This window comes from Jatropha curcas, chromosome 8 (assembly GCF_041381405.1).
Source record: "Jatropha curcas cultivar XTBG-Jc1 chromosome 8, XTBG_Jcur_1.0, whole genome shotgun sequence".
Lineage (NCBI taxonomy): Eukaryota > Viridiplantae > Streptophyta > Magnoliopsida > Malpighiales > Euphorbiaceae > Jatropha > Jatropha curcas.
Genome location: NC_143158.1, coordinates 25,267,340 through 25,339,428, shown reverse-complemented (window position 1 = coordinate 25,339,428; position 72,089 = coordinate 25,267,340). Strand labels below are relative to the sequence as shown.

The 72,089-nt window shown below is 29.2% G+C and overlaps 6 protein-coding genes across 10 annotated transcripts; 3 read left to right on the top strand and 3 right to left on the bottom strand.

The window, feature by feature from the left end:
• Positions 1-4,465: 4,465 nt before the first annotated feature.
• Positions 4,466-9,497, top strand: RPA32B (Replication protein A, subunit RPA32). The gene is made up of 10 exons (XM_012218657.4): positions 4,466-4,659; positions 4,831-4,935; positions 5,037-5,134; positions 5,460-5,501; positions 5,968-6,045; positions 6,960-7,038; positions 7,176-7,256; positions 7,351-7,430; positions 9,004-9,072; positions 9,280-9,497. The coding sequence occupies exons 1-10, from the start codon at positions 4,546-4,548 to the stop codon at positions 9,362-9,364; spliced, it is 831 nt and encodes a 276-aa protein (XP_012074047.1). The 5' UTR covers positions 4,466-4,545; the 3' UTR covers positions 9,365-9,497.
• Positions 9,498-23,285: 13,788 nt separating this feature from the next.
• AIL5 (AINTEGUMENTA-like 5) lies at positions 23,286-26,937 on the top strand. The gene is made up of 9 exons (XM_012218656.4): positions 23,286-23,639; positions 23,825-24,293; positions 24,375-24,457; positions 24,651-24,659; positions 24,964-25,052; positions 25,187-25,260; positions 25,357-25,407; positions 25,510-25,586; positions 25,685-26,937. Exons 1-9 carry the CDS (start codon positions 23,504-23,506, stop codon positions 26,446-26,448), a joined length of 1,752 nt encoding a protein of 583 aa, XP_012074046.1. The 5' UTR covers positions 23,286-23,503; the 3' UTR covers positions 26,449-26,937.
• A 22,193-nt stretch (positions 26,938-49,130) lies between these two features.
• Positions 49,131-53,825, top strand: LOC105635579 (U4/U6.U5 small nuclear ribonucleoprotein). Of its 4 annotated transcripts, none has more exons than XM_089725147.1 (4): positions 49,131-49,999; positions 50,218-50,335; positions 53,130-53,181; positions 53,282-53,825. In XM_089725147.1, the coding sequence occupies exon 1, from the start codon at positions 49,276-49,278 to the stop codon at positions 49,981-49,983; it is 708 nt and encodes a 235-aa protein (XP_089581273.1). In that variant the 5' UTR covers positions 49,131-49,275; the 3' UTR covers positions 49,984-49,999; positions 50,218-50,335; positions 53,130-53,181; positions 53,282-53,825. The 4 variants fall into 4 exon arrangements, with proteins under 4 accessions (XP_089581273.1, XP_089581271.1, XP_089581272.1 ...); XM_089725145.1 differs by having other exon boundaries at positions 53,275-53,825; XM_089725146.1 differs by lacking the exon at positions 50,218-50,335.
• Positions 53,826-54,858: 1,033 nt separating this feature from the next.
• On the bottom strand, positions 54,859-57,130 carry LOC105635578 (ribulose bisphosphate carboxylase small subunit, chloroplastic). The gene is made up of 4 exons (XM_020679913.3): positions 56,990-57,130; positions 56,131-56,314; positions 55,872-56,003; positions 54,859-55,291 (listed from the first exon to the last, which is right to left on the bottom strand). The coding sequence occupies exons 1-4, from the start codon at positions 56,992-56,994 to the stop codon at positions 55,064-55,066; spliced, it is 549 nt and encodes a 182-aa protein (XP_020535572.2). The 5' UTR covers positions 56,995-57,130; the 3' UTR covers positions 54,859-55,063.
• A 125-nt stretch (positions 57,131-57,255) lies between these two features.
• Positions 57,256-59,153, bottom strand: LOC105635577 (pentatricopeptide repeat-containing protein At5g66520). Its single transcript, XM_037640534.2, has one exon. It carries the CDS (start codon positions 59,030-59,032, stop codon positions 57,458-57,460), a length of 1,575 nt encoding a protein of 524 aa, XP_037496462.1. The 5' UTR covers positions 59,033-59,153; the 3' UTR covers positions 57,256-57,457.
• Positions 59,154-61,044: 1,891 nt separating this feature from the next.
• Positions 61,045-68,291, bottom strand: LOC105635575 (VIN3-like protein 2). 2 transcript variants are annotated; one of them, XM_012218649.4, is made up of 5 exons: positions 68,054-68,291; positions 67,841-67,920; positions 66,093-66,756; positions 64,187-64,506; positions 61,045-62,442 (listed from the first exon to the last, which is right to left on the bottom strand). In XM_012218649.4, exons 2-5 carry the CDS (start codon positions 67,857-67,859, stop codon positions 61,256-61,258), a joined length of 2,190 nt encoding a protein of 729 aa, XP_012074039.1. In that variant the 5' UTR covers positions 67,860-67,920; positions 68,054-68,291; the 3' UTR covers positions 61,045-61,255. The 2 variants fall into 2 exon arrangements, with proteins under 2 accessions (XP_012074039.1, XP_012074041.1); XM_012218651.4 differs by having other exon boundaries at positions 68,080-68,291.
• Between the last annotated feature and the right edge of the window lie 3,798 nt (positions 68,292-72,089).

Genomic DNA, 72,089 nt, shown 5'->3' with positions numbered 1-72,089 from the left:
TGGACATGAGAATAATGAGATCCACCTAACTAGATCCGATGCATTCCCTGAAGTTAATGCAATAATATATGATATTGGGCATGAACAGTGACAAAAATATACTTGTCATTGAGAAGATAAATAAGATCATAGTTGAAGTGATGATCTTAATAATTATGATGACTACATAATTAAGAATAAAATTTACCATCAGAAATAGTAAATAAGATGACATATATGGATATTAGTTATGTACTTGTTGTACACCAAAATATTGAAAGGCAAATTTGGTTTTAGTAGTAATATATATATATATATATATATATATATATATATATATATATATATGCTCTGAAAGAGCAAGTATTACTATCTAGATGAATGTATTTTATGCATAATGCATTCTCTAAAGATATTCGTTAAAATGAATATCATATGAAGATGGCTATTGAAATAAATATGATTGTAAACTGGAAGTTTACAAATCTAAGTACGTTTATTATTTTGCATGATCGGTTGGATCATCCCGATCAATAATGATGCGAGAAGAAATTTAAATCCTTATATGGATATTTCTTGAAGAACCAAAAGTTTCTTCAAGTCTAATGAATTTTTCATGCTTAATTTGTTTTCAAAGTAAATTAATTATTGAGCGATCACCAAGAGTTCAAATTGAACTGTTTGTATTTCTGAAATATATAAAGGGAAATTATTGATCAATTTATTTAGATATATTATGGATGCATCCAAAAGATAGTTACATGATTATTAATTTGCAACTTGAGGTATGCAAATATTATTGTTAGCTTGCAACTTAAAGTTTGCAAAATTATTTACGAAAATAATTTGATTAAGCACATAATTTTCAGATTATACTATCAAGAAAATTCATCTTGAGAATGATGGTGAATTTACACATTAGGCCTTTAATGACATGTGTTGATTGAAATAATTATAGGGCAAACAATTGTTGTTTTTATTAATGCTCAAAATGATTTAATATAATCATTGATTATATTATTGCAATCAATTTTAAGGCAATTATTATGGGAATAAAGCACCATATTTTTGTAGAGGGATATACTCGCAATAGGCCAATAAATCATTTTATGTTCTCCCCTTTATAATTGATTTTGGATCATGAACCAAATACTACCCATTGAAGAATTTTTAAATGTGCCGTATATATTTTAATTGCTCCACTACAACACACTAAGATGGATTCTCAAAGAAGGTTGGAAAAAATGTTGGGTATGAATTTGCATTTATGATTAAATATCTAAAACTTTCGAACAAGAAAGTTATTTATAGCCAAATTTGTTAATTTTTATGCATCCCGACATTAGGGGGAGAAAGTAAGCAGCTAGAAGAATAAATTAGTTGAAAAAGAATCATAGTTATTATATTTTGATTCTCATGTAAGGCAGTGTATTTTTTAAAAGTTTAAAAGATAATTTAATTGCAGAATATTGCAAATCAATTGCCAAATATATTTATTGATCCAAAAGAGGATAATTAAATCTCATATCCTAGCCGCAAATGCTCCTATTAAAATTAAAGTCCCTGAAGGACAAATTGCCTATGTTAATGAGTCTAACGCACGCTTGAAGCATGGTGGACTAATCGGTTCTAAGGATAAAAATCCTAGAAAAGAAAATAAGTAAATATTCAAGATGGTCAAACTCTAGAAGAGCAAATTATGAAAGAATTTCCTAGACATGACTAATAAGTTTTCCAAAAAAACTCAACTATCCGAAATCAATAAAGATTATGAGATCTATATAAATTATGTCATGTCAGAATAAGTATAGAACCGATATAAAATAAACATTGATGATAAATATAGCACTTGAAATTGTGAAAAATGAAAAGGATCTTGAGTTTAGTCAATTGGAGAATATAGACATAAAATTGATTAGCCAAAATAAAATGACGCATGTGGCATTTAATTTTACTTGAAAAGTAAATTTAAAAATTTTATGGGCATCAAGAAATGTCAAGCCAGTAGAATACAAATATGTATTTATGCGAAATTGAAATAAGGTCATGAGATATAAAGCAAATTTGTTGCACATGTTTTTTCGCAAAAAGCTGGCATTGATTGTGAGATAATACCTTCATGTTGTGGATACAATTATAATTTGATATTTGATTAGTCTGGCAATTTTATGAAAATTCTAAATGCGTCTAATGCATCAATGGCAGTCTATTTATATAGCAAACTTGATGTAGATATTTATATGAAAAGTCCTGAAGGATTCTAGTTGCTTGAAGCATGAAGTTAAATTCTCGAGAAATTTATTCAACTAATATTATAGAGCTCTATATAGATTATTGGATAATGATATCCATGAAATGCTGGAAAAGTGCTTGAAGCAAGCAAATCAAGACCCTGAGAAATATATTTAAGATTTTTATATGGATTAAGGAAATCTCAATACTTATAGTCTAATTGTCTTCATGATGTTTATGGCTAAGAAAATATTATATTATTTTTATAATATTTTATTATTGAAAGCATACTTTTGATATTTACTTCATATATGATCATGAGTAAAGTGATCTCTCGATTAGTGAATATCTGTTGAAAAGATATTTTAATAATATTGTTATATGTTCATGAATTTTATATAGATATTTGAATATGAATTTGTCATTATTTGATTTATGAACATTATTGGAACTCATTCTTCCAAAGATTATAAATTCCTTAAGGGAAGAGTTTGAGATAAAAGACATTGAAAATATAAAGTTTTGTCTTAGCCAGAAGATTGAGCATTTCATTAATGAAAATCTGCCTATGAATCCACATATATGATTAAGTTATTCAAATGATTTTATGTGGATAATAGTAGGGTCACTTGATGAGAAGATGACCATTTTTCACTTTGAGAAAATTATGAAGAGCTTGTAGTCCTGAAGTAGCATATCTTAGTGCAATAAAGGTGTTAATGTATCTTGCTACTCATACTTAGACTTGATTTTTATAAATTTTATTAGCAAGATATAGTTCTTCTTAGATATAAAGAAATTAAATGAAGTCAAACATATATTTTGACATCTCCATAACACGATATATATGAGTTATATTATAACTAACATGTCAAAATTAGTTTTGATCTACTATGAAAATGCAGGTTACTTGTGTAACCAACATTATGTTACATTATAATCAAGCCGTTCATTTACATGTGGAGGTACAATAATCTCATTGCATTTAAGGGATGAAAAGTTGCTACTACTTCTTTTAGTTATGCAAATATTTTAGCAACTCATGAAGAATAACAAGAATGTGTTTGTTCATGGTACGTAAAGTCTATTTCTCTAGAGAAAAAAATTCCTACAATATTACATGGAGATAATATTTCGTACAGTCATCTCCCTTGAAGAAATGATATACTTAAAACAGCAAGAAAATCATATTTTATAAAACTTCTTCTTCACCCATGATCTACAAAAGAATAATAATCTTGACGTTCAACCACTAAAGTGACGATATTGTTGATTTGCTCATCAACATATTTTCTACTTCTAATACAAGTTTTTTACCACAAGTTTTGAAGAATTGACGCACAAAATTGGATTACATAAACTCAAAGATCTTAAGATTTATCTTCATGATGGAGAATAAATACGCACTATACTATTTTTTCCATTGGGTTTTTCTGGTAAAGTTTTTAATGAGGCAGTATTTCAACGTGTATTGAAAAAAAAATGTACTCTTTTTCCTTCACTGAGATTTTTTTTTCACAAGGTTTTTTCTTAGTAAGGTTTAAACGAGGCATATTCTTTAAAGAATGGACATCCAAAAGGAATCGTAATAAAAAAAGTGGACGTCATATATGGGCTAGAAGTATGTATTCTTAATTATTGCGAACTCTATCTTCTTGATTTGCGTAGGACTCTATTAGGGTTCCACTTTTGTAACTATATATATGTGTGTGTGTGTGTGTGTGGTTTTTCATCAATAATATGTACACTTTCAAATTTCTCCTATATTTTGCTCTCTATTCTTTCTCTTTCTTCTCTTTAGTGTTATATTATTTTATAATAATTATAATTTAAATTACTAAACAAATTTAAAAATCATTCAAATAAAACTATTAACAAAAATAATAAAATGATTAAATAATAAATGATAGATTGATATTTACAGCTAACTTTGTTCTACAATTCTAAAAAAATAATAAAAACAATTCAATTAAAAGAATTAAAAATTGATACTTATTATTTAAATTTATTATTGTACTCCCCTAATAATAAAATATACGATTTATGATAAATATTTAATTCTGAATTATTTAAGAATTATAGTTATAAATCAATTAGAAATCCTATTAACTTACCAAAATTAAATTTATAAATATAAAAAAAAAAACCATTTTTTATACGGACGGAATATCGATAGTCGTTTCAAATTTTCTACAATATAAAAAAAACATCGTTTTAATTGGCGGGAAAGTTTAATCATATGCGAGATATTTGGTTCATCCGACACGCTTGCACAAATTTATATCCCAAGAGGACAAACTTAGGCGCCGACTGAGGAATAAAAAGAAAAGGCAAATGTATCGTAACAGCGAATTCGATGGAAGCGCAGCAGCCTTCATGGGCGGCGGGTTCATGCCCTCTCAGGCCACCCAGCCGGCGGATTCCTCCTCTTTCCCTTCCTCCTCCAGAGTATTTTTTTTTGTTTCTTTTTGCATTTTTCTTTTTCTTGAACTATTAAAGGATTTTCTTTCCCATTTTCCTAATCAATTGAACTGTGGATTAGGGTTATGTAATTGAGAGCTTCGATTTGCGATTTTCTGTCAAAGAAGAGCATTTTAGGGTTTTTATTTGTCTCTGCAGAATCGCGAGACCAGGTGCTTATTACCATTGACATTGAAGCAGATATGTGAACTACCTAGTAATGATGAATCCAATTTCCTTATTGATGGTGTTGAAGTGACTAATGTAAGTTTATTACAACTTGGGTAGTCTTTGCTCTTGTTTGAATTTCCTTTTTTTTTTTACTTTGATTTTGGACTAGGGTTATGAATTTACGTTCTGTTTAGGTTACAATTGTGGGTAGGGTATGCCAAAAGGAAGACAAGGCCAGCGAGTATACTTTCCTTGTTGATGATGGGACAGGACAGATTGAATGTACCAGATGGTATGTTCTTTTCTTTTTCCAACATTTATGCCATGTTTGGTACAAATGAGTTCCATTAAATTTGGCAAAATTCTCTTGGAAATTTCTTGTAATATTTGGTAAGAATGGAAATGGTTCTATTTTATTCCTATAATTCAATTTTATTGAATTTAATGTAACTAAATTAAATTCTGTCAATTTGTATATGAGTTCTATGCTTCAAATTCATTTATACGAAGTAAGGGGTTAGTTATTTTCCATTTAATATGTAGTTTGATGACATAGTGTTGTTTAATATTACTTTATCTATATACTGGGTCTGTGATGTATTTTTGTGTTTTTACAGGGTCCAAGAGCGCATAGACACAGATGAAGTGGAGGGAATCTTGTATGTCTGGTTGTTTGCACTTTTAAAATGCCTGTTGTTCCTTCTTAATATCTCAGTAATTTGTAGACTAATTGAGCCTAATTGATTCAGCTGGCTGTTAGCGTTCTTTGAACAAATTTTGGATGAAACTCGTATGTTTTATTTGATTGCTTTTTCTTAACCTCATAATATTTCCTTATTGTATTTTGTAACAAGAAATAATGTGGGCTGGATCATGTAATGCAAGAAATGAAAGCTTAGGTAGCTGCTACAATTTGAACTTGAAACTTGAAAATTGAAGTTGCTAATGCAGAATCCAAGCTTTCTTTCAATTTCCTTCAATTTGTCAGTAATCAAAAGGAGAATCAAGACACTAGATCATTGGCTAAATAATTTGCCATTTTAGTATTAAAAGGTGTTTGAAGTTATCTCATTTCTCTTGTTTTAGAATTAATGTCTGATACTGCGTTACCATTTTCCACAATAGAATTGGGAGGTATGTTCGTGTTCATGGACACTTGAGAGGCCTGCAGGGCAGAAGGTTCATAAATGCCTTCTCCATTAGGTACGTATTTGATTTTCTTTTTCTATAGTTCTGTTAATGGACTAGATTACATGGGAAAAAATCAGTCCATCAACCCACCACTCCCTTTCAGAAACAGCCAAAAATTCCTATAAGTTTAAAATTTTTGATACATCTGCATTTATGTCCATGTCCCAGCACCAAATCTTGATTGCTTGATATTTGATTAGGTAATGCTGTTGGATAAGATGTATGCCCCTAATTTCACTGTTGAATTCAAGTTATTTTCCCCTTTGCTATATGTTGTTCCCCCCTCCTTTTGTAGGTATATTTGCTGAGGCCTTTGAGTTTAAGCACACAATTGAGAAAGGTTTAGATGGCTTTTTACCTTCCTGCGAAATAAAACATGCTGTTGAGCTGAGTTTTGCCTCTGATTGGTTTTGACCCTTGGTAACCCAAATTCATTCAAACTACACAATTTAATGTCTAATCAAGTCACACCACAGTGGTTTCTCATCACATTCTCGTGGTTGAATTGATAGGTTCTAGTACTTCTGAATTTGGACTAGGATTACAGATCATTAGACTGTCTTTCTTTATGCATCAAAAACACTACTAGCCGTCTTTGGAATCTTTTGTGCTATACTTCATTTTCCAAATATCCAAGTAAACTTTGTCGTCTAAACTTACTACAAACATGCAGTGAGGAATCACCTTCCTATTTGCTTTATTTTCTTCATGGTTAGTTTAACTGCATTTATCTGCATGTTGATGAAAACTGTTCAGGTTACATAACAAGCTCCTTGTGGTAGTTCTTTTATTGGGTTATTTCCTTTATTGTGAAATTATATAATCATACTAAACTTTCCAGTATTTCATGTCAATTTATGTGCCTTACTCTTCACGTATGAAATAGGTTAAGTTTAGTGCTTTAACTTCAAGCTCAACTATTTCAGGCCTATTACTGACTTCAATGAGATCACAAGCCACTTCATCGAGTGTATTTACGTTCATTTCTACAATACAAGGATAAGGGTATTTTGACCTAGTGACCTTAACTATGGTTGAAAATTTCTCTTTTTAACATGTTTTAAATGTTATAGTGTTGCCTTTGCTCATTTACTGACCTCTTTTTCCAATGAAACATGTGCATCCACCCTGACTAACTACAGAGTGCCACTACTCAGCCCCAGATGGCAAATTCAACCATGAACACTCCTTTGAAAGGTTACGAAACCGCCCCACCAAATCAAGTAATGTTTCTAACTAGGTGAACATCTTTGTATCATTTGTTGAATGATTTTTTTTTTTTTTTTTTTGTAATCCTCAAATTTTACCATGTTTCAGTCTTCTGCTTATTCATCTACTGATGGATTGAACAGCCTGGGTCAAATGATATTGAATTTTTTGCAGCAGCCCCCATACCTGTGAGTTATATTTAATATCCTCAAACTCAAACTAATTTTGCTGTTTTCCTCGCATGAGCTATTGTAAAAAATTAACAATTTTCTCATGTTTCTACTTCCATTCACATCAGTATGTTTCATGGAAATTTACTTCTAACACCACATCTAAGTTTCCTAAATGTCCTATCTTGATCTATGAGATAATTGAAGTGAGTTGGTCTGCCTTGCAATTTGCATCTTGACATGTCAGATTATAGTTTACCAGATACCTGTTTTGATCTACAAGAATAATTGAGTTGATACAGTCAGTCCATCTTCCAGATTGCAAGGTTAGTGTGTTAGATAGATAATTTGGAAAAAATTGTTGCTCAGAGTTTCATTTGTATATTTATTCAGGAAGCATTAAGACTTTATGGTGAAATTTTATGTTCTATGGGTTCTGGAGATCTCATCTCCTAGTCATATCAATAAAGTTGGCACAGTGTAGGATATGAGATTTATTTTGATCAGATAAAAACCTGTAATAAACAACAATAGAGGATGGAATCACATTGTTTGGTGGAAAGATGCATAGATAAATTTCTGGAATTCAATTGTATATTATCAAAACCTATTTCTTGGGTTTGTCTTTTGAACATCTCAAAGTACAAATGCAAGAAGTTCATGAACATTATCACTGGTTTCAAGCCTGTCTTGTAAGAATTCTCAGTTGATTAAGATATGATTGTTGTACATCTAGTCATGGGCAGATAAGGGACCTTTTTTTTTTTCTTTCTTAGTTTATGGCATTGGGCAACTTGTTGGGTTCCTTATCCTTATTTTCTAGTTTTGAATTCAGTTATCAATTTAAGTTAGAGATGATATGCCACAGTAATTTTACAAATGGAAAAATGTTGATGGATAGGATATTTGAAGCAAGTCCATAAGTTTCTTTCATTTTTTCTAATTCTTGTTTTGCATTTCCATTTACAAGCTTCAGCTTCAGCTATGTTTAGCATAACGAACTTCACAAGTACCCAGTAGTTCTGCATACTAGTTTCTGTCAGTCAAGATGCCTAATTTAAATGATAAAGATGAAGCAAACTACTAGTATTAGTAGCTTGATGAACATGTTTTGGGAGAAAGAAGCATCTATCCCTATATATTTTCTCTATCGAATTTGTTGTGTAGTGTGCAAATTGGAAATAAGTATGGATATTAAATTATCTACTGGAAAATTATTTTGCACAGGTGTAATATATGATGCCCTCTAATAATATAACTAATATGATAAAAGAAAATCTCAAGATACAATAAGTAGTGGTTTTTAATGTGAAACTATCAGTTGTGAGGGATAATTAATATAGTATGAGTTCTCCTAGGTCTTATTGTGCCTTGATTTCATTGAGATCTTAGCCGTAAGCATTATGTTTTAGCTCTAGAATATAAACAAATATCTGGTCCCTGTGTGTATACTTTGATGTTCATTTTACACTATTAGTTCACTACACTTTGATGTTCATTTTACACTATTAGTTCACTACACTTTGATGTTCATTTTACACCTTATTTATTGTTGATTAGCTAGTGACTTCCAAATCTTTAATTGTTGCAGTGCTAGCGAGGATGGTGTACACATTAATGTCATTGCCCGTCAGCTAAATATGCCAATGAAGAAGCTCATGTCTCTCTCTCTCTCTCTCTCTCTCTCTCTCTCTCTCTCTCTCTCTCTTTCTGTGTCTCTCTCTGTCTCTCTAACACATGCACACTCTCTCTCTCTCTCTCTCTGTGTCTCTCTAACACATGCACACCCATATAGACATGCATAAATGTGTATGGCTCTTAAAGGAGAATACTATACTTATATATTCAAGTTCTGGGTCTGTGACAGGGAAGAATTGCAGTCTCTTGTGGACAATGGCTTCATTTACTCAACAATAGATGACGATCACTTCAAGTCAACTGTGAATGCCTAATGCCTTGTTATTAGATAGAAATGAATTACAACTTGTTTCCAGAGAGAGTATACTTAAGTACATCAGTACATAATCTTTGTTTTTGGTTTGATTATGTTGTAATTATCTTCTCCGTCTGCTCTTTACTTGTGAACCCTTGTTTGTTTGCGTCACGTCAGGCCGGTTGGCACCGAGGCGGGTCATCGGTGGGGAGGTGAGCAGATTCTAATTTCATTCCATTCAAAATTTATCTGGGATCAACTTGAAGTCATCAATTAAAGTGGCTTGCTCCAATTTCACCCTTTAAGGGGTAGATGAAAATGATTTTTTTTTTTTTTTTTTTTGACTTACGTGCATCATTGACCAATGGGAGTGGAGAGCGGGCACTAAGATTTCGGAGTGATGCATTTCAGTTAAAAGCTATTGGGGGGTTGAGATTCAAACTTGGATTTATTGTCAGGTCATAAAGCAATGTCTTGATGTGCACATGAAACTAATTTAATGTTGAGGCTTTATTTGTTTTCGGGTAATTTAATTTTAAAAAATATTTTTCAACTTGAAAAATAAATGCTGTTGTTTAATTGTAATATCAAAATTAGTCAAAAAAAATATTAGAAATTTTAATTTATAAGATTAAAAGTATTCATATTATATATATTAAAAATTTATTGTTAAATATGATATAGAACATAAAAAAATGATACTTTCATTGTCTAAAAAAAAATTTACTTTCTATTTTTATACAAATTAAAAAAATAGCAATTATTATAATTAAAGAATAATTTTATTTATATAACTTTTCTATTATGTTCATTTTAAATAATATGTGAGTAGACTATATTTGTAATAAACAATTTAAGGATTAACTATAGAAAAAGAAAAGTAGACTATATTTAGTAATAAATCAAAAAGAAAAAATGAGCTATCTTTCAGAACAGGAGTAAAATTTTTGTTGTGGTTAGTAATTGTGGTGAAGGCTACAACGATAAGTGAATCAATAAATATGTATTTATAGAATTATAATAAATTAAATGTCTTAAGACAAATATGCATTTGTAAAAGTATATCATCTCTGTTTCACAATATTTGTTATATTTGAGAAATTAGTTTATTTTAAAATAATTGTTATATTTATGGTTTGAAAGAGCAATAAATCTCTTTTTACCATGTTTATTTTTTGTATATGATCAGTAATTATTATTTTAATTTAATGATTTTCTTAAAGAAGTATTAAAATTGAAGATAATATAGTCAATTTACTCAATAATTTATTGTAACTTAAACAAATTTAATGATTCCAAATGTGACAAATATTATGGAACAGAGATGGTAAGAAAATAGATATCTTAATTTCGTTTTGATTAGTAAAATATTTTTAATTAACTAATTTTTTTACCACTCCAAACATCAGAAATTTTGAAAAATAATTTATGAATAAGATTTTCTCTAAATAAATGTCTGAATTACATAATTTAAAAATAATAAATCTCTTCACCGTTAAGTTGAATGGTTTATGCTTTCAATTCGGCATACTCTATCAATTCCTATAAGTAGAATAATGAGAAATTATTATTTTTTTTTCCTTTTTTTAAATACCAAATAAAAAAAGTGTATAATTTTATATCCATGCCCTTTCTTTCCCCTCAGATTTACCCCATTTCATATAAAATTATGATACTGGAAAGCTCTATCGTTTAATTATTTTGAATATAAGGATTTATTAATGATATAAAAGTTACAGTAACATAATTAAAAAAGAAAAAAGAAAAAAAAAAAGCTTTTGCCAACTCACTGCTAATCTTATTAGCGGGACCCACAGGTCTACCGAAAAAGACAATTGTTGTATGTAGGAGATGAAACACAGAATGTAGAAATAATTAAAAAAAAAAAAAAAAGTCATGTGAAGGGTGATGATAGTGTAATAATAAAAAAATGTAGTCGCGAACGTGAGGTATGATATAAATGATTCGACTCTCTCATCACAAACATTACTTTAACAATTGTTTTGACCAATTTGTCGCCATTTTCTTTGCTGAAACCATCATTATTGCTTTGCCTGAGGTTGCAAATCTCCATCTCTTGGAGGTTCTTTAGCTTCAAATTTGATACGCGATTCACTCGAATTTTTGTTCGATTCGAAATAACTCGAATCTGATGATTGCCAATTCATCATATGCATTAATCTGAATGACATGTCATCTGTTTTATTTAATATATAAATGAATTGAAAACACACCTAATACATAATAGGAAGGATCTACAAACCCATTGCCTTGATTTTGTGGGTTGAAATATAATGTCAAGTTCATTTATTATTTTCTTTTTTGAAATTAATTCGATTTTTATTATTTAATTATTTTCTCTCATGACATAAGTAAAAATAAATAAATAAATAAATAAATAAAAGTCTTCTCGATCGTATGAGTTTTTTTACTAATTTAATGAGTTAAAGAAAGGACTACCTCTGTAGTCCATTATATTATTTCGACTGAATCTCCTAATAAATTAAAAAAATCAGTAAATATAAAAAACAAAATAAAAATATAATATTATTAGTTTTCAGCTTGTATGAGTCTTCTTTTCCCCTTACGGGAAGGCCTTACATCTCATTAGACCTCCACTAATCGCCATTCATTTTAAGGCATGTAGATGTAGTTGATTAGATTTTGGTGAGGGCTTCGTTTGGCAATGTTAGGAAAGATTAGGCAACTTTTGGTTGGAACCTCGCGCCAATCTCTTAGCCCCTATTCCGCAAAATTAAGTATTATAGTAGTTATTAATTGTTCTGCTATAGCTCAGCATATTCAGAGTGCAGGTACTATTCTAATAGATTCTCAATATCTTTCTAATGCTCTTTCGTCCAAAATTAGAGATATGAGTGAGCTGGGTATTGTTATTTCTGATTGTATTTTATTATTAGCCTCCATTCCATTAGTCCAGGTTCGTTGGATTAGAAGACACGATAATATAGGTGCTCATTGCTTAGCTAGAGCGTCCTATCGTTTTAATCGTGTTCATGTTTGGGATTCAGTGCCCGAATGTTTATTGTATTACTTTTCCTTGAGATAATATACGATATTTCTTCTCTTTCAAAAAAAAAAAAATTGTTCTGCTAACTGATAGTTTTATCTGCGTTTCATTAAATATTAAAAGGTCTAATGTTGTATATTTTACTTTTGCAAACTCTAAACACTAATATAAATATTATATCATCAAATGCTCTGAAGATGGAAAATGAATTTATGAATTTATGAACATAATTTTATATCTTGATGTTTGGACATTTTAGATGAAAAAAATAAAAAAAGGAAAATGAATTTATGAATAAAGTTTAACCTTTACTTTTTTTTTTTCAAAAAAAAGTACGATAAATAAGGGTAATTTTATAATTATAATTATAGATTAGATTTAATAACATTGAGTCTATAATTAGAGATGGCAATTTTATCCAACCACGTAGGTATCCATTTCGATCTAACCCGATTTTAATTGGTTCAAATAGTATTTTTTTTGCTATTTATATCAGGTTTGGATTCAATGACACAAGTATCCACTACCCACTACCCGTTTAATTAATACTTTAAAATATTTAAATTAATTATTTTTCTTAAAAGAAAATTATATATACACCTTTCTAATTATAATTAATACTATAATTATATTTAATATTGATATTATATTTTTATTAAGTCAAAATATAATTTTATATAATTTATACTTATTTTTATTTTAAAAATAAAAAAATAAAAAAAAATTAATTCTAAATGAATATTTAAACGGGTTTAGGTATTTAAATGAGAAATTATAATTGGGTTCAAGTATTAAATTTGTAATCAAGTTCGGATTCAAATAGTGAATTTTAAGTGGTACCTGACCCATTATCATCTCTATCTATAACCTCATTGATGAACCAAATCAATAAAAATAAGAAGTTCTAAAAATTATTCCTATTTTATCATTGTTTTTCGGTATATGATTAGAAATATTCTATCAATAAAAAAATCATTTTCTATTGGTTGACCCATGAGTGGACCCATAGATCTGGTTTAGGCAATTCAATCTCTTATAAGTATTTTTCTCCAATTTTTTTTTTTTTTTCAAATGGGAGAGAAAATAGCACGTGGATCCCATAATCTATTTATTTAGCCCAAAATTGGATGTGAGCCATTGAGCCTATGTATATTACGAGTGCCTTGTGATAGTTGGACAAATGAGTTGCAGCTTGTTTGTTTCGAAAAAATGGAGGAGAATAAGAAGAGTTTAAGAGATGGAAAAGCAAATATGATAGTGAAAAGCAAATATGAGAGTGAATGAGAGAAATTTAAGAAATTGAGTACCAAATAAGAAATGAGGATACAAGATGACTTGAATGCACGAAAAAAACAAATTTGTTTATATCAATTCGCTTGTCTGTTATTACAGAAGCTTCTCCTATTTATAGTTCTAAGATTTTCCTTCAAGCAAGGTGTACCTTTTTAAAAAAAAATAAAAAATAAAAAATGTCATATACATATTCAATATTTACATGTTATAAGTTTTAGGCTCAAGCGAAGCGACCCTCTTGGCACTATGTTTAGCAATATATTCATCTCTAAGCTCTTGCCAATTCGGTTTGGACAACGTTAACATTATTTTTCCTTCATATTTTTCTTTCTCCCATATTTTCTTCACTTTCAAATAAGTGAATTAAAGTTCCTTCTCAATTTTCTTTCTTTCCATATTTTCACGATCCAAATGTAGTTAACTGATTCAAATGTTTTTTTTTTTGTTTCTTTTTTGAGGGGAGATACAAATGTTTAATTCACCAATATAAATTTAATCTGATTTTACAAAATGAACTTAATTATGTAATCTGATTTAATTTAATTTAGTTTACTAATACAAATATATATATATATATATATACACTATTAAACATTTATATAAATATCTGGTTCTAAATACTATCTCACTTTACCGTTACTAATTATTATACTTACAACTAATTTTCAAAATATTTAAATGAAAATTTATTTTTAGAACATTTTTTATCTAAAAACTTAATCAGTAACCTGAAATAACTTATTCTGAAACTTGCAAAATTTAATCTAAAATTAAACTCAAATTACTCTATGAATTAATCTTATAAATAACTAAATTGGCTTGCGATCCAAAACAATCTAATTCTAACTTGTTGGAAAAATATATATTATTTGAAACAATTTAAACCCGTTTGACCTGAGCTATTTACCGCCTCTAAAAACACACAACAAAATGAGGTTTTAGTTGAAATTATTGATTAAGAACCAGCCGAATGCCAACAGTAATTAGTAACAATTGCTCCCTCCGATTATACATATAGGTCAAATTTGCTTTCACATAGATTAAGAAAATTTTATTAATATATAAATAATATAAATGCACATTAAATATGGGTATATTAAGAAATTAAATAATAAATGATTTTTTTTAAAAAAATAAAATTATGCTTTAATTGTGTTGGTAATAGCTTTTTAAGTAACTTTTTAAATTGCTAAATGTTACTTCTTATAGTGTTTGATAACACAATATTTGAATTAGTTCTTAGAGGTTAAAGTAGCGTTTTGTGAAAAGTTAAATCACGTAACGTCTATCTTTTACCGTTTCATAAAAAAAATACTCAAATACTTAACAAATAACTACTATTAAAATAATTAAAAGCTGCTAAAATAAAATAAATAATTATGCTCAACAGATCCTTTGGGACAAAGGAAGGTAGCCTATTTTTAGAACTACAATTTTGATCGTAGCGCCGGGAGGAAGAAAGAAATTGTCTATTAAGCCTTAAAAATTACGATTGACGTTGGGGTCGCTGACTCTGAAAATGTAGTAATATTGTATCGGCACAGATGCAAAGTTGCCACGGATTGATAGCAAAAATGGGTTGTTGGCAATCTTTTTTGTAAATTTTGAAATTTTTCTTAAATAGATGATCATCTTTGCCTTTTAGAATTTAGAAGTACAATTTATCCCTCTATTAGATTTAATGGTTCAATTTTTTTTTTTTTTTTTGTTCGTCATAAATAAATAGTTCATGTACAATCAAATTATATGTCAAAAAAATTTAAAAAGTTTATTAAACTAATGACTTCAAATGTTATCGATTTTTTTTCAAGTTCATCTTTCAATTTTTAAATTAGAATTTCTTATTAAATCATCGAATTTTATTATATATGCTATATTTTAGTTATTATAGATTTATTCCAAGTCTGGTTAGCAAAAGGATCCTATTCTTCTTATATTATTTATATTACTTTGAAATTATTAATAAAAAGCTAGTATATTATATTAAAAAAAAATGTCCAAGAGCAATAGCCTAGTGCCATTAAATAATTTTTAACAAATTATTTTATTAATTCATATATTCAAATATAATTAGATTTATAAATTTATAGTTTAAAAAATATTGAACATAATTCTTTGGAAGTTTTGATGATAATTGAACATAATTCTTTGTATTTTATACAAAAATCTTAAGTGATGGACGGCAACAAATCCAAGTAACATGATCCAAATCTTGTTCCATTCCATTTCTCAAATTTTTAATTCCAGATTGATTACCTGCAGCCTGCAGCATATGTATATATCTTTGGCAACAGGAGGACACGTGTGGCAGGGCTCTGAAACTGAACATTATTGAATTACACACGTGTCCTCTTAGTGCCATTAGCAATTCTATCCAGTATAACAAAACCTAGGGCTGAGCAAAACTTACTCATCTGGTTCGGTTCGTCAGTTTGATAATAATGAAGTTCCTTTGTCGGTAAAATGATTTAATCTGAAGTTTTTCCATTTTTTTTCCAGCTTCATTTTATAAAAATTAATCGGTTCAATTTAAAATCAATCAAATTGCATAATTTGGTTTGAATCAATTTTATTATCTAGAATTTTGGTTTACCTTTTCTACTTTGATTCAGTTTGATTTTGAATCGGTCTGATCATTTGCTATGTTGACTAAGATTAGCTACCTGAAAATTCTTTCCATCGACAACACTTTGGAACTAGTTACAGAAACTGACTTGACAATCAAATTAAGAAGAACCATCAAGAAAAAGAAGGGAGAATTCCCAAACAAAGCCTTCCATGCAGGAACATCCAAAGCAAAGTTTTCACATGTTAGTTTCCAGACAAGGTTTGCAGATATTTGAAATTATATAATAAGCAAATTTTTATACTAGTTTGTCCATAATTTATAAATTCTAGCTAAGCCCATACGTAATCCTTATGAATTTCTATCAAGTAAAGGCAAACGCCAGATTCTAAAATTGAAATTTTAAAAAATTAAGAGGTCATATCAAAAAGAATTTTTTTTTTTTTTTTGAAAATTTGTGTTCAATATGCTTCCATTATATATATGTGAATAAAGTATACTCTTCCGTTTCATTTATTTGGACAAAATTTTCATTTAGGGTGACCCACTTATTTAGACAAAGTTATTATTTTTGGTAAAAAAATAATAGTACAAAGTCTATATTGCGCTTTATCTAGCTTCTAATATTTGAAAATATAAGATAATGGCAAACACAAATACAGAAAACACATTTAATAAGGCTATATTTACAAGATAATTGTTTCATCCCTTTCTCTCTCCACTTGAATTAAAAATACACGAAAAAATCAATTTATGAACTCAATTTTTAATTCCCTACGCCATTCTTATAATTCTCTTCAAACGAAAGTGCACAACTTAGAAGATTATGCTCATTTCAAACCCTAAATTAACAATTTTCAGTGTTAACTCACGTTCGAAAATTGAAAAATCATATTCTCTCCAAACTCATATGACAATGCACAACTTAAAAGACTCTGCTCATTTTGTTGTAGAATGTTATTTTAGTTTAGTTTGGAATGCTTTAAACACCTGCGTTTTGTTGTATTAAAAGGATTTTATTGTGTGTTATTTTTTATTTATCTGTTGTAATGACAATGTTTTTCTGTTATTTTTTGTTTGTAAAATGATTATATTAGTAGAAAGTACTTTTGTGTTCTTCTTAGTTTTTCGGATAATGAGCCTAAAAAGAAAACAATAAAATGTTTGCGTGTAAAAAAAATTAGGTTCGATTGTGTATGTATTAAATTTAATTACAAACAAGTATAAGTAATGTTCATTAAAAAAATTGGTGCATACCTTTTATTCATCTATGTAAATCCAGAAAATATAAAATACGTACAACTTAATATAAACTGCACATGTGCACAGAAGAGATTTGAAATAGATACATAATAAAACGTCCATAGATGCAATGTATGTTCTCAATATAAGCTGAACTGCTTGTATTACATCATCTACAATGCTTATATCAAATTCAATTGAAGATGATAAAACGATATTAGTTCTAATGCAAGATTTGCTTCAATCATTGTCTTATCTTAAATTTCTTAACCTTAAACCGTTACTTTTAAGTTTTAGTTATTAATTGATTTTATCAAGAGAAGAGAGCATGACATAATTGGCTTTGAGCGAAGAAATGTGTAATAAATGCAACATTGAGAGTAAATTTGAAAAAAATATGTTTCATTTATTTCAGTTGAAATCAACTTTTCTTGGAATAAATGAAATGGAGGAAGTAGCATTTAATTTTTATAATAAGAAGGAAAAGTACATTTGCCTTTTGTAAAATATTATATTTATTAACACTTGTCACATTTGAATTGTACATTTTTTAAGAAAATTATTAAAATTTTCTAAATTATAATAAATTATTAAATAAATGGACTATTCTACCCTTAATTTAATATTAATTTTTTAAGAAATTATTAAATTAAAAAAATAATTATTGATTATGTACGAAGAATAAATATACGAAGAGTAAATATGGAAAAAAATATTTATTACTCTTTACACTACAAATGTGATAAATATTTTAAAAAATAAATAATTTTTTCAAATGTAACAAATATTATAAAATAAAAATAATAAATATATTATCTTAAATTATATTCGTGAGAGATAAACAGAGGCACAAAAATTGAAGAACCCCAAAATTCCCCGCCAGTGAAGAATTGAAGCAAAGAAAAGGTAAAAAAGTAAAAACCGCTTGAGAGGGGCGACTGGTCTTCTTTGTGTTTTTTTTTTTCTCTTTTTCATGATGAGTCAAAAAAAATGAAAGGCTTTATTTATTTACTTTATTATTTTATTAATTAATTAATTTAGATTTTAGTAGTAGTAGAAATAGAAATAGAAATAGAGTTAAAGAAAGAGAGGAGGAGGAATATGTAGGGACCAATAGTAATGATTCAATAGATGGGTCAGAGGAACCGTGGCCGTGTCCCCTTTTCTTCCCTCCTGCCTCCCACTTACATGCACCCACTCTTTGCAATCACATTGTAACACTATTATTTTAGCATATCCTTAATTATAGTGTAATAAAAATAAAATTGAAAGACATATATTATACTTTAAAAAAATAAAGATATCGACTAGTGAAAAAAATAAAAATACTGACTAGTGTATTTAAATATGATCGAGATTTTTTTTTTTTCAATAAAGAATTATAGTTTATTCTTTTAGGATTGTCATATGTGATTTTCCCCACATATACGTCTACTAGGAATAATAACAAACTTAACTAAAGGTTAAATCAAATAACGTGACTAACTATCGTAATTATTTACATAATCTAATGGTAATTGTATATACAGCCTAACAATATATATTCAGGTTCAAAAATAGTTGGGCATTTACGCAATCTCCACTAAACGCATCCACCTATAGTCCTGCAGGGGAAAAATGGATATAGCTAAAAGGAATTCAACTTCAATTTGAACAATTCATATCTTTATAGCTAAAAGGAATTCAACTTCAATATGAACATTCATATCTTTTTAACTTTTTAACCCTTTGTTTGAAATTTTATAAAATTTTGCGGAGTTTATTTATAAATTTAAATTTTTGTGTTTAGCATGACAAAAATAAAGAAATCATATTTTATGAATTCGATTGTATGGATTTAAATGTAGTGAAATCAAATTCTATTAAAAAATGTGGAATTTCCAAATGAATTTTACAGGTTTAAATAATCCAAAGTTTTATAATAAAACTCTCCGTACTTTTAGTCTTCCAAAATTATTATACCAAGAATATTTTTATAAATTAAATTAAATAACTTTTTAATTTTTAAATTAAAAATTTTATTTATAATTGAATTCTATTTAAGATTTATTTATAAATGACTTTAGAATTCTTGAGGAGCGTAAGAAAAATTTAACTATTTCCAAACGGGTGACCTTTACACTAAATTAACCATATAAAAAAGTTTCGAACAAGTGAAAATATTCCTATCTTTTCACTAAAAAAACAATAATAAAGAGTAAAAAAAATTTTAAACTGACAAATAATTATTAGTGCTATTTGAGATAAAAAAAATTATTTTTTATAGTTTTTATATATTTATATTTATCAGGACACATGAGCTCAACTGCTCAAGAATACATTAACGATAATAAAATCTTAATTTCAAATTAGTTGATATCAATATAAATAAATTAGCTAATTTTACTAAATCAGACATTAATTGTTTGTGTCAGTTGATAGCTAGTAGCAGCTACTATTAGTTTGATAAATATTGAATTTAGTAAAATTTTAGTAATGGTTGGCATTAACGTATAAAATTATTATTAAAAATATAATTTTTTATATATATATTCTTGTAAAATACATATTTTAATTTTTAAAATTAATACATTTAATTTTAATGTGATATATAAATAAATACATTAATTAATTTTTTAAATAATTAATTTAAATAATTATAAATAAAAATAATCATAAAAACATTAATTTAGAAAAAAAAATATATCTTTTAGCAGTTATGTTTATAAGATTAATAGAGTTCAAATATAATATAAATGTAAATCAATTAGCTAACAGAAAAAAGTTCCAAAAAATCTTATAGTTGAGATAAATCAATTATCAATTGAGCTAAACATATTCGTAATTGATGAAATCAGCATCAAATTGAGATTTGTGTCAACAACGCATCTAAGTTACACAAACAAAAATATTGTCATAAAACACGACACAATGTGGATCGGATGCAATAATTTTTCAAAAAAATAAGGCATCAATATATTTAGAACACACTGCACTAAGCAAATATAGTTATTAAAATTCAAATAAATACGACAGTCATTTATGTAAGTCATAAATATAAAATAAAAAAATATTTAATTCCCTAAAATCATAGCCTTTATCTCTGATTTTTTTTTTAGAGATAAATTATCAATTTAAAAAATTTCAATGTCTACGGAGTTTACCTTTTGCTTATTTAGCCATAAATTAACAATTTTGAGAGTTTCAACAATTTTAAAAAACTCAATCAATGATATAAAATATTCTGCATTTTAATTTGTTGAATATAATATGCTTCTGAATTACCATAAGATATGGTTTTCTTTGTTTTTTTTTTTTTTTTTACTTTTAACTTTATAATTAAAGTTTAAATAATTAACTAATGTATATTTAAGATAAAAATTTAAAGTTTTTATAAAATATTTATCTAAAAGTCTTATAAAAAATTTATAACTATATCTGATTTTTTTAATTAAATGTTATGTTATTAAAAATTAAAAATCAGAAAAAAAAAAACTTAACTTAGATATGGTCATAACAAGCACAGTTTGTCAGACCTCCTTCATACACTCAAATTAGTAAAAAAAAAATTGTTAAATGAAAAAACTTAAAACACGATTCTATTGCCAAATTGTAGTGCAAGCATATAATAACGCTAACCTTATAAAGTGATAAGCAGTGCTATTAACTGCATCCTAACAACCTATAATATAAATATATAATTATTGTTTGTTGAGTAATCAACTATTAGCTGCATCCTGAACCAATTGCTCTTTTAATTAATTACAATAATATTTTTTTAAAAATTGAAATTACTTTATAAATTTTATAAGTTTTACGTGTATCTTTTTTTTGAATGATATAGTATAATTATTTTAAACAAACTTAAAATAATTTATTATTTATGAAATTTACAAATATGACAAATATTTAGAAAGACAATAATTTCATAGATGTGACAAGTATTTGAGAATCTAAATACTCTTATCAAAATAAAAAAATCCGGACTCTCTTTCTCTAAAAATCTAAAACCTCTCTTTTATTTTTTTACAAGCGGCCACCGATGGTCACCCCTTTCCTTTTTTTGTTTGAGGCTCGTGGGATTGACCAGGAGGGTAGGGGGATTTTTCGCAAATAATCCTCAAATCTGTTCATAAATTGGAGTTATTGTTACCCATGTATTGTGATTTATTGTTGCTCATATATTGAGATTTTGTCTTCAGATCTAATTCTAAGTTATTGTTATCACCATTATAGTGATTTTATCTAACGTCTTTTATTATTTGAATAGTTATGCAAAAAAAAAAAAAATGTAGATCTCTTTTCCAATAAAAAGAAGAAATTTAAAGGTAATCTTTTCGGATTTATAGAAAGACTATGAAATCGAACAGTGGCAATGAATAGGCACCAAGTGGAGCAAGCGATCACCTACTACACAAATATCATGCCCTGTCAAGTCAATCAGATACTTCAAATCAAAATTGTGTTTTTTTACTCTTTATATAAATGGTTTATTACTAAACTTTCTATATAAAAATATAGAAATATATTAATATGTATCTAATATCAGTTTTCAATTAATGAAATTCTAGTTTGATTTTTCTAAAAAAAAAAAAACCTTATAAAAATCGGATAAATCTTGCTCATTTGATTGCATGGTGTAATAAACTTCCATACGGTCAATTTATAATTTAATGTCAGATATATAAAAAAGTATCTAATTAAAATATTTAAGAAATGTATTTAAAGTGTCCTAAAATGATTTTAAAGTTTTTGAAATTACTACTTTTATTCCATAATACTTACCACGTTTGAAATTTTATATTCTTAAGAAAATCATTAAATTTATCTAAGTTACAATAAATTATTGAGTAAATTGATCATATTACCATTCATTTAATACTAATTATGTAAGAAAACCATTAAATTGAAGTAATAATTATTGATCATATACAAAGATTAAACATGGAAAAAAATATTTATTACTCATTGAAACCACAAATGTGATAAGTATTTTGAAACAAACTATCTTCTCAAATGTGACAAGTATTATGTAACAAAAATAGTAGTAAAATTAGAAAAGTAATCATATGTGTTTAAAAATATTGGACACGTGTCCGAGAGTGTTTAAGTTGTTGTCTGACGTCGGTACAAGAACATTAAACTTTTCAAGTGTACAACCTACAATATAATTTGTTAAAGTACTACTTTGGTTTCATGATACTTGTAATATTTAAAATTTCACATTTTTTAAAAAAATTATTAAATTTGTCTAAATTACAATAAATTATTGAGTAAATTGATTATATTATTCTTAATTTAATACTAATTCTCTAAGAAAATCATTAAATTAAAGTAATAATTATTGGTCATATGCAAAGGGTAAACATATAAAAAATAAATTTATTACTTCTTGAAACTGCAAACGTGATAAGTATTTTAGAATATTTTTTTTTTCAAATGTGATAAATATTATGAAATAAATCGATATTAATCTACTATTAACTGCATAGTGAACCAATTGCTCTCTTAATTAATTATAATATTATTATTTCAATTTAAATAAATTTTCCCTAGTATTTTTTTTTTTTTGAATGACGGTAATATAATTATTTTCAACACACTTAAAATATTGAAAAAAAGGTTTTTTTTTTTTTTTTTCCCGTTCATGACGAGAATCCTACATTAATTTGAATTGTGCATTATTGATGATAATGCTTTAGTCAAGAATGGAAAGAGAGAGACAGAGGAGACCGCCCAGTCATCCCATAGAAAGCTTCCACTTGCACTTCTCTCTACTCCATTTATATCTGATTAATTGAATATAATGTTATTTTCCTCTGTCATAAAATAAAACCCTCGATGCCCGTGCAAGCCTAAGTTTCTCTCTCTCCATTACCTTCTCCTCCTTCCTCTATATCTGTGTCACCCTCTCTTCACTTCTCTTCATCAAATGAAACCTTTCTTTCTCTCTCTCTCTCTCTCTCCATTTCCAACGACAAACAAGACTTAACAACTCAAGAAAACGAAACCCAATAATCTCTCTCCCTCTCTCTCTCTCTCTTTCTTTCATGAACATGGATTCTTCTTCTCACCACCAGAACTGGCTTGGTTTCTCTCTTTCTAATCAACATCACCAGCATATAAATCCCTCTCATCTCTGTCTTTTTGAAGCTTTTACCACCACCACCACCACTTCTTCTGCAGGTCCACTTCTCTCTCTGTCTCATATAGTATTTTCCACAAACACAAACAGATGCATACTCTTTGCTGCATAAAAAGAATAGATATAATCCTAATAATTTTTGGATTAGTTTTTATAGGCTTGTTTTTGAAAAAATGAAATGAAATATAATTTGTATGTTCTTTTTATTTTGTTATTAATGCTGTAGATAGAGGTAGAGCACAATCACAGGCACGAGGAGAAGATGTTACAGCAACAGGAACAGACCTATCAATATTTACTCCAACTGGACCAAAGCTCGAGGACTTTCTTGGCAGCTCCACCACTGCACCACCGCCACCGCCACCACAACCATCACTGCAGAGTCAGTTTCTTGCTGAAACAGCAGCAGCAGCAGCAGCAGCAGCACCACCACCACCATCTATGACTACTGACTCTGAAACGTGTGAAATATACGATTCTGAGCTTAAAAGCATAGCCGCTTGTTTCCTTCGTGGGTTTTCAAATTCTTCTTCTTCCTCCTCTTCTACTACTACTACTACTACTACTAATATTAATCAAGAAATAAATATCATTACCCAAAATCAACCATTACTAGCTCAAGCAGCTGAATCTGCACCAAGAAAAACTGTGGATACCTTTGGCCAACGTACATCAATCTACAGAGGAGTCACTAGGTATTCATTTATTTGATTTAAATATAAACAAAACCCAGATCTTTAAAATAAAAATAATTAAGGATTTATTTTCCTCTTTAGACATAGGTGGACTGGTAGGTACGAAGCTCATTTATGGGATAATAGCTGCAGAAGGGAAGGCCAGAGTAGAAAAGGCAGACAAGGTAATTTTCTGTTTTAAGATCTGAGTAATAAATCTTCTCTGAATCAGGTTTTGTTGATGTAAATTTCTTTATTTCATTCTACAATAAATATTTATGAAGATTCTGATCTGTTTTTGTTCGTCTGTTTCTTTTATGTGCATGACGAATGATTACTGTTGATGGTTGCACGAATATCATAATTGTTTCTCAACAGTTTATTTGGGTAAGTTAATATATTTATAATTTTTATTAATTCTTTGTCCATGGTTATGATTATCCATTTATAATAAAGTATATGATTAAATCCATCATTTTGTTTTTACTGTTGTGACTAAATATTCATTCATTCATTCTTCTATTTATGAAATCATTTATATATGATCTACTTCAGATTGGACTTTAGATTTTGCTTCTTGTTAACTTAAGACTCCGTTTCTTTTTGAAATAAGAATCTATCCTTAGATTCCTTTTTCAATAGTATTGCATATTTAAAATTTTTTTCTTATTTTGGTATAATTTTCTTTTAGGTGGCTATGATAAAGAGGAGAAAGCAGCTAGAGCTTATGATCTTGCTGCTCTTAAGTATTGGGGTCCAACCACTACCACAAATTTTCCGGTAATTTAAATTACATTAAGCCCTTTAAATATATATTTATTTATATATTTTGCATGATCAAATCATATTTTTCTTTTTTTTTATTGATGTAATTAAATAATCAATCTAACTCTAAAATTTTTATTCTGCCTTAGATTTCTAACTATCAGAAGGAAATAGAAGAGATGAAACACATGACTAGGCAAGAATTTGTTGCTTCGCTAAGAAGGTAATAATGACAATATTACCATATATTAATAAATAAATTAAACAAAAATTAATTTTTTTAGCTTTTATATATATATATTTTTGTTATATATAATAGGAAAAGCAGTGGTTTCTCTCGAGGAGCATCCATTTATAGAGGCGTGACAAGGCATGTGATATTTTTTGAAATTCATTTTCTTTGTATTTTTAACATACAATGTAGGTTAAAGTAAATTTCAATCATTTATATTTTTTCAAAAAAATATTTCAGGCATCATCAACACGGTCGATGGCAAGCAAGAATCGGAAGAGTTGCCGGCAATAAAGATCTTTATCTTGGAACTTTCAGTGCGTTTTTATTTTAATTTTTATTTATTTATGCATAGTATGTGCAACGCGATAATGAAATTAAAATAGTAAATATGTATCTCTTAATTAACTAACAGGCACTCAAGAGGAAGCAGCAGAGGCTTATGACATTGCAGCTATAAAATTTAGAGGGCTAAATGCTGTTACAAATTTTGATATGAGTAGATACGATGTCAAAAGCATAGCTAACAGCAATCTTCCCATCGGAGGAATTTCCGGCAAGTCAAAGAATTCATCGGACTCAACTTCAGAAAGTAAAAGCATGGACGGCTGCAAATCATCTGCCGACGACCGAGATCACCTTTCCTCAGCATCCTCAGTTACCTTTGTATCTCCTACTGCAAACTCTCCGTTAGGGTTTACAATGCCAGTCAAACAAGATCCTTCTGATTTCTGGTCAAACATTCTCGGATGCCGGAATACTTCGATTACAACATCGGTGAGCAACAATACCAAGAATGAAACCGGTAATAATGTTACATTTCATTCATTTTCAAACCCACTTTCTCAAGTGCAACCGAGTATCGATGTCGATTTCAACGTGGGTTCTTCGGTCAACTGCGGTAACAACAACGGGATATTATTGAATGGCGGTGGTGGATACTACGGTGGAGTCGGACTTAGTGGTGGCGGGGGCGGCGGCGGTAGTGGTGGGAGTAATGTCTCAAGTACGAGTTCAAATTTGATCCCATTCGCAGCACCGGTTGCTTTAAATAGTAGTAGCAGTAACTACGAGGGGAGTTCTAATTATGGAGGATGGATTGCACAATCTATACATAGTTTACAATCTGCAAAGCCTAATGTATCAATATTTCAGACACCAATTTTTGGAATGGAATGAGCTGTTTGTTTGTTCTCTGAAAAGAGGAGATAGAGAAGAGAGATTATAGATGAGAATGAGAATCTGTGGAAAAATGGTGAAAGTTAAGGCGGTAATGGAAATTTTTTGTTGCATGCCAGCATGCATGGACTTCATAGATTGGTTGGTCAAAATTTTTTTTTACTAAAAAAGTATTTTGACAGAAGCTGACCGTACTAACCGAGTTACTTTAATTTCTTTTTCTTTTTTTTTATTTTTTTTGTTTTCTTGTGGTCTTTGATTCTCTTTTTTTGTTTTTCTTTTCCTTTTCTGCTTTTTATTACTGACATGAATTTACTTGGGTATAAAATGAAAATTGAAAAAGAAATCCTTTTGTAATCTTTTTGTCATGTTGTTGGTTGGTACGTGAAGAATTTATTTTCATATGGTATTAGAGGAATTTTGTCTCATCTTTGTAATATTATTGTATATAAGCATGTAATAAAATTCAATGGGTTAGTATCATTAAAACACTCGAGCAATTTTACTTTGGGAATTAGCTAGTTGGCAATTGAATCTATTCTTGCATTGTTAGCCAAGGGAATGGAGATTCGAATATGAATGAATATGAACCTGACATATGAATCTATATGCATTTAGCATCGTACTTCACTCGCTATTAAGATTGAAACAAGCAGAAGGCAAAAAAAAAAAAAAAAAAAAAGGATTCCCAACCCTACATATCCTTAAAAAAATGAATCTATCATGCTATGCTAACCCTTTGCATCCCACTCTATAAAATAAATATTTATCAATGAATTTTAGGTCAGTGATTGTAATTAAATTCGTCTTTAGGTTTATTTTGAATTTAAACTTCAATAGTAACTAAATTGAAAAAAAAAAAAAAAACATTTACCCATTAAATTATATGGTTTATCATCCTTAGTCAAAGCACGATGTCTTTAATTATATATATCAAGAAGATAATGCTATATGTTTATCACTACCCAAATGTGGGCAATTAAGCTCCTTTTGACCTATGATTGACTTCAATTAAAGATTTGATTTTCATTTATACCATTAACTTTCAAGTGTGATAATTAATGAATTTTGAATTAAACAAAATAGATTATGATCCATATCATAAGAAATTATGATATCCGTTCTAAAAAGATAGTTGTCTTTTATTTTTGGTTGTTCTAAAATATAGTCCACTTTTCTTTTTTACATTGTAGTTAACCTTTAAATTGTCTATTATCCTCTTTTTAAATTTTATCTTATTTTCAATTATTCTCATTAATTGTTTATTATTTTAATATAATAATTGTTTATGTGTTATTTAAGATGCACATAATAAGAAAGTTATTATGAATAAAATTGTCATTTAATCATAATAATGGCTACTTTCTTAATATGTGTAAAAATAAAAAATGGACTATTTTTTTTGAGACGGAAGGAATATTTATTTTAATTCAATTAGATAGACCTTTATTTTATATATCGAGGAATCCCAATTTAATTTGATAAATAATTTTTTCATAAATTAAATAGCATATTTTCATAATTATTGATAAATTTCAAATGGCTCACATGAAATGGATCACTAATGTGAAAGAGTATTATGGGATACACAATAGAGGTAGTCATTCCTTTTACTCATAAATTTGTGAAAATTTTTATAGTAGAAAGGAGTTAAAGCCAAGATATCTCAATATGTGAAAATTTTTATGATCGAAAATCAAGATATCTCATTCTTTACATAAGTGGAAAGACTAATTAGACTATATTTAATTGGCTGTAAAAAAACTTAAATTTTTAATTTCATAAATTTTAAAATCATCAATCCAAACATTGCCATAATGTACGTATGGAATTCATATATAACTCAAAAGTAATAAGACGTGTATTTATTTATTTATGCAAAATTTGGAAATGAATATTAAAACTATGGAATCAAATATATAAAAATTGAAGAACATATTTTCGTACAAGTATAAATGTACGTATTCGTACAAGTTGGAAGCATATTTATTATTACCATGTTGCTAAAATTCTTTAAAGTGATATTCTAGTTAATTGATTAAGATTCTTTTATGTACGTGATATTTTTATGTTTTAAATATAATATTATAAAAATGAAATTAACTATATTTATTTTTAAGATACTAATTTCAAACTTTCACTTTCATAGAAACTTTAATCATCAATTCTCCATTGAAAAGCAGAGATATTACAAATATGAATATAGTCACAACTACTCATATTCATCAAGTAATCTAAAATTTGCTTCTTTTTTATTTTTATTTTATTTTTTATGAGCTCTGTCTATCCCTTTCGCTCAATCAATAATTGGGCGTAATAGACTTTTAGGTCTCATTTTATCCCGTCTCCAATGAGTTTTGTGTTTGATTACTGTAATTTTGTTTACTTTCCCTTATTACCAATTATTATTGACAGGGAAAAAAAATTTTAGTGGAATATTTGGGTTTACTATGTGCTTATTTTTTTATTTGTCATTAGATAAATACTATTTTGCGTGAATCTCTTACTCGGTCAGTAATTGTCTGAATATAATAAATTTGTGGATCTCACCTTATTTTTAGGATTCATTTGGTAAAATTAATTGTTGTAGCAGTTATTAGTTATTATAGAAGCTGTCAGCTATTTAATTAGTGTTTCAAAATGGGAATAACGTTTCATAATCTGCTTCTTTAAAGTCTAAGCACTAGTATAAATATAATGCTATTGAACACTATAAATAATAAATAATTTTTTGAGTTCATCAAAACATTAGAAGCTATATGAAAAACGAACATGTCTTATTTTCAATGAATTTTATATCGAATAACAGTGAGTATATTTTTTCTTTTACATTTCCAACTATGAGTAGACAAAACGTCTATCTAAACATCTATTTGTGTTCAAATGGAGGGAGAGGAAAAAATTAAAAAAAAGGAAAAACAATATGATAAAGAGACATATTTAAATTGAGACCAAATTGATGTGTGATCTAAAACCCTAAAATGCTTCCCACACATAAAAAAGGCAGTCTAAACTCTTAATTAAAGGAACCAAAACCTTGACCACAAAAACAAAAGAAAGTGAGAAAAAAACAAAAGTGTGCTATGAGCTTTAAGAAACTTTAACAAGACATATAATAATGTACAATAGGACAGAAAACAAAACCCATATATATTGTTAGCATTGTCTACAAGCTTTTTGTGTGTCCCTTTCCAAACTAGATAAATATATATATATATGCATATATTTATTTATATTAAATCAAAATTCCTGTCCTTTTCTTGTCTCTTATATCCCTCTCTTTGGATGATGGTTCACCTTTTTTTTCCCCTTTGTACCTTTCGGCGCTTAATAGATCCTCACCCTCATCATCACATGCCTTATTGTTTTGACCATTGTTTTGACTGTCTTATATAGTAATTAGTTATACACTTGTTACTAAAATTTAGTTTGTTTATTCTTTTTAAGCGCGGAATAATATTATAGGTTATGCAGGAGGAGTAAATCTCTCTTAAACTTGCTAAATTGATGAAAGTTCTTATAAAAAAAAATGAATAATAGATCTCTTATTCTTGACCTTAGTAAAAAAAAATTAACACACTAAAATTTAGTTAATTTGCAAATTAAGTGAGATCTATTTGATTTTCTCTTTCTATAAGAACATGGCAGAAAAGGATTTTATATTCAAGTTCCATCTAGCCACAAGCTTTCAGGAATAGAAAGAATTACCTTTTATTATAGAGCTCATAATATTATTTCAGCATATTTAATCTATCAATAAATAAAATAAAAATGCTTGATTCCCCCTCTCCTAAGATGCGTGGATTGCTTGAGCAGACATGGTGGGTGTTAGCTGGCCTTGTGTAGGCTAAGTTTTCTTTTTTGGGTTTTTATCCCCTCCTCTCTCTGTTCAAATAAATAAATAAATAAATAAAATAAAAATATTTTAGTTAATTTAATTTTTTAGTATATATAAAAATTTTTAAGTGAGCATAAGTTTTTTTAAAAGGAAAGTGAGCAAAATTATTAGCTAACTTATTTAAATGAGGTACACCTACGCTGGATCTCTTTAACTCCAAATGATTGCGGTATCTCACACTAATCAATTTATAATTTTTGATAAGTGTTATTTTTATAGTATTTTTAATATAATTTTTATTAGGATTTTTAATAGTTTTAATTACTTTAGTTAGCTTTTTATTTAGTTTTATTTATATTTTTCATTAAAGCTTTCTTGAAACATAACTTGCTTAATCTTAAGGAAATTTGTAGGATGTTGACACAGAAAAGAGCAAAACAAAGCAGAACACTCAAACTTTAGCACGCCCGTGTTGGAATCAAGGAAAATCAATGTGGAAACTCAGGCTCTAGCACGCACAAGCTGTGCTATCGGGCACGCCCGTGTTGGAATCAAGGAAAATCAATGTGGAAACTCAGGCTCTAGCACGCACAAGCTGTGCTATCGGGCACGCTCGTGCAGCAAGAGGACATCAATCCAAAGGCATGTTTACCTGAGCACGGTCCTTGCTGTATTCCATCATGAAGACTCGGAGCCTAGCAAGCCCTAGCTGTGCTATGTGGCATGCCCGTGCCATAGATTCCTCTTTAAATGTGCTCCTGACCACGGCCCTTGCTGAACCATCCTTAGAACTCAGGCTCCGGCAAGCCCTGACAGTGCCACACAGCACGCCTGTGCTGCAAATCAAGTTCTATTTTGGGTTGCGAACACCAGCTAGTCCCTACTATTTACATGAGCCCACATAAGATGATTTCCTGATGTGCAGATCAACTTCTAATCCTATCTGAGGGAGTCCTAATTGAGAAGAAATTCAAAGCCTAAACAATTTCCTATTTTCAAAAGGTTTCTTACTTAATGAAGACTGTATTTCCTAAATGAAGTCGGATTTTCTCCCAGGAAGTCTATATAAAGAGAGAACCAATTCATTATAAAGCTATCTCTAGTTTTATAATCTTTTGTTCTATTATTTTTCTCTCTTTAAGACTTCAAGTGATCAAGCATTGTGTCAAGATTCAAGGAAGCCGTCCACGTTATTTGACTAGTTTTTATCTTTAAACTCTTAATCTTGTTTTTACTTTTCATTATTCACATTGATTATGGAATTATTGTCAAGTTTAATTGAGTTTTATTTAATTACTATGTCGAACTAAACTCTCATACTAGGAATTTGATGTAGCTTAATTTCTTTTCTAATTTATAATATTAGATTTGTTTTTCTTTGTTCAAAATATAATTCATTATTGAGCTTAACGCTTCCATATAGAGTTTCTCTCCTAGATTGATTTATTTCATTAATTACTATTGGGAGAAGGGTTTTTGATATGAAAAAGGTAATAAATTACATGAAAATAATAACTTGATGCAGAAGCTATATAGTTTGCCTCATGGGGGTTTTCATAAGTTAACAACCTTAGGTTATGAATTCATAAACAAATAATAAAACTTAATGATTTAATTCATATTTGATTGCACTATTAGAAGATAGGTAATTAGACCGGATTAAAATAGCTCACAATATATTGGGAGAGCTTGTTAGTGATTTTATGGTTGTTTCCCATATTTGAACAATTAAAATTGATTAACGAACTAATAAGATAAATTGAAAAAAATTAGGTGAAGTCAAAATATCTAGTAGTTTTTAATCCCTGATTTCTTTTAATCAAAAATTGCTTGCTTGATTTCTTTTTATTATCTTTATTTGTCGAATTTAGTCTCTTAAAATAATTTTCTTAAATTGTCGTTTAAACAATAGTAGGTTAATATAATTTGGTACTAGGTATACAATTATCGAGGGAACGATACTCTACTCGTTATATATTACTTATTGCGATTTCTACTTGCGAAAAATCACTGTCAATTTTCGAAATTAAATTCTTTTTTTTTTAGTAAATCCAAAAATATATTTTCACTTGACCTATACATTCAAAAACCTCTTGAATACTATGAATAAAAAAAAGAAAAAGAAAAAGAAATAAATCTCTTGAATACTATCTAAAAGGTCACTATCATATATTATTAGTAATCCTATCTAATTTTTCTCAAAAAAAAAAAAAAAAAAAAAAAAGAACTATCTAACAAATCATTGACTTCACTATTTACTTTTCTACTTTTTAGAGACATTTAAAAAAAAAAAAAAAACATTAAAATCAATATTATAGAATTGGTAAAGGAAATCTAGAGAACAAACCTTAGCAATTTTAAAATTTAGAGAAAAATGTAACAAAAGTGTGGATTTAGAATGATTATCTATTTTAGATTCAAATAGGTTATGCGCTTAATATATTGAATATCTATTATTTAAATATATAAATTTATAGTAATTTATTGATTAATTCATAAAACCTTTTATTAAACAAAATAAGAATTTAAGTGTTTTTGTAAGATTATCAATTTTATAAATTTATAAATTATTAACTAAAGTATAAGTAAAATAGCTTTTAGTAAATTACTCATTAAATGTAGTAAAGTTAAATAGATTTGGGTAATATCTAGGTAATATTAATTCAATTCGGGTGGATACAAGCTAGGGTGGCCACGTCCGGTTTCAAAAAAATCTGAAACCGGAATCAAACTGGAAATTAACCTTCCTATTACGGTTCTGATTCCGGTTTCTTAATAGGTTCCGACTGGTTCTCCGATTGATTTTTCGACATTATAAAATCAAAAGTTAGGGAACATTTTTTTGTTAAAAATTTAAAATTTAAATATTATGAAATAATTTTTAGAAAAAACTTAAAGAAGAAATTGAAAAAAGGCTTAACTTAATTTATTTATTAAAAAAAAACTTGAACTTTTTTGTTTTTTTTAGAAAAATGGCTTGAACTTAATTTATTTTTCTTAAATAAAAAGGGTATTTAAAAAATCAATTTTTCACAAACACCTTTAAAACTAGCCGTTATATAGTTATTAAGAGGGTTAATTTGGAGATTTCACAAAAATATTTGAAAAAAAAGTTATTGAAACCGGGTTGGAAAAACTGCTAGTTCCAGCCGATTCCGACTAATTCTTGGATCTGTCGGTTCACGGTTTTACAAAAGTTGAAACCGAAATCAAATTGTAGAATCCAATTTCGATTTTGATTCGAACCGATTCTAGTTCCTCACGGTTTCGGTTCCGAACCGGCGGTTCCGATTCTAAAAATCGAAAAATGGCCACCCCTAGATAGAAATAATGAAGGGTTATTTTTACATGAATTTGGAATTAATATAGGTAATAAAATCATTAACAAGTTGGGAATTACTTGCCTAGACCGGGTCCATAGCCACGCTTATGAACCAAATCAATGACAATAAGGATTCTTTTAAAAGTGTTCTGACTTTATCTTTTTTTTTTCCCTAGTGTATAATCAGAAATACATTTATTTCAATAAGAAACCTTAGTCTCATTGGTTTGGTCTATGCCTAGGTAAAATTTTGCCTAACAAGTTAGAGCAAGGATAAACATATTTCATAACTATTCCATGTGTATTTGTATTTAACTCCTGAACTTATTTAGCCAGATAAAAAAATGTAAGATTTTGAACTCTTCAGCCAATTTAACCCATGAACTTGTTTAAAATGATTAAAAAGATCAGATTTAATATTTTAAAATAAAGTAGCCACTGATTTTTCATTGTATTTACAAACATGCAAGACCATAGTTGAGATTGAGCAGTGTAATTTATTAAGAAAATTAATGAAATATGAAATAAAAGAAAACCATATATGAAGTATATTATATTTTATTTACCTTGACCGATGATTTTGATTATATATATATATATATATATATATATATATATATATATATATATATATATTAACTTAACATCTTAAAATTAATGTAAAATCCACTATATCTCATGTTGAATAGACTAAGGCCTCGTTTGGTTCAAATCGATCTATTTCCTAAGAAGTTAACTTTCTGAAAAGTAGAGTTTCAGGAAAGTTATTTCCTGAAAAAGTAGAGTACGATTGTATTTAGTTGATATATTGAATTTCCAGAAAGCAAAACTGGATTAATAAAATGTGAGATTATAAATGACAAAAATACCCCTATCATATATAATAATTGAAATATTTCATTGAAAAAGAAATTTAATTGAAACATTTCATTGAAAAAAATATATAATAATCTAAAATATTTCATTGAAAAAAAATTTAATAAAAAACGTTTTATACGATCTACTAGCTTGCAATCGATATAACTTTTTAATTACATATTGTACAAATTATTATTATTATTTTATTTATATGGTTAATGTTATAAATAGAAACAAAATAAGAATATTAAATCTCTAAAAAAGCTTAATAAAGAAAGAGCATGTGTTGAATTAGAAGTACAATGAACTAAAGTAAAAATAAGCACATGTGCAGTGGAAGCTAAAAGGGTAAAATTGAGAATGTGAAGTTTTTGAGCTAAGGAAGTCCACTTCCTATGGGTGAGCAGGGAAAGTTACTTCCTGTACGGCTAAGGAAGTTGTATTTTTAAGTTCCTGGGAATTACACAGTTTGTGCCAACAAAAAATGCTCAAAATTTGTATTTTCTGGGAACTTCAACTTCCTCTCTTCACTTACCCCCAACCAAACGAGGCCTAAAATCATATTGCATGTTGTGAAAATTTAACATCTTTTAAGAAATGACGCTTTTATGAATTGGAACTTTAATTCAAAAGTGTTGAAAAAGATTGATACGGTGTTTTTACTTTTTATCACAGAACAAGAAGAGAAAAAAAAAATCAATCCTCTTAAATTGAATCAATTTATTAATTTGTGAAAATTTTAAAATAATTTCATGGACTAAATTGGCTTAAAAAGTTAAATTTGACATTTTTAATCATTTAAAATAAGTTTAAGAGTTAAATTGGCCTAAAGGGCCAAATATGATCTTTTTTGTTCTGTTAAATTAGCCCAATTACACATCAAATCAATATTTTACATATAAAAGTTAAAAATCCTAAAAACTATTATTATTAGTATGAAAATGTATGCAATGTTAATAATATTTACAAATTCAAGTGCACGATAGGTTGTTCATTATTTAAGGGTGTCACAAGGTTAAAATTGCAAAGTTAAAGGGTAAGTTTACGTATTTTACCGAATAAATTTAAAGCAAGTAGGTATTATTATTGTATGAATTGGAGCAATAATTGAGAAAAAGAAGCTTATGACATGTTCTAACTTTGTAGATGGTGTTAGCAATAGATCAACTATAATATATAAAGATAGCTGAAACTTCATGTTAAAGGTAAATTAAGCTTTCTGTGGAGATTTCTTAACAGTAAAGTCTTGAATTTTTTTTTTTTTTTAAAGGTATCAACTTGATAATGTTGTTGAAATTAGGTAAAGAAGTTCAAAAGAAGAAAGTGATGAATTGATGACTGTAATTTTTTTAAAAAATTTATAATGTTTGGTATAAATGAAAATCGAATTTGAATCTAATACTTAATTTGCCCCCTCTGAAAAGTGATGATTGCACTGTCATCCAAAGAGGATAAGATTTATTCCAAGAAAGGATTATAAAGGTAAATTATTACTGTATATTTATAGTAATTGTTTAACCATCTCTCTTCCATGATATTTGCAACATTTGAAATTTCATGATTCTTAAAGCAAACTATTAAATTTATCTAAATTATAATAAATTATCAAGTAAATTGATTATATTATCTTAATTTTAATATTAATTTTTTGAAAAAAATCATTAAATTGAAGTAGTAATTATTAGTCATATATAAAGGGTAAATATAAAAAAAATATTTATTATTTTTTAGAATCACAGATGTGACAAGTATTTTGAAATAAACTATTTTTTCAAATGTGATAAGTATTATGCAACGGATAACAAGTATTTTGGAATAAACTATTTTTTTAAATGTGATAAGTATTATGCATCGGATATAAGTAGAAAACCAATAAAATTCATTGGAATTTAAAGTAAAACATTTTGAAAATAAATATTTATTTTAAATTGATTGAAATTCAATTAAACTTTTTGAATGTTATTATATAATATATACATAAAATGAAAAAATAAAATAAAAAGGCCATGTGATTCCAATTTGCCAATTACATTTGTAGTAGGTCTTAAATAATGGCTCTACCTACCCTAATGGCCATGCTGTGGATAGCTGTTAGAACTTAGAATTAGGCATCAATGGCAGACACTCGCTAGAATCATGTATATCCATACGAACAATTATACGTTCACTGACAATGATTATTTTTTAAGATACAATACACCGTGCATGCCGTTGGTTTTCGGAAAGCATATTTTACTCATAGAATGAAAAATATTTACATTATATAGTCGGAGAAAAACTATATTTTCTGATTATTACATGTATAAACATATGAATAAGATTATAGCAACATAAATGTGTAAATTAGCCTATATAAGATAGGATATTATGTGGGACAAGTGATATGAAACATAATATTTCATCAAACAACAAAGTACGTAAAAATGAAATTTAATCTTATATTACAAACTCAATTTTAGTATAAATTATTAATTTTTTTTGAAGAATTCAAACTTAAAATTATTACCAGATTATAAATACATTTATCATTAGAATTTATTTTGGTGTTAAAGTTAAAAGAGTTTTCTAAATTTTTGAGATTGAGAAATTAAATGCATTTTTTAGAAAAATGTGGTTTATAAGGATTAAATTAAATATATATTTTATTACATAAGTTTCTATCTAGCGATAAAATATTGTTATAATCCACGTTTTATATCTGGAACACGCAGAATAAATTCTTTATTGTGTTTAGGCAATACAGTTTCCCACATGTGAACGTGCCTTCTAGATAAAAAAAGATAGCTATAATTATAGATGTGTATTTCTCCCAATTATAAGCAAATATATACTACTAATCTTTTTTTTTTTTTTAAGCCTTTTTTTTCTGTAATCCTATGTTTGGTTAGATATAGTGCAATGAAAAATGTAACGTAATATAATGAAATGTAATTAAGATTCTATTGCTATATTTAGATGCAATTGAGAAAATTTATGACCATTCAATTTCTATATTTGTTTGTAAACACGTAATATAATTAGCACGCCATCATCATCAATCACACCATCGCCACCGCCACCACTGCCACCGCCGCCTTCACCACCATCGTAACTATCACTCTATCACCATCACCACCACCACCACCACCATTACCACCATATTATTATTAATAATAAAATATTTGAATCAAAAGTTATTCATTATATCAAGTTATTAAAAATTATTTAGACCTATAAACTACGTAATGTAATACTTATTACATAATAAAACACATGGCACATGTAATGCATTTTATATCAAGCCACTCCAATCAAAACTTCACCGTTCAAGACTATTACCACCAACACTTCAACCACTCTTTGGCTACCATCACGCCACCACTGCACCACCACCACCACCTCAACCACCCTATTGCTGCCATCGCGCCACTACTACTACCACCACAACCATCATTATTTGGCCACCACAATCACTCTGGTACCACCGCCACTTCTCCGACACCACTACCATTTTAATACTTTCACTATTAAAATGATATGACCTTAATTAACTAATTTGTTGTTTAGATTCTCACTAAACATACTATTATGTACATGGGCAATTTATTTTATGTATTTTTACTTTTTTATTTTAATTTTTTTAAAAATTTTCTTCACTTATTTTTTAATATTATAACATATTTCAAAAACTATAGAATGTGATAAAAAATTATTAAAATAAATAAAATAAGTTATTTGTAGAGAAAGAATGGAGAGAAAAATAATAGATTTATATGAATTAAAAAAATAACATTTCCAAGTAACAATTAAAAAATAAATATAGTTAAAAATGATAATGTATAACATTATTTTATATATATTTACTGATACAAGTAAAATAGAGAAAATTTCTTAAATTGCTATAAGATGTAATGTGTTCTCTATTAGGATGCTATACAAACATTTACGGTACATTTTCTATTTTAACTAATGGGATAAATGTTGAGCAAGAATCTTAGTCATAAATATCAAGCGAGAATCTTGAATATTATTTACATGATTAAATAAATCTTTGACCGAGTGTTACTCTATTTACGCTCAGTCAATTCTTAACGACTATTCCTATCATTCACCGAGAAGAAAGTTCTCACAAGACTAAAAAAAAAAAAAAATCAAAAGAAAAAAAAAATCATATACAACAGCCTATGTTTATTTACCTACTATGATAGATTACCATGCCAAGTGGCAAACAAACAAAATTTCTGTATTTATAGAAAATTTTTGAATTTTGTATAACAATAAAAGCTGTTTCTTGTATTGTGATGTAAACCCTGTAATGACACTTGCATGTATTTTATGAGATATATTATTTATTTATTTGTTTATTTTACATGCGGGGAGCCCAGACGAATGGAATATGAGATCTATACAATTGGAATAAAGTATAAGATAAAGATGAGGTGTACAAAAGATGATAAATAAAGTTTTTTCTTTTTCTTTTTCTTTTTTTTTTTTTTTTTGTTTGGCAGAAAGATGATAATAAAGTTAATCTCCAATAATTGCCGATAACAAAAAATTTTGTTATAATGAATGATGTAATAAAACCCGCGTTCACATATTAAATATTAAAAATTCATCGGTCGATATTTTCCGACTTATCATGATTTTTTATTATGATTTTAACAAAGTGCATAGCATATTGATATTGCATATAAGGATCGAAATTTTACTATTCATACATCTTTCAATTAAATATTTTTAAATACATTTATTCAAGTTAGTTAATCATTTTACTATACGTTGGATTCAATTTTATTTGACTGTCTGTTCGATTCAAATTTATTTGAATTATGTTTAAACGAATAAGATATTTTTAAAATTTAAACTATTCAAACTCGAATACATTTTAAATATTCTTTTTATTAGTAATAAATAAGGTAATATTTTTTTTACTAATAATGACGAGAGTATTCATAGATATTCATACAGAATATATTTATTTAAACTGGGTTCATTACTTCGTTTATGGATCAAACTAATGAAATTAAGTATTTTTATTAAAATTAAAGTATTTATTTTCTTTAAGAAATATTAAAAATACATCAATAAGCAAATCATCCAGTCTGGTTAACTTTAAAAGATTTATGAATATAAAAATCACTGTTTAAGTGGAAAAATAAAATTCTAAAAATGGATGTATTAATTTGGCAATGAAAGCACCATTGTTGTACTAATTAATTGTACTTAAAGAGGAGGTTTAGATGAAAAGCAAGCACATGCCAATTCCTGAAAAGTTGAGGGTTCAAAAATGCAACAAAGTAATAGTCAAATCAAATACTGCAAAAGTTGCTCTTCTTCTACTTTTCTTTTTTGTGTTTTAATTTTGTTTTTTCTCTTTGATCAGTTTAGTCTCTATCAGTTGCTTCCCCTTTTTGTTTTGCTTACTCTATAGCACATGTCGGCCACACTACCATCCTTATTATTATCTTTTGTTTCTCTTGACTTGCTGTTGCTTTGACTCAGCAACTTCAAATTTTTATATCAATAATTAATTAAAATATTTCTTAATCAAATAAATGTGGAGATTGATAAAAAAAAAAAAAAAAAGGTTTAATCTCCACATTTTTCATTTTACTTCTAGACAAGAACAAGCAGACATGTTTTGTTTATTAAGAACCTGAACTCTCCTTTATTTTCTCATCTTCTTTCCAAGATGGAGTTGGCAGACTTCTCTCCAACTCCATATTAGGGAGGGAGTGAAAGCATAGTGATTAATATATTATCACAATTCAGTTTTGATCTTGTGGTCATAATTTATTCCCGCCAATTATCAAGACGAGTTGAAAATTTCTTAGCTAATTAAGTCAATTGGTAGAGGCAGTTATTTTTAAGGATTCCAGCTCATAGCTCATTAGATAAACTACTACATAATTTAGATTTGTTCTCTTTATCATCTACTTGATTATGTTTAAGGATTCTTCTCAAGCTATGATTGTTTGTTTTGATTACCATTAATTAATTAGCTTATCATATATCGTATTTACTTGGTTTGATTTAATGTATTAATTAGAATATGTGTGCGCATATTATATTTAATTGATTTTGTATATGTGTATATACATATATACAAATATATATTTGGTAGATCTCACTACAACTTCGAGAAGGGGGCGAAAGTATAATGATCAGTATCTCATTACAATTCAGTTTTGATCTTGTGGTGATAATTTATTCACGTCAATTATCAAAACAAATTGTGAATGTCTTACTTAATTAAACAAGTTGATAGAGACAATTGGATAAATTATTACATAATTTAGATTTGTTCAAAGGACCAGAATAATATTATGGGCTACACAGCAGAAAGACCACCACACTCAATAGACATGTATATATATTTTATATTTAATTGATTTTATATATGTATACATACATACATATATTTGGTAGATTTCTCTCAAACTCCATCTTGAGGGGGAGGGTGAAAGCATAATGATCAAACAATTCAATTTTGATCTTATGACCATAAATTATTCTTGCCAATTATCAAAACAAGTTGTAAATAAAACAATTCTAAGCTAATTGGTAGAGGCGGTTATTTTTAAAGATTTCAACTTATAGCTAATTAGTTAGGCGGTTATTTTTTGTACTTTAACATCCTTTCTTTCTCCAACTCACCCGCCACCGGCGTATCTTTCAACGTTCTCTGCAACTTCATTCCCTTTTACCAAAACTTCCAAATAAATCAAGAGTATAAAGTCTTTAATTTTAAATTAAATAAGAGGATCCAAATAAAAAATATGCTAATTGATTTATTATTCATTCAATTTTAATATGAAAATTGACATTACGGCTGAAAAATTCTCTAAATTTGCAAGTTTTTATTGAAAAAATAAACTGTATAATCAAAAGCTATAGCACTATGCTTCAATTGCAGAAAATCGTAGGAAAAAGAAGAAGCGTCTTATAACTACAGTTACACGAAAAAGTTAAAACAATAATGTAGGATTTTATTTTGTCCGCCTTCTTCCAAAATCATTTAAAAAAAAAATCTTCATACATTAATATTTTACAAATAACAAAATTAAAGAAAAAAATTTTCTCCAAATCGAAGAAAAATTATCCTTATTCAAAAACACAGTCATAAAACAATTCAAGAGATGGGAAAATAAAAAAAAAAAAAATTAAGAAAATAGAAATAAAACAAACATGGATTGATAGAAAATAATAAACTACTGCTGGAATTTAACCCATCTTATTTAGTAGATATCTCTCCAACTCCATCTTGAGGAGGAGGGGGTGAAAACATAATGGTCAATATCTCATCACAACTCAGTTTTGATCTTGTGCTCATAATTTATTCACATCAATTATCAAAATAATTTATAAATATCTTAGCTAATTAAGATAGTTGATAGCTCATAGCTCATAGCTCATTAAATAGACTACTACATAATTTCAATTTTTTCTGCATACCATGTAACAAACCTATTAAAACTTTTATTAAAACTGCATATACATAAATTCATCTCTAAATTTTGTTACTTTAATCTTATAGTGCTCTTAATTTTTATTTTGACACATCAAACACTTCAACTTATAAAATCATACTTATTAAAACTTTAATTTTCAAATTTATTTTATTCAAAACTTCAACTTGCAAAATCAGATTAATTAAACACTTATTAAAAAGTTGAAATTTATGAAAATTATTATTACAAAGGTTATGCTAACTATATCAAGTCGATATTTTGCAGATAAAAGTAAAATTCTAAAAATTATTGATACTAGTGTGGAAAAGTGTGTAATGTTATCAAAATTTACAAGGTGAAGTGCATAATAGGTCATTCGCAAAGTTCAGAGCACCACAAGATTAAAGTTGCAGAGTTCAGAAGTAAATTTATGTATTCAGCTCATTTTATATCGTATTTACTTAGTTGATTCATCGTGTTAATTGGTATATATATATATATATATATATATATATATATATATATATATATATATATATATTGAGGTATAATATATACTACATCTACTATTGAATCGAGAAACCTATATATGTGTATATATTGTACTTACCATTAATCGAAAACTTAGTTTTTCAATTGATTATTTTTTCGATTATGGAATGAAACCACAGATCGTATATATACATAGTTTTTTTATTGTTTGCTTTGTCTTTCTAATTTGTCTTTCTAAAATACACACAAATAATATATCTTAAAAAATGGTTACTTAATGTTAAAGACTTGGTTTGGAAAAAAAAAAAAAAAAAAAAAAAGAAGCTCAACCAAACCCTAATCCCCTACTCATCTAAACACGTGAAGGTCATGTCTTAATTAGGCTCAGTCTTAGCTATGCAAAATCCACTCTTTTTTTTTTTTTAATTTATGTTATTTAATGATTAAAGGATTAGGGTTTTGCCTTGTTGGATGTGAGCAAGAAATCGTGATTAAAGGAAACATTATGCTTATCTCAACCTTTTCAACTTTTTATATATAGGTCTAATTATTATAATCATTTAGTGGATAGTGTGTTTGTACTATTATTTTCTATTAATCATATACTAATGAGAACGCACGTGCCCCTTCACTGAGTTGATCGGCGAAGCGTGCGGTTGAATGTCTGGAATTTGATTTGGCAAGTACTGTATTGTCATTGTGTTTGGTCAAAGATGCTAATCATTTTTATAATGCCAATTAAGCCGAGGTTGTTAACACTAGCACAATTTTAATTCCTAAAGATGATTGTTAATTGCCACGTTGCCCAATTTTCGCCCAAGATTTTTCTTTTTTTTTTATTTAAAAAAATTAGATTTTATTCCTTAAAACAAGAATTTGGATCCATTTGTATAATAGGTAATTATCCATAATATGTCAATAAATATTGATTAACAATTTAGTAATAAATAGCTTGTCTTGTAAGACAATATATAGAATAAATTTTTAAATTTTTAAATTTTAAAAAAGGGGGTAATTGCTGACCCCTGTGTCAAGGTAACTTAGTTTTGTGTTTGATATATTTAATTTTATGCAATTAATAAATCAAATAAAAATTTTAATTATATTATTTAATAAATGAAGAAATAATGACATAACAAAAATTAGGATCTTATAATTTACAATTTTTTTTTTTTGAGAATTTATAATTTATAAACTTTTAAAGTAGAGATCAAAATTAAATTTATTTTTCAAGGATATTTGCGATAGCTTTAAACATTAATAAATTTTCTTTACATTTTTCTCTTATCTTATTAAATTTCATCTCTTTAGTCTATTTAAAAATAAAATTTCATTTATAGTTAGAAAAAAAAAAAATCGAACCTTATTCTATAAAATTGGAAGCAATCTATACATCCACTTACAGGCGGAGCATTATAATTACTTTGGGCATTTTCCTTCATTGGGCCTCTTCAAATGCATGGACGCGTTGGATTTCGCCTTCTTATCTAAGGGTGGCTTGGACCCAATTTAACCTTATAAGGCCTTTTATGTTTTATGGGCCCATTTGACGTTGTCCAATTAAAAGTGGATCTATTCCATTAATGTAATTTGTTTGTATAAATTATATAATATGATAATTAATTAGGATATTATACTAAATTTCAGTTTTTGAAACTTAATTTTAAAAAAATATCAGTTTGACTTTAAGATTTAAATTATTATCATTTGTCATATACTTTTACTATTGTGCTCCTTTTTTATTGGTAGGCATTAATTTATTAATATTTTAGTGTTTTAATATGTTATTATTTCTTTTTGTATTAATTTTTTATTTCGGTGTTTTAATATGTTAGTGCTTCATTTTATATTAATTTCCTATTTTTACTGTTGTTTTCTTCTTTTTTTTAGTTGTTAATAATATTTGTCTATTGCTGTTTTTCAAGCCCTCATTATTTTCTTATGTTTCTTTCTCGGTTTGCTGCCGTCCATTATTTTTTTATCATTTTTTCTCATTTTGCTGTCGTTCTTCTCATTATTGGTGTTATTCCATGGTTTCGTTGTTTATTCATAAGGTATGTTAATTTATGTTTTTAATCTATTGTTTATTGTTAAAAACATTTCTATTAATTTTTTATACAATCAGTAAATACTGTAAAGATAAGGTAGAACTTTTGATTCCGTTTGGATTGATACAATACAGTATATATATTGTATTTACTTGGTTTCATACACCATATTTAGTTGGTTTAATCCAATGTGTTAATTGATGTACATACATCTATTCTGTATTTAATTGATTTTACAATATTTACTGGTACAATATAAATATGTATATATGCACCGTATTTACTTGGTTTAATATGTTAATTGATGTATGTACATCTATTATGTATTTAATCGATTTAGAGTATTTACCGATACTGTAGATATTTACCATATTTACTAATACAATATATATATACACACCATATATACTGTGTATATTATATTTACCGTTGTTGTTGTCGTGGTCGTCAGTTGCGTTAACGGTCGTCATTGTCATGGTTGAATTACATAAGTTATATAGAGCTTTGCTCTTATAGATTTTGTGTTTCATTTTGTTTCATTTTTTTATTTTTTATTTTTAGTATTTCCTTTTTTCCAACATCCTTTTATTTTTCAGTGTTTCCTTTTTTTCGAGTGTTTTTTTTATTGTTTCCAACATTTCTTTTTTTTTAGTGTTTTCCGTTTAACGAGACAAGGTCAATTTTGGTAGTATTGAAAATTTTTTTTGAACAAATTTGTTTTTATCTTAATAAGTATTCTTTTACCACATTTTGTTAAAATTGAGACCTCATATATGACATTTGTTAAATTGCCCCTTAATTAATTTTGATTTGGATCGGACTTATAATTAAGTAGTACAAATTTTCCAATTCAACTTAGTTTAATCATACTTTAGGTCTTAATAAAAAACCTAAATTTTCTCTCTCAAAATCTGAAGTTTTCTTTTCTTTTTTCACGTTTGTTTATTTTTGTTTTTCAAATAATCCTTAGATTTGTATTTTTTGATACAGATGTGACTTATTGTAGCTCAATATTGAGATTTATTATTACTTATATCTTGAGATTTTATTCTCAAATCTAGTTCTGAGTTATTGTTATCACTATTATGGTGATTTTGTCTAGAATATTTTGTTATTTGGATAGTTACAGTAATTCTATTATTTGAAAGTGATGAGATCGAGCTTGTAGAAAGATCATAAAGTCGAATAATGGCCATGAATAGCTATCAAGTGGAACAAACGATCGCCTATGACACAATTATTATACTCTGTCAACTCGATCAGATACTTCAAATCAAAATTGTATTTTCTTTATTCTTTGTATGTTCTTTGTATGAGTGGTTTATTAGAAACATATTGATCTGTATCTTTCATATCTGTATACACAATTTTCTCTCAATGAAATTTCTAATTTGATTTCTTTTAAGAAAATATTTTAGACTTTAATAATATATACAAATTTTTATAAATGGCGCAAGGAGGAGTGAGCGTTGTATTTTATTTTTTGAATGGAGTGGAGATGGAATGAATTTTTTTTAACAAACCGAGTTTCGGAAGGACAAGGCAAAAGTATGAAGTGACAGGGCGGATGGGGGTGGGCATAACCAGCCTCCGAACCGCCCTGTTGCCATCTCTAATTGCAGAGCATCATAGTCAATCCTAATACTTCCACCAAACTAAAATCCTGGAATTCTAACATTGATTGTTGTCTCGACCTCAGTAATGAATCAATAGTAGGAGAAATGTATGATTCACGTAGACTTTTTGACCTCTAGCATCTTGAAAGCTTGGATTTGGCTTCATAACATCTTCCAGAGTAGAAATGTTGTGTCAAAATTTGGCAAGCTTATTTATTAATTTAAGGTATCTAAATATGTCTAATAGTGGCTACAGAGGCTAAATTCCTCCTGCAATATTCTAACAATATATAGTAAGGTCAAGACAAGAGTTGATGTAATCTGAGACCTATTTGAAGACTCCATCCTCTAAGATTTAGTAGGTTCTTCTGGTTATAATCCAGGAAATAAGAACAACAAAATGAACTAAATACCCCAATAAGGTGGAGAAGGAATTGTAAGGTAGAGGCAAAAAGAAGAAGAGAAGGCATATATGATGTTTATAAATCAGCAGATGGTCTCTTTATATAGCTAAAAATTGGAATGTTAATTGATGGATATGGTGGACAAGAAAGAGGCGATTTGAGAAATTAGGAAAATTGACAATCAAATAACACTAGTTCAATTCATTGTTTCAAAGTAAGAAAAAAAACAAATTAACTTTTAATTAATAAGAAATATAGCACGAGCATTTATATTGTCACAAAGCATGTAAAAGGGTACTTTGGTATTTTTATTTTATTATGACTCCTTTGACTGGTGTTTTTGCTTTGAACTAACGGCAAAAATGGATAATTTGAGACGAAAGGACTCAATCACATGGGGGAAATTAAAATTAGGGACTACTAAATGTATTTCATGAAACCAAGGGATGGACCGATCATGTTTTCAATTTAATATGACATGAGATACTAAAGATTATGCACTAATTAACTATTAAACTATAAATGTAATAGCATACGCTTAAGCTGTCACATGGGATCGAATTTGTATTCTCACTTTTACTGGGGTTAGAATCGCTTATCACCCCACGTTAATAAAATAGTTAGTTAGAGATAAAATAGTTCATATCATATATCAATGTGCAATATTACCTATGGATAAGTATAATAACCATATTAAATTTCCTAAGTTTAGAGATTTTATCCTTTACTAATTTGGAATTCTTATTAGATTCGTATATTAACAATACTTCCACAAATCCTGCATCAATTGAATTCCATGTGCAATTACAACTCTAAGTAGGGAATTCATAGCCAAGAAATTATGCTATTTTGCATCCAATTGTTTCCAATTCTCCATTTCTATGACTTGCACCCATCAATAATAATAATAATATACATTGTTTTATTTTATTTAATTTTTTAAAATTTACCTATCGAGGTATCAATAAAAAAAATAAATTAAAAATTAAAAATTATTATGTATATGGGAGAATTAATGTTGCCATAACAGTGTTTTTCCCATTCTGCCCTTTTATTATCTTTTAGTTACATTAATGCCATTTAAAAATAATTAAAAAAAAAAAAAAAAACAACAAAACAGCATAGATCTACGCCTCCAAAAACACTACTGACATAACAGTAAGTTTAGCCCTTTTATGTTCATTTACTTACATCTTTTATCCTGTAATATTTTCTTTTTAACCCTTTTATTATTCTTTGATTAAATTCTTGCCACCATGGTACTTTTGTCACTTAATCCTTTTATAGTTTTTAATTACATTTCTATCTAATATTATTTTCTCATTTAATCCTTTTATTATTGTTTAATCATTCTTTTCATAAATTAAATTTCAATTATTCAGTTAAAATTTGTTAAATTAATTTTCTTAATTTATATAATTAAAATAAGTTTTCAATTCCATTTTTTGAATGCATAATTATAAATCAGTTGAGTAGTTTATCTTGTGATATATATAATTGATGTACCATTGGTTTATATGTAAAAAATTATTAAAGATTAACTTCCGTTTATTAATTTGAACTATTTTCATACTTTTTCATTTTTTTCAATTCAATTAATCAATAGATGTCATATATCTTTAATTATAACTTTACAATCATTAGAATTTTGAAATTTTGATAGTTGACGTTTATACATACATATCTTTTAGCATTAAGTACTAACAATATGTGTATTTATAATATAATGAATAATTTTTCATCAAGTATTAACTATTAAATGTCGATAATAATTTTTTTAAGCAAATTAAATATTAATATTTTAAATTTATATAAAGCTCAACTAATACTATTTTTAGAATAATATTTTTTAATAGTTCATCAATAAAATAATAATTGAGAAATTATTTAAATCCAATAATAATAATAATATCTATAAAAGTTTATATTTTTATTTATATAAATTGTCAATTTTCATATCATATATCTAATAGATTCACACTAAAAGACTTTTTTTTTCCATAAATTCATATTAAAATCATTAGTTGAGGTATTAAATGGGTAAAATATTAATTTTTATTCAAAATAATGAGTTATAAAATTATAATAAGTAAATTTTTAAATAAAGTTTCATAATATCTATAGTATTTTATGTATTTATTTTCAACTAATTATTAATATAAATTGTTTTTGAGGATTATTTAAATAATAAACTAATGATAAAATTAATTTCATTAACAATTATATTAGCTGCTATTATTATTTATAAATTATTTTAGAATTATTATAGTTTGAAAATAAAATTATATTGTTAAAAAATTTATAATGAAATTGTGTCAACTAAGCCAAAAAATAGACTTTCAATCTTATATTATTGAAAAAACATTTATATTTGTATGGTAACAAATATTTTGATGAAACTCTATTAAATAACATTATCAAACTATATAGATATTGTAATGGTTTCTTATATAATTACGTATATATAATGATAATAATATAATATTTATAATATTATTTACAAATTAAATTATTATATATGAAATTAACAAATTTAAAAAAAAATATAATTTTTATTATAAAATGTCATATTTAATTATGTGATCACGCAACTTTAAAATTATATTTATGAATATCGCGTTTATGATAATTAACCGCAGGAATCGCGTCGAGTTACATGGTCTTAAAATCTAATCTTAAACTGTAACGTTGGAAAACTCGAAAGTGCTCTCTTTTATTTCCTAAACCCTTCTTATCTGCTCGCATCAAGTTCATTCTCTTCTGAAAACCTTTCTCCGCCCCCATATTGCTCTATTCCGATTTACCGGCTATCAGCTAGCATGGGAGACAGAGATAGGACTAGGGACAGAGACAGAGACAGAGACAGAGACCGAGACCGAGACAGAGAAAGACGCCGAGACAAAGAAGACCGTGAACGCGATCGTGACCGTGAAAGAGACAGAGCTAGAGACCGCATCCGGAGCACTCGTTCTCGCACCCGTTCACCTGATCGCACCCGCAGTGCTCGTTCTCGCACCCGTTCACCTGACCGCACCCGGTCACGGCACACTCGTTCCCGCACTCGCTCTCCTGAACGCTATCGTTCGCGATCGCGTTCTCCAGAGTCTCGTTCTCACCGCCGCCATCGCCACCAGCGTACCCCATCACCATCGCCGCCACGAAAGCATCACCGCCATGAAACTGAAGACGGCAGAGAAAAGGAACGGGACAGGGAAAGAGAGAGGGATAGGCAAAGAGCAGCTGTATCTGATTTCGTGGATGGAATAGCAAGAGAGCAGTTGGAGAAGATTGGGAATAATAATGATGGTGATGGAGAGGGAGATTTAGAAGGAGGTTTAGTTGATGAAGATGAAATTGAGATGATGAAGAAATTTGGGATTCCAATTGGCTTTGATTCAACAAAAGGGAAACCAGTGCCTGGTGCAGATGTTAGCGGAGTAAGGGTTGTTACGAAGCGACAGCCTCGGCAATATATGAACCGTAGAGGAGGATTTAACCGTCCATTGCCTCCAGAGCGGAATCGCTAGCCTGGAATATGCCAAGGTTAGGGTTTTAAATTTTCAAATTTGGGGATGTTTGTTTAGATTTTATTTGATAATATATGGAATTTTAGATGCTATGTGATTTTGTTGCTGGATTGAGTTTTAGTTTTTCCTAGTATTTTTGCTGACTTATTTTTTTTAGTTTGCCAAATTATACTATGCCATAAGTATCTACATTGATAAGTTTACTGTTGCATTTGACTGAATCCCTTGTTGAAGAGAGGTTTCTCGCTCTCTTATGGGAGCAGAAGCAATGACTGAGAAAATAGTTGACCTTGCACTTGATTTTGTTGGCCATTGCCTCCAGAGTGGAATCGCTAGCTTGGAGCATGGCGAGGTTAGGGTTTTAAACTTTCAACTTTGTGGATTTGTTTTTTAATATTTATTTGATAATGTATGGAATTTCAGATGCTATGTAATTTTGTTGCTGGATTGAGCTTAAGAGTTCCCGACAGTACGAGATGTCTGTCGCGCAGTGATATCATTCCTAGTGCAACTTTAGCTAATTAGACAGATCAGAATTCTCAATAATAAGAGATGTCTATCATGCAATTATTAGTATTCCTAGTGCAACTTTAGTAACCAGACAAATTATGGAGTTGAAATACATCTTCAAGCAACATACCTAATTAATAGAAGGCTTATGCAAATAAATAGAAGTGAATGAGTTGAAAAGGATGGATTGTTTGAATGACTTGTGACGCTGTTTGGTCTTGGAAAAGACCTAAGCACTTAGTATTCTGAGGAGAAGTTTACACAAATTGATCCTAATTTCTGGCTGAAATATCTGAACTTTTTCCGTCAAATCAGAGTTCTTTCCAAATCTGAGGAGAAAATGATGCAGGAGCATCCAAGTTAATGAGAAACCTTTTAGTTTTCCTTTTCTAGGCGCAAAGGGGTCTCGGAACCTAGGCGCAATGCGCAAGGTGAAGGCACGCACCTCAGCAATGTGATGCACAAAAATGAAGAAAAATTGGAAAAATATAAAATAATTCCAAAATTGAACGAACAATTCATATTAATAATATAAAACATATCAAATTTTAAATCACACTATTTGCCTAAATTTCAGAAGCACAAATCAGCAAAAAATTTGCAGACTTGAAAGAGAAGGGAATAGAAGCTGATTGTAGAATCAAATTGGGTGGGGGGGGGGTGGAATTGAGAAAAAAATTAAAAGAATAGTTGAGAGACATATATTTCTTTTATGTTAATGAATTGCTTAATTGGAGGAGAAGACTTCTTGAAGGCTTTAATGGATTTAAATCATCTAATTGGGGGCTTTCTTTGGTTGTTGATGAACTGGTGTAGAGGAGCTTGAGGTATAGTGGAGGTACGATTTTCCTTATGCATATCTACCAATATCTTCTATTTCTTTTAGCTTTTTTTTATTTATTTTTTATTATTAATAGAAGTCTATGTAAACACACCGGGAGTGCATATATTAAAAAGAAAAACCCTAAAATCTGTTGTTGGCATAAAATAACAAAAGGCGCCTTTTTTTGTGGCTTGCGCCTGAGCCTAGGCTAGGGCTTTTTTCCAGAGGTGCGCACCTCTGTAAGGTTGCTCACCTTTCTGCTCTTGAGGCTCCAAGACCTGCACCTTGAGTAAGGCATGCCTGGGGCGTGCTTTCCGAACTATGATAGATATGACAACAATGATTAATTTATGCTTATATTGGTTTAGTATTATTCCTTGCTACTTTTTGTTGCTTCATCTTGGGGTTGGGGGGAGGAGGGAGGAAACGCATGGGAATTGGAAAACAATAAAGGAGTTGAGTTTGACATTCTTGTATTAGGTTGGGCTGCACTGGACCTTTTTGGTAGAATGTTATTAAAGAATGAAAAGATGGAAAATTTTGGTCATTATGGAACTGAATCCTTTGTCTACTACTCTGTTTTCTTTGTTTGTTGTATATTTTTTCTTAAAGTGATGCATGTATTGTTGAATGTTGCAAATATATTCTCATTTTGAACCATGCAATTAGTTAAATTTAAGCATTTTTAGTTTCACAAGTTCCTTATTTCATACTCAGCATATGAGATGGTTGCTTGACTTAATATTGTTGGATTTTGAACAGTTGTAGACAAAACATTTGCTAAGGGATTTAGAAGTTCATATTACCTAATTCAAAAGCTAAAGAGTAAAATCTGATTCAAAAGCTAAAGCTTTTGTTTTAGATTTGTTCTTTCCTCGACCCATGGTTGTTGAGAAGTAAAAAAGAACGTGAGCTCGTTGGAAAGCGAGCCCTAACCTTAGACTTGTTAGGAGAGAGTCTAGCTCTCAATTAGTTGGATATAATCTGCTTATGTTATTTCGTGATTAAAGCCTCCAATTTATAGAGGAATACAAGTAACTCTACTAGAATGAGATCTCCTACCATAAATAAAATGGGAAACTACTAAATGGCAAGACTAGTAAATAGAAAGCCAATTAAATAGGAAGATTATTAAATAGGAGATCTCCTACCAAAAAGAGAAATAGGAAACTCCTAACTAAGAAGATTACTAAATAGAAAGATTACTAAATAGTTGATCTCCTACTAAAAATAAAATAGAAAACTACTAAATAGGAAGATAAACTGCAACCTGCCGTAATTACATCTCTAACAACTAGGCCTAAAAGGCTGAAACAGGTTCAGTGTTACTCAGATAGTCTCTTATAACCCTAGCGCTTTGATATTTTGCATCAACTTTCTACCTGTTTGACAGAGAGAACCTTTGATATTTTGTATCAAAGCAAACGCTTGATATGATATTTCCATTGCAAGTCACAAATTTGGCCCATTGAAAACTATACATTGGAAATTACTTTTAGTGCTAAGTTGGTTCTTTCTCATATGGAATTTCTTATTTCATGAATTTCTTGTCTGGTATATCTACTGTAACTCCGTTCCTGATGCCATAACTTGAGATAATTTTCAGTGTAATTTTTTAAACATGGAACAGCAACCAAGTCATTGTTTTATATCTTTTGTTTACAGATTTGTATATAATTCTCGCTTTATTAATTTCTTTTATGTGATAATAGAATGGATCAAAGAGATTTTCCATTTTCATTATTTTCCTTTTACTTTTTTCTTTATACTCTTTGTTTCCCAATTAACCATCAATTTTCTACCTGTTTGACAGAGAGAACCTTTGAGCATTAGGTGACTTGAATGGAATACCATTGAAAGACCTTGTAAGACATTGAACTTTCTGAATTACCTTTTAAATTATAAAGGCCTTTGTATTAATATTATTATTTTGATTTTGTTTATTGCTCTTCGAGAAGTAAACAGAGCAGTTTGATTTGGAAAACATGGTATTTGGGATTTGATGACGGCACCCGGATGTACCCCATGACTGCAACCCGAAATGATGCTAGCAACTGAATTTGTAGGCTTCAATTTATTTTTTTAACTACCGTTGCATATGAAAGTGCTATGCCTCTGGATCATATTGGCTTAAATGAGAGATGTAATTCATTTTGTTACTGGATGTGGATGCTTTTCTAGCAAGAGCAGCGGTACATAACCATTCTGATGGATAACTAGCGTAATGGAGATATCATGCAGATGTTTTTCTGATAATTTTGCAGTATATTTTGGGTATTGTTCTACGGGCATGAAGATTAGCTTTCACCTGAGGCGTCACAGATCGACTGGGTAAGGGTTTGGCACATTTTTGTGTAATTTGCAGTTCGTTTTAATTATGATTTTGAATATCTTGAAATCAACCAGAGCCAAATGAAAGGTTGATTTGATAGATGTTTTATATCTGGCACCCTTGTCAAACAAAGTGTTGGTGTTAGTAAATGGTTGGATTTGGATTGAAGAGATAGAAGATATGCCTAATATTGTTTCCTTTTGTTTTTTTTTTTTTTTTTTTTTTTTTTTTTTTGGTAGTAGACAATAATTATTAGGAGGGAGTCAGGCCCAAAAGCTTAGTCCCAATATTCAATTTTGGTAGTGGTACAATACTGCAATTTTTTCACCCATGGGAATTGCTATTGCTTTACATTTTTTTTTTTTTAGCCTTCTAAAGCTAATATATCCAGTTGTTTCAGCGAGTAGTTTTGAACATCTGGCTGTGGATTTTACGTTGGAAATTTGCAATTCAGTAAGAATATAATGCCAATTGGTTCGGCAGGATGGTTACTTTTTTAGTCATGTTACATTTACGCATTGGATTGCCTGTGAATGTTCCGGCTCGGGTTGGTTTTGATCAGAAACCAATTCTGACGGACCACTGAATGAATTATGGGCCGGTTTTATCTGGGTTGGATCAGTTCGTGAGCTACAATTTTTCATCTTAGGTTTTTAGGTCTCCATGAATCAATGGCCCTTGATGGATAATCTAGGATTTGATATATTGAAGTGCATTTTTCCATTTAGTTTTACTCGTGAATGTTCGCAAAAGAATGTTATACTCGATGTTGATGGAAAAATGAATTAGTTAACTGTAAATTATCCCAGAACAAATTATTTTCCACAAAATGAAAGTGAGAAGGAAACTTTCATGTGGGCTGTATAAAAAATATTTAAAAACTGCAACTGAATTCACTTGTTCTCTAAATCTTGAGTGTCAGATATGCTGAATCTTTACAAATCGTTTTTTGATTATATTAAATTCTTTTATGCTTCTAATATTTTCCTGGTCCTTGAATTTTCTTAGAATTCCTCAATAAAAGTAATTTCACAAAACAAATTATTTTAGTCATAACTTAAGCCCTAGTATTGAATAGAACCTCTGGCTTGGAAAAACTCGTTTTTGGGTGTAAAATATTGGTTTCCACATTTAAGCAAAACCAGGGGCAATCTGTTGCCTGTATATGAAAAGATAGCTAAATCCATGTGCCAGTGCTAGTGCTAGTCAATTCTCATTTGAAAGGAGTACACATATTATATATGTTATCATTATAAAAATAAGTAATCATTCCAACAGATATCATTACTTATTTAATCCATGGCCACAAGCAAATCCACTTAGGTGAAAACCCAACCACCACCCACCATTTTATTTGCAGCACAAAAGAGGAAATCACAGACAGACATAAAGAAGAAGGCCAAACTTAACTCCCCTTAGAGTTGAGGTTTTTGAATGATGAAGGACATGCACTGACACTGCTTCTTGTTGTCAAATGCCAAGCAGCGTATATAAGCATTTGGGTATGCTTTTTTGCATTCATGCATTTCATTTAGAACCTGAGCAGAGTCATTGCAACCAAACATTGGGAGCTTCCACAATGTCCAATATCTCCCATCATAGTATCCTGGCATTCTGCTATTCTCTCTACGCACGTGCCCAACCTAACATTTCAAAAAGGATAAAGAAATAAAAAAATTGTGGCAAAATGAACTTTACAATCGATCTTGTGGCGTCGTCAACTTCTCTTTTCACACCTCATCACGCTAGAAACAATAAATTTTTAAGATTTTTGACTTTTACATGCAAAATATTAATATTCGTATGTGGTTAATATAGCTTTTGAAATAATAATTTTCATATTTTCTACAATCCAATAAGTATTTAATCTATTTAAAATTTTATAAGTTGAAGTGTTCAATCAGTCAAAATGAAAATTAAAGATATCACAAGATTTTTCCGTAAAAAATATATGGTTGAATTTATGTATTGAGCCAATATTATAGAGATAAATACTGCCTATGCAACTACTGTTTGCTCTTTTGGATTTTAACTAAATAATGGGAACTGGGCTGTAATAGTATTCTAAATAACCAATCAATCAATTTGGAAATGGTGAAATGTTGAATCAAGAGTTGAAAAACAGATACGCATAAGAATAGAAAAGACTATTAGCAATCTTTAGCAACTTTTCTAAATGGAAATGAAACCCATTTTGATACAAGAAACAGCAATTTATCTTACCTCATCAAATTCAAGGCAAGGGATCCATCCCATTTTTATCATGTAATCGATATTCTTGGCAATCGAGTCATCGGAGAGTGGAGGAAGGTAAGAAAGTGTCTCAAACTTCTTGTTATTGATTGGATTCCATGTCTATTTCATCAACCACAGAAACAAAGATTATTAGCAGCAATACATAATATATTTAATAGTTAGATTTAGAAAAATGTATATATAAGAATTTTTTAAGTAATTATCGAACTTTTCATGATCACATTACCTTCATGCAATGAATTCTGGAACCGTTAGAGACAGTTTTGCTGTTCCATGAAATAGAATCCTTAGCAGGGAACAGCTGTTTTGCTGAGTTGGCTTTTAGGCCTTGATATCCAGATCCAGCAACCGCAGATGTAAGGATTCCGGCACTGGCAGACATTTTCTTGAAGCTCTGTTGAGATTGATAACTGAAAACAGAGAAAAGCAAAATCAAGAAAGGTAGAAGTGTAGAAGGACAAGAGTAGTCAGTTTATATTTTTCTTGAAAAGAAAAGATGATAAAAACGGTTCAAGAAAAGGACAAAATGTGTTGGAATGGTCTTTGAGACGTGGATACGTAGGTTTGTTAGAGAAGTGTCACGGTGGCTACAAGATGGGGAGGTTTTCATTAAGCTTTGGTTTCATCACCATTTCTTAGTTTATTTGGAACCGGTGGAAAGTTAAGGGACCCACTAGCCAATTGTGCCACTTGAAGTTCTGTGTTCTGTAAACCCAGTTTAAGACAACAGATTAACAGTCCAAATCCAATAGGACAGATCAAAAACTTTTTTTACTATACAATGGGACAAACATGCACATTAGAGTATTAATCCCTAACTAATGTACAAGTGGAAGAGTATTTAATAGGGAAAGAGTGAAAATGGGTCTTTCAACAGCTTTCTTGCATATCAGTTCCCTAGTATTGGATAATATTGAGCAATAAACAAGTAGCGGCTCACTCAACCATCCCATGGGCAGTAATATGTGGCCACCTACGAATCAAAATCAATCTTTATAATTTAATTAAACATATCAGAGGTCTTAAACTCTATTTAGTGCAATAAGAGTAAAATCCTAAAGGAAGCTTGGTAATCGACTTATTACCTCATTTCTCCTATCCCAACCTATAGGAAGCTTCGAGCATTGAGCTTTCGAGTGTGGAACTGGCTCTGATGCTAGCTTTCAAGTGCCTTGAGAAAACATCCCTCTAAAAGGTAGCCATTAAGGTGAGAGCTGAAGAACTCATCCACCTACTTCAAGTTCCCCATATAACTTGTGTCACATTAGGACCATAAGAAATCACAATGCCATAAGGGCAAGGCCCACAACCCCAATATCCATTCTTGAGCTCCCATGAGCCCCAACAGAGCTACGAGAAAACTAGTGCGCTTTTTACACTTTCAATCAAATACGAATGAGATACAACTGAAATGGTGTCCTAGAAAACACCAGCCGCTATATTAAGCATCTGTTGTCACTACATAAATTGTTTTGCACTATTGAAATGCACTTGCTTTTCCAATTAAACATCAATGCCAACTACTTTAGTTTTGCATGTGAAGATACAACCTCTTATGCGTCATCAACTGTAGAACAATATTCAAATTGCTCATGGAGTTGATTCAAAGATTTATGAATGCTACTAAAAGAATAGGTCTTATCATCAACAAAAAATTTATGAACAATCCCATCAAGCTCAATGGAACTCCAGGCAGAAACTGTAGCCATTCCTCTCTCTTTCATTATTTTCCTTAAACTAATCACCTCATCCCAGTTTCCTTTTGTGGCATACATATTTGCCAGAAGGACATACCTTCCACTATGCTGAGGCTCTAATTGGATAAGATGCTTCCCTACCTTCTCCGCCATTTCAACATGGCCATGTATCAAACACCCATTAAGCAAAGAACTCCATATAGCTCCATCAGGCTTCATTGGCATAAGTTTTATCAATATCATGGCTTCTTTAATCAGCTCAGCTCGAGCTAAAAGATCAACCATGCACCCATAATGCTCAATCAAAGGAGCAATGCCATAAACTTTACCCATACGCCCAAATAACCGAAAAGCTTCACTTACCAGAATTTTGTGATTACAAGCAGTAAGAACGCCAATAAAAGTTACAGCATTTGGTGTAAGTCCTTTCTTCTCCATCTCTTCAAAAAGTTTAATACCTCTTTCATTCTCTCCATTGATTGCCAACCCTAAAATCATAGCACTCCAAGTTGTTACATCTTTAAATGGCATTTTGCTAAATACTTCAACTGCATTTTTTATTTGTCCACATTTTGCATAAAAATCAATCAATGCAGTGCTTAATTCAATCTCATAATCAAAACCATTCATTTCTACACAAGAATGAATCCATTTCCCATCTTCAAATGCACCTGTAGCTGCACAAGCATTAAGAACACTAACCAAAAGAGACCCACTAAATCTTACAGCACAACAATTCTTCAATTCTTGAAACAATCTAATTGCCTCATTGAAGTAACCATTCCAAACATACCCAGACACCATTGCACTTACAGAAACTTCATTTCTCGTAGGCATTTCATCAAATAATTTACGTGCTTCGTTAACCATTCCATTACTACAATACCCACTTATAAGACTAGTCCAGCAAACAATATTTATACGAACATTTTCATCAAAAACCTGACGAGCAAGTTCCATTGCTCCAAACTTTGAATATGCATTAATAACAGAACTAATTACATAAAGATCAAATTTGTGCCCAAATTTCACTGCTTGACCATAAACTTGATTAAGTGAAGACAAACAAACACAGCATTTAACCAAAGTGGTAAATGTATGGGAATTCGGTTCGATCCCTTTACTACGCATATAAGCAAAAAGAGAGAGACCCATTTGAGGTTGTGTGTTTTGAGAGAAACCCATTATAAGAGAATTGAATTCGAAGGCATTTGGTATTGGAATTTGATTGAAAATGGCTCGCGCATAATTTATGTCTCCAGATTGTGATTTTGCACAAAAAGCCAAGACTTTGCTGGTTATAAAAGTGAAACGAGCTAAGCCGTTGGTGATTATGTGCGCATGGATTTGCTTTAGCTCTGTCATGGTTTTGCATTTCTTCAGAAGAGCAAGAATTGGAGAATTTGATATTGACAAGAGAATTTTTGGCATAGCCAAAGCACCTTAGAGGCTGCAAAGAGAGAACCAAATATGTAAACTTTTAAAAATGGGAAATAAAAGAGACAAATTTCAATTTGTAAGTAAAGTAGTAGAAGAGGTTAAATTATAATAACCTAATATATTTCTAAAGTGAAATGAAAGTTGTATCAATTATTATCTATAAATCTTTATCTAAGAATTATTTAGTATTTATAAATTCTATATTTTTTAATTGAACTTAAAAACATGTCTAAAATATAATATATAAAAATCCATTTAAATCGTATTAAATTTGATAAAATTGAAAAAATACTAACTTCACTAATCTATTGACCCTTCCAGTTTTCAAAACATCGATAAAAGTATTATTTAGCGAATACTTGTACCAGAGATTTTTGTTCTGCTATGGCCAGTTCTTTTTCTTTCTTAGTTTCTTTGCCCTCAAAAATGTTGATTTGAAAATAAATATGCTAAATTAACACCCTACTTTGTTGCCAACTATATTAAAACCACTTCTGTAGCGGTAGATGGTTAATTAGTTGTGATATATTCAAGCATTTTTCCTTTTACTCTAAAAGTTCTAAGACATCTAAAGATAACTCATTTTCTGCAGATTGAGTCCTCTTAGGGATGACCATTGTTGGATCTCAAACTAGAACTGAATTGAAATTGAATCAGTCAAAACCAAAACCGGTTTCAATTCGAGTCAGTCTTTCTATCCGCCGGTCTTTCACTTGTGTTTGATGGCATCTGTAATAGAAAGAGACTCCTAGACATTAGCTTTCCAGCAATCCATGCTTGCTGTCTCCGCCCATGTGCGGCTCGCGTTTAACCTTCCTTGAGAGAGGAACGTTAGCTGGGTGATTCCATTCCATAATCCATAAGCAGATGCACCTTCTTATCTTTGTAGGAAATCAAAATGTTATCAAGCTAAACTATAATAAATGACTCAAGAGAAGATTTTCATTTCTTAGCTGTAATTAGAAAATGGAAGTAGGGTGTACACTAAGTCATAACCTAGGTATAAATGTATATATAATCTGTTTAAATCCCTTCACCCAATATTTGGAAAAAAAAAAAAAATGAAAGTATGGTGGATATTCACTAAAATTTTTACACTCACACTCATCTCAAACTCATTTAAAATTTTAATATCCGTACCCATTATACGCTGGTTTAACTAATACCGAAAACCATTTTAAATGGGTTGGACGGATAGGTTACCTTCAATGACATACTTTATTTATATGTATACCTCACAAAGTCCATTATATATAAAATAAAACTAGTGAACATCATAAAAAATCAAAACTAAATTTCAAATTCATGTAATTAAGAAAATATAAAAATAAATTAAGTCATCTTAATAACATCCACATATGAATTAAAAATTCTTTATAGTAATATTCATTCATAAATTAAAAATTTAATTATAATATCATTAATATATAAAGTAAATATTCATCATAAAATAACACCATCGTAAAATATCCATTCATAAATTAAAATTTTGGTTACACATACACACATAAATAATATTATCAAAATTTTACTTGATCTATTTAGGTTATAAATACAAAAATCACATTCTCAACAAGATAGATTAGTCGGAAGCAAATTGATGAACAAGTCACTCTCCCCAATCAACATTTTTGGTAAGTTCTAAAAATTTTCACCTATTTCAAATATGAACCGAGTCAACAATTGAGTCCCCGAGACTCAAAAAAAAAAAAAAAAAAAAAAAAAAAACCTGTTAACTCAATTAAGTTGGTATTCACCATTCCAGCAAACAATGGCTTTCACATTTCCTGGCTTGTCAATAGTTACAAATAATTTGAATATCCGCTCAAATAAATGAATATTGGAAATGAAACGATATTTGAATTTGAATTAGCGTCAATCTTCATAATGTTTTACTTGGAACAGAATTCAAATTCACCTTCATTTCAAAAGCACATCTATTTGAAAGGATTCTGAAGGATTCATAACTAGTAAAGCAAATGAATTCCTAATTATTCCAAAAATGGAAATGAATGCAAGGAGCACTATATATAAAAGAAAATGAATTCTTACATTCTTACACCAGAAGAATGGCAAATGTTGATGATAAATATAAATATAGTAGTCTGAATGAAGAATGTTAATGGGGTCTAAAGAATTAATGATACAAAAACCGGCAGGTTCTGGTTTGTGCACCAATCTATGTTACCTAGTTCCAGGTATATAATGAGGCTGTCAATGCCAAAGCTTCATACAGAACCCAGCAGGCACAACAGATGATCTCCTGCTCGAAACACATTCCGAGAAGGTGTCCACAAGCTGCTCTGCAAGAGACGCTGGATCTTGAATAAAGGTATCCACAAATGCCTTCACAACCCTTATCTCTTGTGGGGTTGCTCTTAAGCTGTACCAAGTCAAGAATTTCTGCCTGAAATTCTTCTCAATATGTCCTTCACATTCTAACCATCTGATAACCTTCACATAGTACTCAAAATCCCTGTCTGAATGACCATTTGCTGTACACTCATCATCTTGCCTTTCCGCACTTCTCTTTTTTGATGTGCTGGCATCCTGGGGCTCCTCTCCTTTACTGGTTCCATTTGACAGATCCTTGTTGCTGGATTTCAACCTTGGATGTCTTCCTTGGATGTCCTTAATCATTTCCAACTTGCATGGTGTAATAGGCAAGCTAGCTTCTGAGTTACCTACATAGGGCACACATTCCAAGCCAGTATGAGCAGGAATATCAGACCCGTCATCAGTGCTTATTTCATCAACTATTTGGCCCTCGGATAAAAGCTTGTTCTGAAGCTTTTGGACATTGGAACTTGGCATGGAGTTGACAACCTGCATTGCATGTTCCTCGTCTAACAAGGGAACTGCATCTTTTTGGGTTCCCCCACTCGTGCTACCACAGATTATAGCACCAGTTGACACATTGGCAGCAGCAATTTTACCATTGTCCTTACAGTAGCTAAGATAATTGTCTACTCGGTTAAAGATCTGGTCACCACATTGAGCATTATGATTAGTTTCATCTTCCACAGAAGATGGATTAGAAAGACTGCTGCAATTGGTTGCTGGGCTTTGACTTCTTTCAACAACAGAGCAATTTGGGACTTCATCCTGAGTACAGCACTGAACTTCCAACATGCTCATTTCTCTTCTTACATCATCAAAGGAAACAACTTTGAAATTGTATTCTGTAGCAGAAGATAGACCTGCAACAAGAAACCTCGTGTTCGGCACAAACAGTGTGCATGTTGGTTCTGTCGGATAAACAGGATCCCGAGCTTTACGATGCCACAGGTTATATCCAACAATAGAACCAGGTGGTGAATCTCCAGAACCCAAAACAACAACAAGTGAAGTTGCATATACTTCTTCAAATCTGATTATAATTGAAGCAGTTGCATTTAAATCTGCAAACATTATGCATAAGAGTAGCATAGACATTAATAACTAGGTGAAGGACCACACGTTACACGGATTGTTTTGTTTCTGTACATTGTAGATTGTAGTTTATAATTTATAAACTGTATTTAGTATATATCATTTGATAGTCTACAAAGTATCCTGTATATCTGGAGTTGTAGTTTTGTCCCAATGAATGAGTATTGATCTTCTTGATTGCACATTCCAAGTTCTTCTTTTGATAGGGATATTTGTTGATGGAGTCATTGCCTTGAAATCTCTCTACAATTTCTAAGTCTTTCAAAATGGTTCAGTTTTTCTAATAGTTTGAGAATTTTGATTCCCCAGGATTCATATATGGTTAGAACGATTAGGTGGTAGAGTGCATTAGTTATTTGTCTTCCACAGTATTTGTTTGTCGTTTTTTTTGGTGGTGTATTTTGTATTTGGAAGTCTGAATTCTTCTATAGTTTCTTTATTTTATAGCCCTTTTTTCTTTGTATCAGAGGGTTCCTAATACTGTGTTTATAAGTGTGAAATCTTCTGTTTTTTTGGGTTCTCAAGTTCTTTTTTATTCATTTTTTATTTATCGCTTTTGTCTATTGAGTTCTCGAGTTTGTTATCATAATTGATTCTTAGTAAGTATTGTAATTTGAACAAAATAATTAATCCTACTATTGTATATGCTTCCAACGAAATCTAAAAAGTTTTTCGTAACCATTAAACAAAAAGTTAATAAAAATCAAGAGAGAAACGTTTTGTATCTCTTGATTTTCATTTTTACATATAACTCTTAGTTTGCTTAAAAAGTTTAACTGTAACTATTAAAGAAAAAATTATTTGTACTAAAAGTTATCTATAACTATTAAACAAACAAAAAGTATATCTTGATTTATTTTTTTTAAATATCTCTTTGTTTGTTAAAAAATGTTCCCCTTCTTCAACTTTTTTGCTTCAGCTTTATATAAATATATAGATAGATTTCCTTAAAGAATAAATGCTCAATTTGACCCCTGAAATTTTATTGGATGTCGAATTTGGCTCAAAATTAACATTTGCACCAATTTAGAACATAAATTTTGAGTTTATAATCAATTTACTTTTCTACTTTTAAAATAATAAAAAAATTTAAAAATTTAAACAATTAAAAAAAAAAAAACTAAAAAAGTGAATAGTTGTTCTCCATCTTCTATGATAGGAATGTGTTTTTTTTTTCTTTTTTGATTTTTAGTTTTTGAAATTTTTTTATGTTATTATTTTAAAAATATTTTAAAAACTAGAAAACCATATATTGTTGAAAATGGGACAGATTAATCCTAAACTCAAAAGCTTAAGTCCTCAGTTAATCTACAAAATTTAATTATAAGCTGAAATGGACATGTAAAAATTCAAAGGCCAAACTGAACAATTATCCTTTTCTCAAGTTTAATGCCTTGGGAAATACAAAACATGAAAACAATATTTCCACGAGCAACAACCTATTGACTTTCTCAATGTTTCACTACATACGTGATTAAAAAGAAAATTGCAATGACATCTAATTGCAGCTATTAACATATGAGATTTAGACGAACATTTGTTTTTTAGTTAAGTTGGCTGTAACCAGGTTTGAACTTGTAAACCTCACAACCCAAGAAATGATTCCAGTCCCACTAAACCAAAAGCTCATTTTAAACTTACAGCATGTATCATTTATTCTGTTTAGTATCAATAGTCACGAGATTTAGTGGAACCACAAAATAAAAAGATTACCTCTTATCTTTGTATCAGGGAATGGATGCACAATTGTCTTTGAAAGCATTTTGTCCAATGACTCTAAAGCAAAAGCGCACAATTTTTGAACCTCAGGTCCTGAAGAAAGTCTGTTGACAATACCCCTACCCATCTTTACAGGTAGGCCGGTTAAGGGACCTACTTCAGCTTCAAGCTTCTTCACAGCTTCATCTACAATCTCATGAAGTTTTTGATACTTTCCATTACTGTTAAGAAGTTTTTGGCTTAAGGAAACACGATAGCATAGGATGTCTACCCGCCTCGTGTCTTTCGCTATCAATAGTTGTTTTCTCCAGCATCTGAGTAACAATTAAGATACATATGAAATTGGTTAAAATTTGCTGTGTTTTTAAAGCATGTACAACATTTTATGCAACAAACATGCAAAAACAGAGCAATTTATGATGATGTTACGTGCTTACTTCCCAGAATTTCATTCTGAAAGGCACCTGACAAGGCAGCTGTATTAGACACGTAAGAAAAAGTTTTAGCGACATTAAAGTTGAATGATATAACACATGAAAGCTTTTCCCCAAGAAGCTGCAAAGACAGGCAAAGAGATACTGCAACTTCCGATGGTAACAGTGATGACAACAATCACAGGCATCAAATATGTAAGAGCCATATTATTAATCTTAGCAACTCGACATAGTCAAAGATACATAACAGAAATCTGTATGAATAGCCTCATTTTTTTCTGCATTTTATCATGATCAAAGCTGTAAAGCAACAGTTTACACCACATGTGAAAACAACATGAAGACCGAGTTCTTTTCAATTTGGATGGTTCCACTGTACACAACTTTTACCTTACTTACAATTAGGAGGGACATATATCTGCCATTTTCTGATTCAAGAAAAGCAATTCAGTATAAACACAGTTACATAGTTAACAAGTTAACGCCATATAGGACAAAAATAATTTAAACTTCCAATGGACATGATGTCCCAATGATGGGACTGAAATTCCCTCCATTCAAATAAAATATTTTTGCTTACTCATGTTTGTGAAAGCAACAAACAATTGATAGTTTATTACCACTTAGAAAACCAAATTCGGAAATTCTACATGATAGCATCATATCAACTAAATGTGCAAAAGCCCACACTCACATCAACCATGCAGACTTGTGAAGGCCTCTATCAAGCATAACAAGAATTTACACCTCATTCATTGTAAAGCAACGCGTTGCACTCTCCAAATAAACTAGGAACACACAAGTTTTTGCAACCGCCTTCCTAAAATTATTTCTCGACTCTAGTGACATGAAAACGACACTATATTATAGATGACAATTAAATGAACTGTGTTCTTGTACCCTATTCTGTATAACCATGGAGAGAAATGATAAACAAGATGGATACAAAAATAAGAAAAATGTGTAACTTGAAGTAGGAAAGCTAAGAGGAAAATTAAATGCCAAAATAATGTCGCAGGACAGCTGTAACAATTATGTGAACTTCTAGGGGAAATTTTCAACAAGTGTTAAGATGTTTGTTGGTTTTTAGTATTATAAGATGTTTTTTATCAGAACCAAATGAAAAGCAGGAAATGAAGATATGGGACTGTTTTTAATAGGTTTTCTATCCAATATGGATAATTCCTTCAAGGGTTTATGGATATGAACAATATATCAAAACTTAATAAGGTAACAAAGAAATCTTTACAAAAAAACAAACTAGCCTGGACTTCTCCCCAAGCAAACCGCTTCTCTCGTTAAGCACAACAAATTAACCATGTGATCCAAGGTTGCCAAAACTCTCAATTTTCATCTTGAATCAAATAGGGAGTTATATATATATATATATAGAAACTTAAATAAGGTAATAAAGAAGCCTTTACAAAAGAACAAGAAGAATAGAAATAACACGCACAGATACTCACCCAAGTAAATCATTCACTTTCCAACAAGCCACACAAAGAAAACTCCCATCATGCCCGTCTTTTCTAATGCCAGAGCTTTCATGTTTTAAGGCACAGTCAAGATGACATGACATGCCACATGCAATACCCTGAAATGGAGGTTCTGAGCTGCAAGTTAACCACAGGCTGGGATCCTTGTTGTCATCATACTTATAACAGATGCAACATGAACACCTCTTGCAAAAAACATCATCTTGTTTTAAGGTTGCTCTGCAAGCTGAGTTTTTACAGAATACAGTATTACCTAAATCATTGCCTCCATTGTTAGTTGCATTGTAGTTAACTGAAACAGCTAACCGAGATGGGTTATCAGTTTTCCTCTGCCTTTTGGAAGATCTCTGAACCAGTGAAGGAGATGATTCTGTCTCCACATCTGTTGTGGCCTCACACTCCCCTGATTTCTTCTCAGATACAATTTTAAGAAGGTGCTCTATGATTTTCAATTTTGTCAATCCTGTGTACTTCCTTTCTTTTCCCATCTCCACACATAGGATCTGCAAAATTTCCTGGCGGCTCCATGACTGTAGCATTTCAGAGGCACCTGCACACTTTGATAATTGATAGACTAATTCTCTCTTTTCATCCATGCTTAGTTTACTACATTTTGATGGATCAAGTGCACTTCCTGTGTACAACAAAAATGAAAATACCTCACTTCTATACTTTATTTAACAGAAGAGTCAACGAACCAAAAACTTATTAACCAAATCTCATGTCTATATATATATATATATATATATATATATATATATTGGTTTGAAAACAATAGGAGCATAACAAACAATTAAAGCAAATAGTATCAGATAAAACTTCCTTTGCACAACATCCATCACAAGTCCAAAAGTACACATGTAAAATGTCAATTTCTTCTCCCCATTAGGATGTCTTGACCAGGAATTTTGACATACAAACAGTGAAATTTAAAAAAACAAGAAATCTGTTAACTGTCACCATAGCCAACCAGTTAAGAGACTCTCTGGCATTTCTTGGACTATTTCTTTTCATTTCCCAAAATATTATTAAGTGATCAATATTCAAAACATGTGAACAAATGGTTGACTTTAATTAATAAAGACATTTCAACCATACCAATAATACAAACTTTTAACCAATAATACAGGTTCAGCACACATCAACGTGTTAACCATTTATAATCAACCAAAAATAATAATAATAATAATAATGCTTGATTTCGACTTTGAAATGCCTCTGCTTCTAAACTTTCACAGAGACCACCAACCAGTTTGACACCAGAAAGATAATTATGTACAATTAACCTGCTCACTGCTTCGTCAATACATACAAAATTCTAGATAATCAATGAAAATATAATATGTAAAAAAGAGTTTACCAACTTCAAAACTCAACCGCCAGAATATTTTTTATATAAATATTAGTGTAGCGTGCTGAATATTAAAAGGAATTGATTACCGCAAATTCAACAACTATCACCGATAAACATCTAAAAATCAGTCATTTTTTATGCCTAAAAAAACCCAGAAAATCTAATCAAAACATAAATCATTAAGATCAGAAATACAATTTCTACTAAACGAATGAGTATGGAAAATATAAATCCATCAAAGGATAAATTCAATGGCTGACATGCAAATCGCTAATAAATCCAAAGAAAAAACTAAAAGCCATAACAATTGTATCCTACAAATTAATCAAAAATAATAAAAAACATGAAAAGGAATTAAATTTACCCCCAAAAGATAAATCCATATTTAGAATTACGGGATAATCATAACCCGCCAAGCACACCACATTACATCAAAATTCCAACCTGCAAAAGGAGAGAAATTCCAGAATTCCTAAGCCAAAACCAACAGAAATAGTGAAAAAAGAAAAAAGTAAGAAAAACCCAAATGAAGAAAGAAATAGAGCGTGAAACTGAAAGGAAAAGGAACAAGAGATACCCCAAAAAGGGAGGTTGAAATTCTACCACAACAAGCGAATCCATGACTTATGAGAGGTTCTCTCTTATTCCTCTGCTTCTTATTGTTTTCTTTATAGACATATCAATACAGATAGATAAATAAATAGGTATATTTATCTCTCTCGAGCGCAATTTGGTTTTATGCGAGTCTATGGGTCCTCCCCTTTTGTTTTCAGGACCCGAAGCTATAGTGAAAAGAGATTCGAGGAGGACTTGTTGCTGAGATAGAAAGAGAGAGAGAGAGAGGTAAAAAGTACTAAAATAAATAGTTCTCCGCGAAGAAGAAATGCAAAGCGGCTGCATGCCATTTTCTTTTTTCTACCCTCTTACTCAACGTTACTTTTATTTTATTTATTTATTTAATTTTGAAATACTATTTTATTTATTTATTTTTTGAAATACTATTTTATTTATTTATTTGACCACTGTTATTATTGTTTGTTTTTCTTGTTTTTATTTATTTATTGTATGGTTACAAAATTTCTGTTTTTTATTCATTATGAGGTTTAAGGGATAGCCTCCGCTATGACTCAAAGAAAATCAGCGCAGTTTATGCATACGTGGCTCTCATAAATTTTTATAGTTTTTTCTCTCACCTCCAATTACATTTCTTGAATTTCAAAAATTATATTTAAATATTTATTTGGTAGTTATTTTTAAAGTGGATCGCACAATTATTTAGCTGGTTTGTCATTTCATTTAAATGTTTTATACGCAATGACAGTTTAATTGTGTAATAATTTTATAAAAAAAAAAGTCAAAATACATTCGTCAGGAAAACAAAACCTCAAGGTAAATTAAAAATAATGAATTTGAAAAAAAAATAAATACATAATTTATCCAAATAGGAACAAATATAAAATTATTTAAAAATGCACTAAAAATTGAAAAACAAAACCAATGAAAAACAGAAGAAAAAAAAAGAGACGTTATTAATTTCAAAAAAAAAGAGACGTTATTAAATTATACAATAAAAGGACGAAGGATTTCTTTTTCAAAAAAATTATCCTTATTATTTTATCATTTTTTTTAGAAATATTTTTTTATTATTATTATATGCAATATTTAGCCGTCACTGCAGTCTGCAGGTTCAACCGATTCTGGTACAAAAAGAAATATTACAATGATCAATCAGCATTGGTCATTTGCCTCTAGGAAGGTCCGTCCAAATATCCAAATTCCTTTTTTTTTTTTTTTTTGGGATTTTTTAAAATAAAAATCATTAAAACCAAATAATATTTTTTTTTTTTTGGGTATATGCTATTATTATTAGGGGTACTTTCGGACAGTTAATACTAAACATGGTTGTTACATAATCAATAATTACAAGATCATATAATAATTGATATAAAATCAAATACTTACATAGCATTGATTTAAAATAATATTATTATGGCATTGCTTACAAAATCATATGCTTAATATAGCATTGACCAAATCTCACATTATTGTAAAATGTCATTTTATAAAATTTTCATTTATTTTTTTCTGTATCTCTTTTTATATAAATACTGATTTCATTGTATAAAAATACAAGGAAAATACAACAATTTTTTTCTTGATAATTTTATTAATTGTTGGGTTCGAATGAGGCATACGTGAGTCAAGATTTATCCAACCCTATATAGCCTAGCTTGAACCTGCAAATTTTGCGCTATCACTACATGTATCTGCCTTGGCTTGGTGCTTAAGTTATTATATATTTTATAATATTTTAGCTTTATTATGATTGAACTAATTCTTTATCCCTTTAGGTTGGGAGCCTTTTTCAAAGATAAAATCATGAGCCATAAGAAAAACCGGCTCTTGATATCATTGACCACAGCACAAAAAGAAAGGAAGACTTGTGATAATAAATCATTCACTTAAAAAAAAAAAAAAAAAAAAAAAGAAAAAAGAAAAACCGTTAATTGAAGTGTGGCTTTTCGTAGCCACAAAGCTGACCGTAGCTTAATAAAATCACGAGGCCAAGTGTGGACGGTTATGATTTTATTTTGTTGTTTTTTAATTTTATCAATTATATCTCTTTCACATTGTTATTATAAATAGCTCTAGTTTAATTAAATCAAATTTCATTGATTTATGATTTGTGAAATCTTTTTTTTTTCACATATGAAGGAGGAAAATGGCATATTTTTTCACAAAATCATAATAATCTTATAAACACTGTACTAATTTATATAATACATTCGCATTCTCCAAGAGTGATAGCTAATTTTTACAAGTGTATAAAATCATAATAAGTAATAAGGTAGAGAATGATTCTCAAAAAAACAAAATAAAGTAGAGAATAAGATATTGTTCTTAGTAGAATTATACACCAAATACTAAAATTGTATTAGCATACTATCATTTAAATAATAAAAAAAATAGTTGTTCGAGAAATTAAAAAAAAAGAATTAAAATGAAATTAAACTTAAAGAAATCAATTGAGAATATCTATCTATATAAATATACAAAAACAGAGTCCTTAAATCTAACGTGGCATCTTCTTGTTATTTTAAAATGCCGATATGTGGAAAAAAAAGGCATCCTTTTATTATTTTAAATTAATTAAAACGCTGATGTGACAAAAAAATTGGCTTAGATCATACCTTTATCTTTGCAATTTCGAAGCCCACGAACTGATTCCTCCATGTGAAGCAAAAACTTCTTCAGCAACCCTTCTGTTTCATATCCCATCACTATGATCAGCTTTGGAGTTGAAGAGTCCAGAAGTTATGGTGATAGATTGCAGTTTCTGCAATTAGAAAGTTCAATTTGAATATAAAGGTTTGATTTTTTTGAAAATTTATCTATTATGCGTTCTGTGGTTTTTTCAATTTTAAGAATTATTTTTCCTTCAATTTTCTTTCCCTTTTCTCTAACATTGCAATTGTTTTATTTTTTTCACGATATGGCAAGTTCATTTCATGGTGAAGATCAAAATTATCCTCAATTTGTTAATTATAGTTATGTTCTACCTCATGTTGTTTTCCACTCCCATTTGTTTCCTATTGAATTGGGATGCAATCATTTTGGAAGGCAATTAGATGGAGCTTATTGGGCAAGGATGTGCAAAATCATATATTATAAACAAGTAAGAATGTTGGATGCAAAGCGATAGAAACCGAATAATTTTTTCCTCTTTGAATTTGTCTTTCAAATATGAAATTATTCATAATTGATTTCTTATTTATCTTACTGTTGCTATAAATCTTGATTCAACAAATATTTGTTTTATGGTAAAATAAAGTATTAAAAAACTATGAATTTCTGAATCAAACCTTAGAAAAACCTCTAAGATAGGATGAATACTATCAACAAGATTAAAGAATATGTAGATACACACTCACGCAATGAATCACAAGAACAAAATGTCACCTTTGCAGTAATATATGAAATAAACAATTTTTCAATTTGATTACCTATAATGTATAAACCGCAAAAAAAATCAATAACATTAGCATAGATAACAAACATGAAAGAAAATCTCAATAATACTAATGCAAAAATTATAGACTACAACAAAAAAATGGCTTAAAAAAATCTCAGTGCTTCATCACTCATCTTATTTTCATAAAGAACCTTTCAGAAGCAATGTAAGTAACTATATCAGGAGGATAACCTTTGTTTCCCATCTCTTGCAGAAATTTATAAGCTTCATCAATCTTTCCAGCCAAACACATTCCTTCTATCAATTCTTCATAGGTAAAAACATCTGGGAGTCAACTGCTGTTTATCATATCCTCCATAAGATTAAAGCACTCATCCATTTTATTGTTTTGGGCATGTGCTACGATCAGGATTATCTACCTCTATCACCATTCCTGTTCTACAGTATGTATCAATGACAGCAATGTATGTAAAATTATTAGGTGTATGACCCACTTGGATCATTTCCTCTAAAACCTTCATTCTTATAGTTGGGTTCTTAACTCTACACCATCCAAAGAGTAATATATTATATGTATTAGCATCAGCCTTCACCATGTTCTTTATGAGACATTAACCAGAACCATATGGACTCTTCTTTG

Coding starts and splice junctions, on each gene's coding strand:
- RPA32B (XM_012218657.4), top strand. CDS start 4,546: ATGTATCGTAACAGCGAATTCGATGGAAGCGCAGCAGCCTTCATGGGC. Junction 7,257..7,350: donor AAACCGCCCCACCAAATCAA/GTAATGTTTCTA, acceptor ACCATGTTTCAG/TCTTCTGCTTATTCATCTAC. Junction 9,073..9,279: donor ATGCCAATGAAGAAGCTCAT/GTCTCTCTCTCT, acceptor GGTCTGTGACAG/GGAAGAATTGCAGTCTCTTG.
- AIL5 (XM_012218656.4), top strand. CDS start 23,504: ATGAACATGGATTCTTCTTCTCACCACCAGAACTGGCTTGGTTTCTCT. Junction 23,640..23,824: donor CACCACCACTTCTTCTGCAG/GTCCACTTCTCT, acceptor TTAATGCTGTAG/ATAGAGGTAGAGCACAATCA. Junction 25,587..25,684: donor TCTTTATCTTGGAACTTTCA/GTGCGTTTTTAT, acceptor ATTAACTAACAG/GCACTCAAGAGGAAGCAGCA.
- LOC105635579 (XM_089725146.1), top strand. CDS start 49,276: ATGGGAGACAGAGATAGGACTAGGGACAGAGACAGAGACAGAGACAGA.
- LOC105635578 (XM_020679913.3), bottom strand. Junction 56,004..56,130: donor CCAGAATTCATTGCATGAAG/GTAATGTGATCA, acceptor TTGATGAAATAG/ACATGGAATCCAATCAATAA. Junction 55,292..55,871: donor CTTGCCTTGAATTTGATGAG/GTAAGATAAATT, acceptor TTGAAATGTTAG/GTTGGGCACGTGCGTAGAGA.
- LOC105635577 (XM_037640534.2), bottom strand. CDS start 59,032: ATGCCAAAAATTCTCTTGTCAATATCAAATTCTCCAATTCTTGCTCTT.
- LOC105635575 (XM_012218649.4), bottom strand. Junction 64,507..66,092: donor AAAGTGAATGATTTACTTGG/GTGAGTATCTGT, acceptor ATTGTTACTCAG/ATGCTGGAGAAAACAACTAT. Junction 62,443..64,186: donor CCCTGATACAAAGATAAGAG/GTAATCTTTTTA, acceptor TAATGTTTGCAG/ATTTAAATGCAACTGCTTCA.